Source organism: Chenopodium album, chromosome 18, assembly GCF_948465745.1.
Source record: "Chenopodium album chromosome 18, dcCheAlbu1.1, whole genome shotgun sequence".
NCBI classification, from domain to species: Eukaryota; Viridiplantae; Streptophyta; class Magnoliopsida; order Caryophyllales; family Amaranthaceae; genus Chenopodium; species Chenopodium album.
Genome location: NC_137851.1, coordinates 50,575,499 through 50,647,384, shown reverse-complemented (window position 1 = coordinate 50,647,384; position 71,886 = coordinate 50,575,499). Strand labels below are relative to the sequence as shown.

General features: G+C 35.6%; 6 protein-coding genes across 6 annotated transcripts in view; 3 read left to right on the top strand and 3 right to left on the bottom strand.

Moving 5' to 3' along the window:
- Positions 1–13,014: 13,014 nt before the first annotated feature.
- LOC145592532 (tetratricopeptide repeat protein SKI3-like) lies at positions 13,015–28,837 on the bottom strand. Its single transcript, XM_081649032.1, has 22 exons — positions 28,579–28,837; positions 28,402–28,485; positions 28,082–28,285; positions 27,833–27,955; positions 27,600–27,683; positions 27,443–27,493; positions 26,173–26,265; positions 25,047–25,187; positions 24,890–24,970; positions 23,741–23,982; positions 23,477–23,648; positions 22,378–22,493; positions 22,011–22,068; positions 21,739–21,804; positions 21,416–21,628; positions 20,127–20,178; positions 19,455–19,828; positions 19,237–19,331; positions 17,442–17,681; positions 16,087–16,727; positions 13,898–14,101; positions 13,015–13,587 (listed from the first exon to the last, which is right to left on the bottom strand). The coding sequence occupies exons 1-22, from the start codon at positions 28,600–28,602 to the stop codon at positions 13,421–13,423; spliced, it is 3,525 nt and encodes a 1,174-aa protein (XP_081505158.1). The 5' UTR covers positions 28,603–28,837; the 3' UTR covers positions 13,015–13,420.
- Positions 28,838–36,723: 7,886 nt separating this feature from the next.
- LOC145592331 (uncharacterized) lies at positions 36,724–38,561 on the top strand. The gene is made up of 5 exons (XM_081648772.1): positions 36,724–36,969; positions 37,141–37,304; positions 37,560–38,061; positions 38,166–38,233; positions 38,393–38,561. Exons 1-5 carry the CDS (start codon positions 36,724–36,726, stop codon positions 38,559–38,561), a joined length of 1,149 nt encoding a protein of 382 aa, XP_081504898.1.
- A 2,976-nt stretch (positions 38,562–41,537) lies between these two features.
- Positions 41,538–42,923, top strand: LOC145591047 (uncharacterized). The gene is made up of 2 exons (XM_081647436.1): positions 41,538–42,076; positions 42,285–42,923. The coding sequence occupies exons 1-2, from the start codon at positions 41,569–41,571 to the stop codon at positions 42,782–42,784; spliced, it is 1,008 nt and encodes a 335-aa protein (XP_081503562.1). The 5' UTR covers positions 41,538–41,568; the 3' UTR covers positions 42,785–42,923.
- Positions 42,924–43,290: 367 nt separating this feature from the next.
- On the bottom strand, positions 43,291–49,601 carry LOC145592531 (squamosa promoter-binding-like protein 14). The gene is made up of 12 exons (XM_081649031.1): positions 49,315–49,601; positions 49,170–49,232; positions 48,020–48,793; positions 47,661–47,854; positions 46,722–47,566; positions 46,554–46,631; positions 46,350–46,457; positions 46,156–46,273; positions 45,809–45,944; positions 45,512–45,656; positions 44,829–45,422; positions 43,291–44,554 (listed from the first exon to the last, which is right to left on the bottom strand). The coding sequence occupies exons 3-12, from the start codon at positions 48,703–48,705 to the stop codon at positions 44,138–44,140; spliced, it is 3,321 nt and encodes a 1,106-aa protein (XP_081505157.1). The 5' UTR covers positions 48,706–48,793; positions 49,170–49,232; positions 49,315–49,601; the 3' UTR covers positions 43,291–44,137.
- A 5,651-nt stretch (positions 49,602–55,252) lies between these two features.
- Positions 55,253–57,052, top strand: LOC145591046 (uncharacterized). Its single transcript, XM_081647435.1, has 2 exons — positions 55,253–56,483; positions 56,771–57,052. Exons 1-2 carry the CDS (start codon positions 55,379–55,381, stop codon positions 56,803–56,805), a joined length of 1,140 nt encoding a protein of 379 aa, XP_081503561.1. The 5' UTR covers positions 55,253–55,378; the 3' UTR covers positions 56,806–57,052.
- Positions 57,053–60,251: 3,199 nt separating this feature from the next.
- LOC145591045 (chlorophyll a-b binding protein 7, chloroplastic-like) overlaps positions 60,252–71,886 on the bottom strand; it is a 14,005-nt gene continuing 2,370 nt past the window's right edge. The window contains exons 5-6 of the mRNA XM_081647433.1: positions 61,893–61,981; positions 60,252–60,717 (exon numbers count right to left, since the gene is read on the bottom strand). Coding sequence (XP_081503559.1) covers positions 60,421–60,717; positions 61,893–61,981 — 386 coding nt within the window. The 3' untranslated portion in view covers positions 60,252–60,420. The remainder of the gene's footprint in view (positions 60,718–61,892; positions 61,982–71,886) is intronic.

Genomic DNA, 71,886 nt, shown 5'->3' with positions numbered 1-71,886 from the left:
ATATAGTTCACATTTTTATTCATCTATATTATAATTCAAATCTAAATGGAATGCATTTCTGTTTTAATATATTGACAATTGATGTCAAATTCAGACTGTAGATTTAAATTTGTTCCTTGAATTTGATATAGAGCCATATATAAACAATATGAAAAACATATTGGTTTTTAGTGTAAACGAATTGTAACTTAGAAAATTGTGGTAATAACAAATATTGATGTAGTAACAGATTCTTAGTCTTTCCTTTTTTTTTTTTTTTTTTTTTTGCAACAGAAGTTCTGTCAAAGGAAGCTAGATTATGTGTTGCCAGTGAAAGAAGTCCAGCCACTTGATAGTAATAATAAGGAGAGGTATTGTCTTTCTTTCTTATCTTTGCTTTCTTGTTTTGGTTTACATTCTAGTATTGATTAGTGTTGTTACTAATGGTGGCCTTAGTGAATTTGTTTGTACCTATCGTCTAATTAATTATATATATATAGTTCATGATCTTGATCCTGCACCATTATTTTTTTGGGTTTTAGTGAGAAAAAACAAAAGAAGAAAAGGGAGAAGAAGCATCTGTCAAAAGTTGATGGAGCTGAAGGAGATAATGTCGAAGGGTGAGATTTCTGAAGGAGATGATGTGAAAATTCTATGGAGTGAGGTTTCTGTCTACTCACTGAGATGGCAGTTTTGAATGTTCAATATGATGTGAAAACAGTCTGCTCAAGTTTGCTATATTTTTTTTTTTTTTTTTTTGAAACCAAGTAGTTTTGGAAGATACTTTGCATCTGCTAGATCTTCATTGTTGCTGGCTCAATGTGCAGTTTTCTGCTCTGACTTGTATTCCTGGTAGAACCATGGACAATGGTTTTGTATTAACATTGCCTACGTATCCCATTTCTGTTTTTGGTGCTAGCTATAAGTGATGATTGACCCTTTAATTATTTGCTCCTCCTATGGTTCCTTTTATATTATTATCTTGTTTATGATTATGCACCTGTTTTCTTTTATTTGACAGGAGAAGAGCAAATTTTATTAACTCATACTTTGAGCATCAGACAGTACAGCAGGCATAATGCTCACAGGGAGCCCTTCTAAGTTCTAACCACACACACATTACATCAAAATCTTTGCTTAATTGAGCAAGATTGTGAGCCACCGGCACCCTATTCCCCTCCCTCGCTCTCAACATGAGTAAGAGAAATAAAGGAGCAAGATTTGGCAAGACTTAAGATGTCTTTGGTACAGTACAGGAACCCTTTCGAATTTCTTGTGCCTACAGCATCTCTCTTCAGCCAAAGCCTAAGCCTATCTTGTTACTTGTTTAATAAATATGGATATTGTTTCTTTTGGAAACTATGATCTTTTTCTACTACTGCCTATATGTACTATGGTTTTACCTATTCTGGAGTTTGTTTGCTTCCTGATGTTCTTAGTTATGGAATGTTTTTCTTTAACAACTGATTTTAATATGAAGATTATAAGTTGGAATGTAAGGGGAGCTAAGAGATGAGGCAATAAGTGAAATGATATTTTTAAAGAAAAAAAAGTAACCCAGATATCTTTATTGCTATAGAAACAATGAGTTCTCCTATAAATAGTCATCGTTTAAGTTAAAACTTAGGATTTGAATCTGTACATATTATCGACCCTTAGGGTCATTGTGGTGGTATGTGGGTGTGTTATAGTTCTTCAATTATTAGTCACTGTTATTAATTTACAACATAGAATTGCATCTTTGCTTCTCCATGGTCTTGAACATGATTTATGTTTTTATGTTATATGCTATCTATGCTCCAGCTCAGTCATCGCAAAAATCTCAATTTTAGTTACTTCATTATGAGCATATTACGAGCTGAGCCACCCCCTTCCTTGGAAAAAGCTCTTTATCTGGATATGGAAAAAGCTTATGATCGCCTAGAGTGTAATTTTTTATGGGCTACTCTTTCTTCATTTGGATTTAATACCATTTGGATTAATTGTCATAAAGCTTGTGTTACAACTGTCTTGTACTCTCCTGCTGTCAATAATGTAACTACAAATTTACTCAAACCAACCAAGGGTTTAAGACAAGGAGACCCTTTGTCTCCTGCCCTTTTTGTTATTTGTATGGAAGTTTTAACTAAGAAATTATTGCTTATTAATCAGAAAAAAATATTTGGGTATTGGAGTTAAAATTGCCCCCTCTGCTTCCATTATATCGTGTTTACTTTTTGCGGATGATAGTCTCTTGTTTTGTAAAGCTTCTACCTCATCGGTCAGTCTCCTTCGAGATACACTAGCTGATTTTGCCTCTTTATTAGGCCAACTCATTAATTTCCATAAATCCTCTATTGTGTTTTCTAAATATGTTTCTAATCCTACTAAGCCAACACTGGCTAGTTATTTTAATTTTGGGTTTTTTTTTTTTCCTACACCCGTTATAATAAGGAAAATTTTCATCATCTTATAGCAAAAGCAGATCAGGAAATGAATCTCCGAACTTCTAATTTGATTTCAAAAGCCGAAAAAGTGGTCCTAATACAAAGCCATTTGGATTCAATCCTGTCTTACTCTATGACAACAACTCGATAACCAACGATCGTTACTTCCTTCCTAGATAAAATTAATCGGGATTTTTTCTGGAAACATTCCCCTCTAAACAAGGGCTTCATTAGGTTGCTTGGGACACCATTTGTCAACCAAAAAGCCAAGGCGACCTTGGGTTACGAAAATCATAAGCTATAAATTCTGCCTTTAGCTAAGCTAGGTTGGAAAATTCTACATACCCTACTAATTTATGGGTTCAGTCCGTTACTGTAAAATATCTAAAGAATTCACATTTCTTATCCTACAACTCCAGCCAAGAGATTCTTAGATTTGGAAAAAGCTTCTTCAGGTTCACCCTCTCCTGATAAGTTATGCGATGGAAAGTTGGCAATGGTTCCTCCATTCTATTATAGGTGGATATTTGGTGTGTAAAATCAAATCTAAGTACTCTTATGGACCTCAATCCAGACGATGTTACTAATATTGATATCACCGTTGATTATTTTATTTACGAAGATAACTCTTGGAATATTCCTCTTCTTCAATCTATTCTCCTCCGGATCTTGTTAGTACAATCCGAGGTATCCCCCCCCCCCTCTTCCCCACCCCTTGGCCTTGATGAGCTGTGCAGGGGGCTATCGAAGGATGGTCAGTTCACTGTTAAATTTGCAACTTGGTTGGCCTATTTTCCTTCTATGGTCTCTGCGAAATGGGAGTTTTGCTGGATATAGAATTTGGATATCCCCCCCCCCAAATACAATTATTCTTATGGCAAATTCTCCTTAACAGCCTTCCGACATGACAAAGTAACTCATAAAATTATTTTCATTCGGCCTTTCCCATGTGTATGAATTTCCCCAAGTCTCAGGATTGTCTTTTTCTTCTATGTCCTTACACATAATGTTTGGTCTGACCACGCTGTTTCTCAATGGCTAGGAAAATCGATCAGTCATCAACTTCTCTTCATGACTTACTACGCACGCTCTCTTAAATTGTCTTCTCCTCGTTCTATTCCTAAAATATCTATTCTTGTGTGGAGTATTTAGAAGTGTCGGAATACGACTGTATTTAAGACGACTGCTTTTTATTTAAATACTATCTTCTCTTGTGCTTTTTACCTTTTTCAGGAATGGCAGGTTAGGTCGCTTGTAGACACCCCCCCAATCGGCTATACTTTCTTCTTTGACTTCTCATTCGTCGCCTGGAGTGGGACACTCTTCGGATCCTCACTACGTCTCCTGGTCTCCCCCGCCAATGAGCTTCTGTAAATTTAATTTCATGGTTCAACCTTGTCTAACTCCACTACTACTAGGTGGTCATTCGAGACCACTTAGGAATTCATGTAGCTAGTCAAACCTGCAACTTGGGTTGTTGCTCGGCCTTTTTAGCTGAAGCAATCGCCCTGCAAAATGGCCTATTAATATTTTGCAGGAACATTAAAAATGTCCCTGGAAGTTGCATCTGTTTATATGGAGGAAATTAAGAGAATTTTGGAATCGTTTTCTGTGTTCAAATCTTAGCATATCTACGGTGAAGGAAATAAAGCAGCAAATTATGTTGGGTCTCTTAGCTATTCTACTCTGACGCATTAGGATATTAACCCTTTCTTAGATAGCACATTTTCTTATTTTCTTATCGGTGGTAAAATTTTTGTGATTTAATTTATCCGTTTACCTAATATTATATCCTCTTAAAATGCGTGCTAAAGAGGTGTGTTGCAAGTAAATAAAAACGGAGGAAGTACGAAATATGACCATTTTCGAATATTTTGGCTCGTTTTTCCAGTTTGTTAAAAAAAATTATCTTTTATTTTAATCTTGGTATATATATATATATATATATTAGTTCTTGTACTTTATATATTTATTTATTTATGATGATACTGATACTTGTGTGTATAACATCCTAATAATATAATAATACGGAGTATGTATTAACAACTACTATTATTATTTTATATAGCATTATTATTAATGCATTTCCCTTCTTAAAAATTAATCAATATGAAAAAATATAAATAAAAGTATATCTTATACGGAGTACTCCATAATTGATTTTTTCGGATGTAAATGAAACAATTTTTTTATTTTTTTGTATGTAACAATTACTGTACACATATAAATATTTAATTATTACATGTACAAATTAATGGTTAGAGAAGAAGATGAAAAGACAGTACGGGTAGTAATTATAGGACGGAGTAAAGGTATGATGATTAAATTGAGGAGTGCATTGGGAGGCGAGCATGTCACACTACAAGTAACCTGTCTGTAACCCTTTGCTCTTTCATCTCCTTCCCTTTTTTTTTTTCCCTATTTAACTCTATAATATAATAATCAAGTTTTCCGTATTTACCTATCCACGCTTGTTACATACACTCTCTAAAAATCTAAACTTTTTCAATTTTAATTTCAATTTTGATAATGATTATCAACGAAATTTCATCACAAGATGATCTTCATCACTCTTCTTCTCCTTCGATGTTTTGGGGTAACCATTAACTAATGCAACCTTGTTTTTGTTATATATTTAATTTAATTAATGAATAATTTCCATACACGTAGGAATCAAGGTATTGCCGGGAAAAGCCGTTACCGTGAGTTTACCTTCCAACTCATTCAAGAGTCTTCATATATCCCAGGTTGTGTTTACCTTGCAACTCATTCAATGATTATTAGTTCAGTTACAAGTCCTACAGTAGTATTTAATTTCTGTGCTGTTTTCTTTTATAAATCCCTCCTGTCACTATAAATAATTGTTAGATACATAATACATTGCATTTTGTTCAAATTTTGTTGCTATTTTTGGCCTTTTGCCCTTTTTTTTAATCAACTTAAAAGTTTTAGTCTTGGTTCTGGTTGAAGATTGTATAGAGTATTTATATATTTCTTCTTATGATTCCACATACTCTACTTATTTACAGGAACTTAAGTTCTGTTCTACAGTATTTGTGTCGTATTTCTTCTTATGATTCCACATACTCTGCTTTTTTTGGTCAATTTTTATGAATTTGTTGGTATAAGTGCACAATTTCATGTGACTGTTCTGTAAATATGCATTATGTGAGATAAGATTCTGCTAAACCAAGGTACATTTGCTTTTTTGGTTAATTTTTATGAATTTGTTGGTATAAATGCTTAATTTGATGTGGGTGTTCCGTAATTATGCATTATGTGAGATATGATTTTGCTAAACAAAGGTACATTTGTTGTTTTGGTTGATTTTTTGTGATAATTTGATGTGGGTGTTTTGTAATTGATGTATTATGTGAGCCGGGGTTTTGCTAAAGCAAGGTACATTTGTTTTTTTGGGTGATTTTTCGGATTAAATTTTTGTAAGTTAGTTGATATTGAAATTGATCTGGATGTTTGTATTTGGTGCATTATGTGAGATGGGATTTTGACCGTTTTGTTAATGGTGATTGTAATTTGGTAAATTAAGGGCATATTGCATTTGGTGCATTATGTAAAATTGTGTTTTTGTTGATGATGGATAATGTGCGGGCAAAGCATGTCCAGATTGATGAGCGTAAGGCTCGTTGTTCCTAAAAAGTATCTTTATTCTGGGAGAAATGGGGATTATATCTGTGATTTGATAATTGTTGGGTGTAAAGTAGTAATTTTAATTTTTTATTTTTGGGTGTAATGTGATGAGGGCGGAGGGCATGAGCATTAGATGCATCTGGAGCTGGATTTTTGGCTTCATGAACAAAATCCTGAAGCAAAATCATGCAATTTTTATGCCTAAGATTACACAGTACTCCATAGCAAATAATCTGGGACATTTCCTTTGCGTATATGAGGTTGATGGTTTGGCCTTTATGACGTTCTGACTTTGTTCTTGCCATATAGTCATCTGTACCAATTTTCTGTACACATTGCTATATACTCCGTAGTCAACTACAGTGGGTCATCGGTAATGTTTGTGTATTGACAGTATAGAAGAGTACATAAAACCTATCTGATGAGTCTATGATGTACACTGTGCACTTTGTCGTTAAATTGTGATATTAGACAATAGTCAGCCACTTTAAAAACCAAAGAGGAGGGCATTCCAATATTGAAGGATTAGAGATATTCTGGTTTACATTTGATTGTTTGTCAAAGATATAAATTTCATATTTTTCCATGATCATACCTGAATCACATCTGAGGCAAATCTAAAGCTATGAATCCATGTTCATAGATGTCTTATACGTAATATTATTTTGAGGTCAGTTATTTGTTTGTTTCTAAAAAACAAGATTATTATGGTCGGAGTACTGGTCGAATATGGCTCCCTTTTCATTTATGCTAGTCTGAGACACTCTCATTCTACATTTCTTTCCAGATATATACATATTTTCTAGTGCTTAGCATTATTGTCTTAATCAACAAGTTTTATACTATCAATATTAGGGGGGAATGTTTTCACTATTTAAATTAAGCAATTTCCAGTAAAATTATTAAGTTTTTTTTCCCCTTTTTAAGCATAAATAGTCTTTGTTACTTTGTTTGTGGAAGGTAACGGATTTGTAAGAGGTTTTTTTTTTTCTTAAATGGAAGTTAAAAATAACATTTAAATTCAAGTCTAAAATATGTATTTTGTTGAAAAATTTGTAGGCTACTTTAGAGTATACAAAATCGGGGGACATCAAAATGCGAAGTTTGGTCTTCGTAAACTACAATGGTCAAAATGATATACTAATTTGCTCGTTGAGAGTAAATCAGTGTGATATGGCCATGTTGAAGTTGGATTTTCATGGACCTCAAGACATAGTCTTCTCCCTTAGTGGTCTGAGGGGTGTTCATCTTGCTGGATATTTCTACAATTATATTCCTTCACCTACTAATCTTGTTGCCCCTCCTATGTATGTTTCTCTTACCCTATTATCACTTTTAAGTGTTACGAGTAAATCTTATGAACAACATATATATTAATTTATTGTTTTACTATGAATGTTAATTTATTTGTAGCATGGATAATGGAGGAAGAGGCATCCAGCAAAAAGAATCTGTGCTAAATATCAAGATTCCTAGTCTTGGTAAAATCCATTATCTTTTGTAAGTTGTTATGTGATAAGAATGTAAATAAGAATATGTAAAATTTAATGCGTTGTAGTAATATTGCTACATTTTCATTTATGAAATATTAAAGGTTGATCGTATAATATTCTGTTCTATTTAGCTTAAAACTGTAAAGATTAAAATACGAAAAATATATGATTTATTTTATTATTATAGCTTTGTTATTATAGCACTGGCATGGAAACATAATAAACCTGATAACATTAGGAAAATTATGCCGATTGAAATTATATGATTCATTCTCAAAGATATATGTTTGTATCCGGTAGATGTGAAGGTAGCTATTCAAACTTCTCTAATTCAATCGATTATCTCTTTTAGGTACCATTGATTTTGTGGGTGATGCAGTCAAGGAAAAAGGTGGTACAAGTTTCAGTTTCAAAATATTGCTGCCAGGTTTAGCTGAATCTTTGAACCAAATACCAGTTAGCCTTGAACATCTACTTGAAGCTCAAAGTGCAGCAATTATTAAGGATGCAACTGAAAAAGCGCTAGTAAATCAACATCTTATACAAGAAGAGAAACAACCAGGGTAAGTTTTAAGTTGGAAAAATTGTAGCGTGAAATATTTCTAGGACAAAATCTCCTCTTAATTTTTGTTGAATATATGTGCTTATTATCTTAATTTTTCAGTGTTGCGAATGATGGTACCCTTAATTAGTATCTTTGTGATTTTTCAGCGAGAAAGAAAGAACAAAATAGGGGGAGAACAAGTGTCTGCCTATTGCTCCTGAAACTGATCATGGAGACAATCATGAAGGGTACAACTTTTTTAACATATTTCACCTTATTAATTTATACATGTATACTTTAGTTTGATTGTCTCAATTTTTTTCTTTTGAATTCTAGTTCTAAAAAAAGAAAACAGAAAAATTCAAACAAGCAGCTGCCAATCACTGATGAAGTTGAATGTGAAAACAATGAAAGGTAAGGCCTTGTTAACTTGTTTCAATTCATATCTTCATCCCAAAGTTGATTTTTTGAATTAGTATAGTGTTAGTTCTATTCCTATTTTAACCATCAATGTAATATGTTTTACTAGTAAGACTATCATTCTGGTATCTTAATTCTTATTACTTGGTTGTCTCATTTTTTCTCGTGACATAATATTCATCAAATGAAGGGTATTGTCTATTTTGATATATTATATAGAAATGACAATAATTACATTAATTTAGATGTATTAAAATAGAAATGATGTTATATTCATGTGAATAAATGATTGTTAAGGCATTAATGTTTGATCATGAATATACTAATGAAGGCTAATGTCTATTTTAATACACCTGACATGAAATTGCATATTGACTGTTCATGAAATCTGTTTTATCATGTTTACTTTAATTCCATTTACTTATTTAGATCTGAATTTAGATGAATGTATTAAAATGGAATATATATTCATGTCTATCTTAATGCCTTTCTAAGTTAGGTTTCTCGAATTTTTATAATGTGAGTTTCACTGTCAATATGCATTTCTATTTCAATATCAACAGTCAATGTGAATTATATTCATGTCTTAATATAATTCACATTTCTATTCACCTACTAGTATATTATAATTCAAATCTGAATGGAATGTATCTCTATTTTAATATATTGTGTAATATATTGAATGTTGATGTCATATTTGGACCATAAATTTGAATTGAATTCATTCCATAAATATAATAAAAAGGCATAATCCTGAAAAGCATATTGGTTTATTGCATGTAGTCATGATTCTTATTCTCTCGTCTTTTATTGCTTTATCACATTTTTCACCACCTTTATTTGCATTAGAAGTTCTGTAAGAAGAAAGTTGGATTATGTGTTGCCGGTGAAAGAAGTCCAGCCAGCTGATAGGATTGAAAAGGAGAGGTATTGTCTTTCCTTATTCTTGCTTTCTTGTTTTTGTTTACATTCTAATAATGGTTAGTGCTGTTACTTATTGTTTTCATCTCTTGAACTAGTATTTAATTGAATTTGGTTCAACACATTATATTCTAACAATTCCGTTCTATAACCAGTTTTGAATTTGAAACAACAAAGAAGCAAATGAGCATAAGAACACAAAGATATTATTAAAGGCATATACCTGACAAATGGCCTTACTTTTTTTGTTCTTTAATCTAAATGCAACAACCCACTCATTTGTGATCCTTTGGCACCATAGCTAGATTAGTGAAACCAATTTGTTTTTCGTAAGCTTCTATGGAAAATTGGTTCTTGTCTATCGAGCATATAGGCATGTGAATTGGTTTATGTGAAATTGGCTCTCTGGAAAAGAAGCTAGATTAGTGAAACCAATTATAAAACTGAGCATATGCCTTGCTTCTTTTCTATCGAGCATATAGGAATTTTATTTTATGTGGCTTAATCGTCTTTTAAACTCAACACCTATGCTCAGTTTTATAATTTTTTATATTAATTATGATATACTGTATAATTTTGGGTGAAAATGGCATGTGAATTTGTTTGTACCTGTTGTCTAAAGTATATACTTCCTTCTGATCATCGTCCTCTGCAATTATTATCCCTGCATCTTATTATCTTTGCTTTTTAGTGAAAAAAAGAGAAAGAAGAAAAGGGAGAAAAAACAACTGCCAGAAATTGATGGAGCTGAAAGAGAACATGTTGAAGGGTTAGGCCTTAATTATTTGTTTTATTTAATCTTCGTACCAAATAAGTTAAATTCTGTAAATCTGTAAAGTTTGAAGTCAATTTTATTCCTGTCAAACTGTCCATGATGAAGCTTTCAATTGATGAAGTTTTTAATAGACTTTTGGAAAACACCATATATATATACTCCAGTATTTGCTTTTTTGAACAGCATTACTGATCAATTTTTAATAAAGTCACTAAAGACCATTGAGTGGTAAAAAGATAAGGGTAATGACAATGGAGGATAAAAAAACCTTACTTGGAAGTATGCTTAGAACAAGGCAAGAAAAATTGATGAGTTGATGTAGTTGAGATTGATTGCGTAAAATGATGATTTCTTGTGCATAGAATTAAAGACATGCATTCACTATTACTTATGCACAACAAATCTTCAGTCTATGTTTGAGTTTCATATAGCTTTTTGAATTCTGTTGCTCTTGACATTCAGAGCTGAAGTCATACTACTTGTAAGGAAGCAACATAGAGCTTTAAAATGTCACAATGAACTCTAATACTCTTCTAGTTTGTCAGTGTTCAAATTACACGCTTTTTCTTTGTCAGTGTTCAATTACCATAAAGTGTTATGTGCAATCCTTCTTTTATTCTTTGTTATTACAACATTGACTAATATTGTCCTACTTTCTCTTGCTTCATTGTTAATAGTTCTACAAAGCATGATACCCCTCAAACGCCTCTCCTTGAATCTAAGGAAGATATGAAGATGAAGAGAAGGCAAAGGCGGCGTGAGCAGAAGCTAGAGAAGGAGCTTGCGAAACTGATTGAGGAAGATGATCATAACAGGTGTTTTTGTCATTAATATATAAGCTCATTTTTTTTTTTCCTATTTTAGTTGTTTCTCTTAAATAATCTATTTTTAACTTTTGATATAGCATATGCTTCACAAATTAAAGATTTTCATTCTGTTGGTGGTTACTATTGGTATTTAATTTATATCAACTCTAGTAGGTTGGCCCTTTAATTATTCTGAATTTAAAAATAAATTACATAAAATAGAGGTCAGTTATTATATTTATATTCATATATATACTGTGTAAATTTTGGCATAATATTTGTTAGGACCTGTAAGTTAGTATGAGACTACTAAAACAATATCATTCTCTCTACCTCGCTCTGCATTTGGAGGATTATTTTTAATTTTGAATGTCGTCCCTGCTCGTTTTGTCATCTTCATCAATGATTATTAGTTCAGTATTTAATTTCTCTGTTGTTTTCTTTTATAAATCCCTCCTGTGACTATAAATAATTGTTAGATACATTGCATTTCGTTCAAATTTTGTTGGTATTTTTGGCTTTTTGCCCTTTTTTTGATCAACATAAAAGTCTTAGTCTTGGTTTTGGTTGAAGATTGTATAGAGTATTTGTTCTTGTGATTCCACATACTGTACTTATTTACAGGAACTTAAGTTCTGTTCTAGAGTATTTGTGTTGTATTTGTACTACGTACTAATTGGGAAAAAAATATCATTTATGCAATTGACCTGTTTGTTTGCACATTTATTCTTCCTTTCACAGTATTGTAATTGTTGATAAAAAGGATCTTTCACTTCTTCATATAAGAAGTGCTTCTCTTTCAGGTCTTTAGCTGGAAGTGCTGGAGCTATTGTTTGTGCTTTACCCGTATTTGGCAAGCGTTAGGTGCTTGTGCTATTTTGGATGAATGGAACTTAACGTTTTCAAGAATACATCATTTTGCCGATTGCACTTGCTTTAAAATATCCAAGGAAACATTGTTGTAGTTTACTAAGGTTGATTGCCTTAGAGCAGTTTGTTGATTGCTCGCTTTAAAATATCCAAGGAAACATTGTTGTAGTTTACTAAGGTTGATCAATTTTTAATGTTACAGCTATGAAGCTCTTGTTTTTCCTGTTCTCTTTCTTGTCTAGAGGGAGGGAAATGAGTAGCTCATAGCTTAGCTTCTTTAATCAACAAAATAATGAAGTAAACAATTGCATGAAAATAATTACAGTATAGTATTAAAACTTTGCAAGCCACCTTTGACCGATTATAGTAATTTAATTTCTATAATATTAATTGTATAGTTTTATCTACGGTATGCACAATCTTAATTAAACAACGAATTTGTAGCAAGTACTTTTTTCTTTTTTTTTTCTTTTTTTTTGTTTTTCCCTCAAAACGCTAAGACCAACCGTTAGACAACAATATAGAGTATCAGATACGTTGGGTTTTGGTTATAATGAACTACACTAAAAAATAAACCTATGCTCCTTTGTCAAATTCATGGATACTCGGTTAATTAATCATCGTTTTTTTAAGGGGAAAATACGCCAAAGTTATGGAAATCTTCTCTTTAGACTAAACGTAGTAAGTTAATTTTCATTATATATACTCAATATAATAGAATGTTGTATAGAAGATTAGGAATATCATTTCATTACACCATGTCACATATCTAAACCTATTAGCAACCATCTTATAAATATGAAAATACATGTATTACTATATAATTGCAAATCACAAAGACTAATCAAAAAATGAAAAAAAAAAAAACAAATTCACCAAAAATATTAAATACCTATAATCACAAGATTTAAAGCAATATTAATGAGCATTTGATAATATGATAAGATAATCTTAATATCTAATACAACCAATTGGTCTTTGATCCTTCGGTGTGAATTGGTGATAATACTGAGGTACTGATTATTTAACACTTAAAACTCAAGGTGTCCTCTATTTAATTGATTGGTGATTGGTTACGCAATTGTGGGGAGGCTTGTTTATTATTGACATGAAGTCACAAACACTGCTCCATATTTATATGAAAATCAAGGCTCAGAAGAAAACAGTTACCACCACTCAATCACTCGACACTCGTATATACATTAGGCAGAAATCGCCTTCACTTCAATGAAAATCGATAATACAGTCCATTATGAGCCATCAACTAATATAACTGACCTCAAAAAAAAAAAAAAAAAAAAAAAACCTAATATAACTGACTATTATTTATAAACTACTACAGTTAAAAGAGTAGATAACAAGGAAAATCAAAACACTGACCGATTACACCTGATGAGAAATCTGATACAAGAATGTACACTTTTGATGGGGCTGTGTCTTCTAGCTCAAGTATAATTGAAGCCAGTAAACACAAATAATACAAATACCAATATTATGGCTCTTAATATACTTGAATTAACCGCTTATGTGCTAAGACTTCACTCAGCAAGCTTGCGCAGGACTCTCCAATACCTCAAGCAAGAAGGATTCAAGTGAATAGCTCGAAGAACCCAGTTGAGCGGATCTCCATAATCTTGACTAGATGTGGTTCCAGACCCAAGTGCAAGCAGATGCATTTGAAAATAGAGTTCAGCAGGTCTCGTCTCTGGAAAAAAGACAAGGCAAGAGGAAATTAATTTCATATAAGCTTCCCTGCTTCAATGATGATTCCTTCTGCTACAAACATATGGACCATTACAGTAAGCAGAAAGTGAAAGTATCTACTTTGCACTTAACAGTGTACCCAAAGGACAGGGAATCATGTGTAAACTCAATAAATTGAGCTTCTCACCACCAAATATCAAGGTTCAAGGTTAGACCACATACCCACACCTTCAACTTTGGTAAGGGGGGGCAATTATGAAGATAGAATAACATATGCATATCAACTCAGAAATTAAATTAACAAATTATACCTGGTGACCAAGAATACCATTCCAATTGGAGGTTACTATCCCACTTCAATTTTGATCCAAGGCTTGCCTCTGCTTGAGCCAACAAAAGGGAAACAAATGGCAATTGAATGGAGGACATCCCTTGTGCCTTTTTAAGACTTCTTATACCCATTGTCAGGTACTGAGAGCCGTATTGCATTTTTGTAAGCTCCATGCAGATAGCACCTGGAGACAAAGGAGATGATTTGACAGGCCGCAGAATTAAATCAGATAGAACAAGATATGCAGAAAAACAGAGAATTGAATGGACTTAAATAGCCACAGAAATTCCTCGTAGTATAGCTTGTAGAGATAAATCAAAAGTACAGATCAGATGCAGCTGAAAAAGATAGAAATGCTGATTCTAAGCTAAGTTTCATACGAAATCAAGCACAATGCAGAAACAATTTTATTTGACAAAAATGTCTAATTATTTACTTTATTTGACTAAATACAGTTGATAATTTCAGATAGTTGGACAACAGATACTCAATCTTGAAATTATAAACTATAAGTTAGTATATATTATTAACAGAACAAAAACAAATTAAGACGCATACTACTGCTAAAGTGCTAATAACTAATTATCAAAAGAAGCAAGTCCGGTGACAAAATCCTACAATTGGGATTAGAACAACTAAATATAGTAGGGCAAGATCATGTATAATTTGGCTACTTAAGTTTAAACCCAAAAAAAAAAAAAAAAAAAAAAAAAAAAAAAAAAAAAAAAAACTGTTCATGTCATTTGATAGTACAAAAACAGGTGGGGACTCACTAGGAAAACATGTTTTGAGTAAAAACATGTTAAAGCCATTAAATCACATTCCTAAAGATGCTGCTGCCCTTTTTCCCTCCAATTAACTAATTAAGCAACTATAATTCAGAAAACAGCACTAAAATGTTATTATAATTTGCAAAACGTTATATAGTACCCAGTAATTTCACAAACAGCCTATACCATAAGGATCAACAAGAAATTTAAGCAAAATTGACAACTTTAATGGAACATCTAAAAAAAAAAAAAAATCTGTTACAGTTGAGGGGTTGCTGATTCGCTCTCCTTCACACCATCAAAGTCCATTCTCAAGTCACAGACTCACAGGTACCTTCCGTCCTTTTTAAATCTTATTTGCTTGTAATCATACTCCCGCATTTCTCTTTTGTTTGCAAGCTTTTGCACAACCTCCATTTAATCTTTGATCAAATATTCCCTCCGCATTTTTCATAAAAAAATCTCATTTGGCCTTTGCACAAGTTTTTAGGAAGGTGAACATAACAAGAAGATTGAGGTTTGGTTGATTAAAGATGAATATAGAAAAAAGAAAAAAAAAGAGGGGAAGAGTTAAAGTGAATAAAACAAGGGTTGATAGGGGGGTTTGGTTAATTAAAAGTGAATAAATAAATAGATAAAGGTGATATGAGACTTTTTGGGACGAAGGGAGTACATTTGATTACACAATTTTTTTACGAAAAAAGAACTTTAAATTTAATATAAAAAACAATTATAATTACTAAAGATTTATTAGTGACCTTTCGAAAATCTTAATATTTGATTTATCAACAGAAAGGTACTATCTTCTCAAGAATATTTACTATCTGTCAACTAAAATCATCATCTTCAAGATCTCATATTCTCTATTTCTCTCTATCAACAATATTGAAGACGGAAACATTAAGGCTCTTTTCAAAACAAATAATATTGAGTAATAATAATTTCGATTCAGTATAAAGTAAATACATACAGCAAAAATATGTTCGTTCAACAAAAATAAGTTTAGTTCAATAATATAAGTTTTAAACAATAAAAATGAACTTTAATCAGTAACTTTAAAAAACAAATTTAATATCAAATTTGTAAAAATTATCTTATACCAATATAAAATTAAATTTTAGTAAAAATAAGATTTAATCAGTAAAAATAGTTTAATTTCAGCAAATACAATTTAATTTCAATAAAAAACATTTAAGATAAGCTAGAATAATTTACATTCAGCAACATTCAGGTCAAGAAAACAGGGAATAAGATTCTTTCACATACTCATTCTAACTTCTAACAGATGTACCAAGTTTGAGAAAGAAAGTGAGCACAGCCAAACAGACTAATACAGCAACAACAACAACAACAACAACAACAAAGCTTTAGAAGGCCAGTAATGCAACCAATTTATTACCATGGCACAGGAAGAAGCAGCTCTCAGTAGGTGCTAGTGAACAAGCTTCAGCAAGGAACTCCTCTGCACGTAGAAAATCTTGAGCCCATTGAGAAGCTAAACCACAAAACAGTTTGTAGACAGCCAACCATGAATTCTCTGACTCCTTGATCTCTTTAATACTATCTCTAAAGCCTGAATCTAAGAAAGTGGAACCATTCTGGGGTCTATGACGAGATTCAATAATCTTAAGACTAATCCAACCAATAGGGTAATTAGTTTTAAGCTTCAAGCACTTTGTAAACTCTACATTGAGACTTGTCTGGTTATCTTCAGCAGCATGAGCGCGGCATAATTGTAAATGGGCAAAAAAGGTATTGGCATCAGAAAGCGAAAGGTTTGATGCATCCCTTGCAAGAGAAACACTGCTTGACATATCTCCACCAAGCAAATTGAGCTCAGAGGAACACAGAAGCAGCTGAAATCTTTTATATCTTTCAAATGTCTTATTCAAAGATAACTGACTCGTGACAGCTACAGAAGTCATCCGCTTGAGCACGTTCAAAAGGTGTTGCGGACATTTTGCTTGGCATGCTGTTTGAAGCAAATTAAGTACTAGAAAGTATCTAGCATTATGGTTCCAAGGTTCAAGACGAAGCCATCTACACATTAATTATAAACTTATAAGAGGATTCGGAAAAGATAGACTAAATATTAAGAGTAAATGGACTATAAGAATACCACATTATAGCTCAAATAAACAAGATCTATTGATGTACGCACCAATAGATATAACAGACTGAAATTTTTACAAATATCACTAGCTCAAAGACCTGTTAATCGTCAGTGAAGTCAAGAACCATATCCTGATTACATTATATATAACTATTTCCTGGGTATAACTTATGTATATGAAACATCTTAACCACAACATAAAATGGGAAAACTACAAGCTGCCACGATATTTCAGCTTGAGTAAATCAAAAAATTGAAAGTATGAGTGTGCAAAGATGCTTAGAAATGATTGTCACAACACTATTTAACTAGCCTATCATCACCTGTTTTTGGCCTAGATTCTTATATAATTCCAAAAATTTTTGAATAAGATTGGACCCGGCCAAAACATAAATATTGAAGAGCGCAACTAGTCACCAAAACATTAAACAAGACCATCTAATTTCTACATTCAGAATTTAATGTTCGTAAGTTAGTATTTCCAGAAGACAGCTGTAGTTTAAACCAAACAGTATTCTAATACTTCCTCTGCTTCATTTTAGTTGACATGAATACAATATAGAAATTAGATGGTCTTGTTGCAATGCTTAGTCTTAACAATAAATATTTATACATTTCAAAACTTATTACACACATCATACCTCTGCATTAACCCCATTAGTGATGCACCATGCACATTCTGGTATTTACATGTTGAAAGAGAGTATTTCGATTTGCAGCTGTAAGTAGCATGACAAGCAACAGCTTCGGCACCAATAATTTCATGCGCAGATCTGAAGTCTTGCTTTATTGAGTTAAACGGAACAACAGCACAGCACCTCCTTACAACATGGTCGTTTTCCCATTGTTTGCGCGATAACAAAAGATATCCGAGCATATTTCTGCAAGCAGCTAAGCCTCATCACCCAAAAAGAAAAAAAAAAGAAGCAGAAGAAGCCTTAAACAGGAAACGCACTTGCAACAGTAGCAAGTATGAAATAAGAGTAAACTAATGGGGCGATTCACATGCTTTGAAAATCGATAAAGGATAAGGGATATCATCCATTCTTATTGCCAATGTAGGCTTGATTATTGTTTGGAACTAAAAACAGACAGTTGAAATGGGATTTAAGGAGTTCGTTGTTTTTTGGTATTTGTTTAAAAATCAATAATAATTTATCTAAATTATAACAAGAAAAATTGTTTCCCCAACATTACAAGAAAATTTTTGATGCTGAAATATTGAGACATAAGATAGGACCACCAGTCCACCAAGAACAACATAGATACAAATCTACAGGAATATCCCCATGAGTCTTGAGCATCTAACAGCAGCCTCCTGATAGAGCTCCACATAAAATGCCTAGTTATGTTGTTTGTTGTCACTATGACATATAGGATCTATTCTCACATTGATCTTCTTTGGACAGCTGCAAGTTGATGCAAACATCTAGCATTTAAACCCTTATAGGCCCATCAGCTAATTATTAAACTCTTAAAATGGCCAGTTGCTAAAGCTGTTTTAATAGCTGCCATCTTGTAGACAGCACCAAGCATACTCTAAATCCTCTTAAACATAACTCACAAAAGATGAACTGACAAAGTCTTCTCATTTCAGCCCACTCTACAAACTTTCCATGGCTCTTCTATAATGCATAAAGTATATAATTTTTAAACTTTCTGGCAGCTCCATTCTCATTAAGTCAAAACATAACTTATGGCACCTTGATTAAGTTCAAAATTACTACAATGTGATGAATTAAATTATCAAAACAGCCTGCATATTAAACAAGCCCATTGTCAAAAATAAATCATCAGTTTCAAAATAGTTGCTACATAGAGAATGAGATAGAAAGGGACCAACTTTTGGCAAGTCAACATTACCTTTTAACCCCCTAAATCTGGTCCTTATCTTTTAATATCAAGGCAATTTTGTATTTTTAAGGTGTAAAATTTTTCGAAAGTAGTACTAGGTAGCAAGTATTGTGGCATTTCCATTTAAGGGGAAGCGTAGAAAGCACAAGTATCATTAAACAGAGTATGTAGATAAACCACTACTTGTTACACACTTGTCAATGCATATCTTCAACTAATTATAACTTTAATAATCAACGACTAGAAATTAATAGAAAAAAATATAAGTGGAAAGCATAAATCAAAATGGATCTAATAAGACCCCACATAACTATGGATTTCCTAGCGAAAAAATAGCCAAAAATAGAGATTGTATAGTGTATATAGAAGTGTTACATAAATAAGAAAACAGAGAAAGCATTTTGAGAAAAAGCTTGAGTAAAAATAGACCAGGAGCAAATAGCAAGAAATATACACAATATATATATATATATATATATATATATATATATATATATATAACATTTACAAAGTATATACCCAGATAGGGAATGAACAGTAATTTACATAAATCTAAATATTACAGCTATTTAAGTGATGTACCTTATAGAAATTCCATTGGGGTACATATGCAATGCCTTTCTAAGATGGTCTATGCCACTTTGTAAACTGAGAGAATGTCCATCTCCATTTCTTATCTGTGTAATTCATCAGTTTACCAATTTCACACCATAAATGACTGCCCAAGTAATAGAATCCCAAAATCTGAACAAAGAAATCATAATACAAACAAGAGAAACAACACTAGACAAAAAACATACTAGTTTACTTAGTGCAATCAGCAAATGCATTTCCATAATCTCTTCCTGTGTTGAAAGGATACGGCGGCTACTTGAGACTAAAGACTGTAATTGACAGCTCTGATCAACAGCATCTACAGCAGATATGATGAAACTGACTTTTGCACTCTGAAGCAGCTCCCTAGGCATTTGCAAAATGTTATTGATAGTTGATCCTACCCCGGAAATGGAGTACAGAAGACAGCAAATTAAAGAAATAGATGCCACTGCAGTGGACAGCTTCATGGTGGGAACACATGTAGCAAGATCTTTAGCAGCAGATAGAGACATATCATTCTTGCCAAGTTTCCACAATGATAAAGCATATACTTGAAGGCCTTCAACGTCAAGAAAACCTAAAATGCTCATTAAAAACACTCAGTTAATGCACACATAAATACCAGACTACCAGCTACCTATCAAAATATAGAATGGTAAAATTTAAACACCAGCAAGTAAAGGTGGGAAGCCCAACGACTCTACAACATATAATTTTCTAAATCACATTCTCTATAATAAACGAAGATGTAATAATTTCAGGCAAATTTTCAGATTCAACTATTATTCAGAATCAGCTTTGAGAGAGAAGCAACAGGAGAATATTAACACACTGTAAAGGAAATTCAAGATGGCAGACGATTTGACAACACAAACCTCTTTCCTTCAGATCTTCCAATTCTTGCACAGCTTCTAGTACATTTTCTGCCTGCAACAAAAATACATGTTTCAAGAGAGTTTTAGCAGACACTCATATAAGCATTTCATAGTATCAGAAGTAAAGCATCACAATCACGAGAAATCTAGAAAGATTCTTTTTCGAATGATTTATCTATTCGAGGCTTCTAAGGGTAACGATATGAGGATTAAATATAATGAAAAAGACAAGGCATATTAACAGCAAAACAAATTTGAAGTTGTTTTGGTCTCACATTAACAATATATAATTAATAGACCTTGAAACATTTTATCTGTCCTGAAATCAATATGAGAATTTAGGATTTTGAACACAAAATTGTAACTGAAACAACCAGCATAACAGTCAACCCCAACCTGCTGTGGTGAATAGTAGGGTTGAAGCAATCAAAATAGTTCACAAATCCCATGAACCTATGATGAAAAAGTTCACTACTTTTTCTTTATATAAAGAAAAGGTCAACTCCTTTTTTTATATAACCAAAAAAGATATACTTATGAGCAGAAAGCACAAGAGGTCAAGAGCAGAGGATAAATTGTCCTCAAATCAGCCAAAGAAAAAAAGGTTGAAATATTCAACACTGATGAATTTCCTTCACTGAATTAAAAGGCCTCCACTGCCTTGGCCCCAGAATTGCTAAATGGTTATTCTATCCCAAAACAAATCACTAGTAAAAGCAGTTCCTGAGAAGATTCGCATATTCTGGCCAGACACCACAAAATCACCATAAAAGTGTTACCCCATGACATGTTCTCCTTTTCCCTTTCAATGCCCACAAAAGAATACTTTTCTTTTCTACTCCAATACTCTTCTTCTCATTGCATTCTTTATGTTATACTATTGTAAGATCAATCATTTCTCTTCGGTTTCCTAGTTTAGTATACCGCGTACTTGTTCTCCTTCCATTGATTACCATACCATGAAATAGTAGATAGAATTAATTTTCAATTTCTTAATGAATAACATACTTGTATTTGTTATATAAAAAATAATCTTTTAAAAAAAAAACCCGCTGGGTCCACCCAAAACCACAAATGTTTGGTTCATGAAAAATCATTTCTGAACGATATTAGAATGAACCAATATTCCCAATTTTATTTACATTTTTTTATTATTTGCCATTCCTAATCACCAGTTTTATATCTTTTTCAGTTATCATATGAGAGCAGCTTCTTCACATCTATAACAAAAGAAATGGAAAAATGGGCACACGAAAAATTTTACAGGAAAAGCCAACATATACACACACCTTGCAGAGTGCCCTAGCCAGATTAATTGATATATCAACAAAATGAGAATGAGACAAGAAAAGTGTAGAAGTCTTCCATGCATAACGTGCTAGCTGATAAGAAACGATAGCAGATTGATAATCATGTCGTGCCTCGGAAACTAGCCCATTCAGATTATGAGACTCAGGATACCAAGGAGCGCACTGCAACGCTTGCCTGATAGATCCAAATACCTGGGGCAATAATGAGGGAAATAAATGTGAAACTTGATTACTGAAACAATCAGCCTAGCACTCAGCACAATTACCCAGTCCCAATTGAATCCATTAGAATTTCATCATACCTCTGAAGATAATAGGTTGTTTGAACGTAGAGCAAGTTTTGCAAGGCCAATCTGAAACTCAGCAAGCTGTGAAGCAGGAAAAACCGAAATTTATAACTACAACACTCAGGTACATCACATCACAATGTTATTGACGGAGGAAAAATATTTATAAAGTAAAATAAAATGAATAACCTATCAAAAATAAGATTACTGCAATATTCTTTGAAGTTCCAGAGGAAAAACATTTGTTGCCAGTAATTTAGATAGCATGTATGAACTGATAAACTTACAGGCAATATTTGAACGGCTCGTAAGCAACTGTCGTAAGCCTCATCTGATGCAGTTTCCCTTCAGGAATATCATATAAAAGAAGAATCAGGTAAAAACATCAATAAAAGTCGGACAAACAAGCACAACCCAAAAGAGCTACTCCCACTTTTTTTTTAGTGCATCACTACCTTTTTTGGACATGTTATCTTAGTAGTATATTTTTATTATATCTCTCTCTTCACATGGTCCCCACTCTTACCTTTCTAGTAAATCTCCTCTCACATCCCTTACTTTTTTATAAACTATTACCCCACTATCTCTATTCTATAATTTTTAAAAACTTAGTGCCAGCCAAACCAATGCACTAAAAAAAAAAGGAGGTAGTACCTGATAAGCGTATCTGCTGACATGCCAGCCCATGGCAATGAAAGAGAAGGATCTATACTTCGAGCCCTGTCAAAGGCTTGTCTTCCCAATTGGCTTTCACCTTCTTCTTTGTATAGCTATAAAAAGCAACATCCAAAGCATAAGCCTCAACGTCATAAAGACCATTAGAGTTAGAAGTTTCAAGAGGAGAAGTCCAAAGCAAAACCCACTGCACAAATCCAAAATAGGCATGAGCCACGCGGTGCTGAATTTTCAAATGTCAAAAGCCTATACAATAACTAAAATTATGCAGGACGGAACTATTTAGCTTCATTTTGGACTATGAAATCATTCATCTTCCATAGGGATTAGGGAAGAAAGAATTCCAAACAGCCGCCAACGCAGTGCACAAGGCTCCTTCTATTGTACAGAATCAATGAATTAACACTCATTAATGCGTACGAAATTTTAAAGCAATAGAAGTAAAGGATAGCTATTGCTTTACAATTTAAAAACTGACTTTTAGCTCTATAATGACTACATACATTCCAGCAAACGGAGTCTTTTTTCAAAAAAGTAAGGAAAGCGAAATAAATTAACACATCCATGGAGTATTAGGCTAATGACTCAAAAGACTGCTTAAGATATAACTTTGTTAGAGTAAGAGGAAAACAAAAGAGTACTAATGATATGTGGGAAACAAGAAACTACTACATTCAGCAGAACTCACAAAATAACTTTCTTACATGCAAGGAAATCCACTCAATCAAAACCTTGTGCACCCCTTAATGGCGCTCACTCATGTATCACTTATGTTATCACCTGCAGCAGATTTTCTGCATTTCAGGTTTCAGATGTTGGGGACACATTACTTTGAACAAACAGCAATTGAAAAAGTAAACATATTACTACAAACATATAATGGCTATATCCCTGTAATGTTAGAAGTTCATGTGTAATAGCAGTACTATAATAAAGAATAATATAATTCCTTCTTTTTAGATATTCTGGAAATAGAGCCACAACTCCCTATCCATTCTCCAAAATTTAATTGGGTGTGTGTGTGCATTTCGTAGAAAAGTGGTGTTAAATATGCTTCTAGGAGTGCCTGAGGAAATACCTTGCCGAGATAAGCCCATGCAGAAGCTAGAGATACATCCAAATGCAACCCTCGGATAAAGGCATGTTGTCTCAATGCCCTATGATCAGACATGCATCCCAATGCCATCCAAAATTCATGATTGTCACTCTCAAGTAGCAAGCTTCCTAACAGCATCTTCTCAGATATTTTCCTGATGATGAAGTCAAGAATTAAATGACATCTTGAGAACTGAAACAAGCAAGGAAAAGATAAGTTCAAAGGAAGCAGAACGGAGAATCTTACCAGGAGCTCAAATCAGTTTCATGACTCCCCTGTAAAGAGCAAACATGATCAAGAGCCACAGCAACATCCATATATATATTTGCTTGCCATGGAGCTAAGTGCAAAGCCCGCTGGTAGGAACATTTGGCTGACACAGCAGCTATTTGGCGTGTTTTTTTCCAGGAAAGAAGAGACCTAGAAAAGGCTTCCTCGCCCTTCAGATTACCACCTTCTGTCCATGGAAATGATTTTGCATAAGTAAGCTGGCAAAACAAAATAAGAAGCATTTAGTAACCAGCACAAGTTAATTGCAGTTGCATTAAACATGCAGAAGACTGAATCATATTTGATTCCCCCCCTCTCATGATGGCAATCCAGGTTACGTAATAACTATGTATTGTAATATTTAAGTGCGCCATGTGCTAGCAAGATCTTTTAACCACTGGTTAAAATTTGAAAAGTACTTCAATATAATGTACAACTAAAACAGGATTTTATTGTACCCAACATAGCATTTCAATGATCATTAGAATAAAATAAAATCAGGCAAAGAAGAGAGAGGCAACACATAAAAGAGAGCAAGAATGGTCATCAAAATAAGAGGAAAGACGTGGTGATGGTATAGGAAAAGAATGGTGACAGAGCATTGAGGACGGAGTCATACAGCACACAGCAGTGATTGTGGGCGGTTGATCTTAGAACTAGTATCACTTGCCCAAAGATACACCATAATTATCCTATTCAACAAAGAATTGCGATAAGAGAATCTACTAGAAGATTCAATTCATAAAGATTCAATACAGATAACATAAATACTAGACATGCATACAAACTTTTACAAATCCAACCTCTCCTTATAATTATGAAAATAGGTGATTTCAAATCTCTCCACTATCACAAGATATCACACAGAAACAGGAAAAAGCTCCTTGTTGCATGTCCAAGTTTGCAAATTGTAAAATTTTCACAACAAGTATAGTTGTCCAAACAAATGCCTCTGCCCTTTGTGGGAACTTACTTCACATGAAATTTGAGAGTAGAAAAAAATCAGGATTATATTATTATTGCATAGGTATGCTAATATAATTACAACCAAAAAGGGGTTAGAACTTTTTTTTTTTTTTTTATTGTGCCTTTTTTATATATATTAGATGAAGCTCAAACAATTACCTGTATATCAGCATGTAGCTTCCATACACATGACATATTACTGGTCAAAACAGCACTATTTTTTGCAACTTCAGATGCCTCCTGCAACAATTGGGAACTATGTTATCAGAAGAAAAATCTCAATGCATCTTCCTATTCATGAAAAAAAGACAAGAACCTCCAATAGAGATGTTGCCCATGAATATGCACCCTGCTTAATGCATTCTTGTGATAGAGCAAGAAGCCCAGAAGCCAGCCCATACTGTGCACATGCACTTTGAGGGCATATCTCCAGAGCATGTTGAAATTGCTCAATTCCCTAAAAGGAAAGGACACACAAAAGAGTTCAGAGAGAGATGGAAAATTTATATTTCCTGAAATAGTAAAGATATAAATTATACAGACCCCAAGTGTATATATCACTTAAAACAAAGAAAAAAAAAAAAAAAAAAAAAAAACTCATGAGCTAACATGCAGCAATTAATCAAGAAACATCAAGTATCAGGCTTAACTAACACTTGACAATTAGTAAATTTGGCCTAACAAACAACTAAAATAGCCAGACCATCTATTTCCCTTACCCTCACATTCCAAACGCCCCTTAGAGGAATTTGCAATGATGAGTTGTTGAGAAACTTTTATTTGACAATTAGTAAATTTGGAGAGCATATCAATGCCTACATCCAGATTTTTGTGTTCTGAGAGCTCAAAAACCTAAAATCATCAGTTTCTACATTTCCAGTGGCTTGTCTATGGAATAGGCTGCCTAAAAGGGTTTTCAGTGGCCTGGCTCACCTATGGCTTAATAGCATCTCCTAGCCAATTTGTCAATTTTGGAAACAATCTTGGCTAGGACAAAATTTCAAAAAAAAAAAAATAAAAAAATAATAATAATAATAATAATAATAATAAATGGCTACTATGATTTAGTTTAAAAGACATTCTTTCATGCCACAACTCTGTAGAAATGTTAAAGAGTTTTTCTTTAGCTGACGTGAAATTAAGCTAACAAACTAGTGTCTTTCATTGATCTTCTTTCAAATGACACCTTAACCTCTTTGATGCACTAAGTATATTCAAAATGACACAATATTACGGTTGCATTTGTAATAAAGACATGCTTGAAAAAAAAAAAAAAGGGATGAGCGATGGTCAAATCCTTATGCACTGTTTTGGAAGGACTGACGTACAATGTAAGAACGTTTGCAATGATAGCATAAGCAAAACTCACAATGTCATCCAACCTTTAATTTGAACTAATGCATTAAATTCTTTTAAGATAAAGCTTTTAAACAGAGACATACCTTCCGATACGAACCAAGCATTAGAAAGATATTTCCAGTCTCAATCATAGCAAAGGCTTTTGAATTTTCCAATTCCATTGCTCTCCCGTAAGACTGCAGAAAGCATATATTCAATTCATTAGTAGATGTATGAAGAGGAAAACTTGAAGATGCAAACATATATACATATTACAACACTTACTAGCAGCAGCACAAGCAGTCCAGCACCAACAACTTTCAAGATCAAGCTGAAATCAACTTTTTTTTGGTGGGGGGAGGGGAAGGGGGGAGCTGTGACTCACACGAGTCACAGATTTATAAAGTCCCTATCGCTAGAGTAGAGCAGGAATCAAATATTAAAAAATCGATTCTACACGTATTTTCCAGGGCTTAGCTTTGGTTGATATTTAATGAGATTGGCATGCAATATTTTTCATTAGTTTCTTAAGGAGAATACTCTCTTTGTGGTACTTAGTACTAGCATCTTTTTTCCTTGTCAAAGGAATTATGACATCTAAAAAAGTAGTCACACTTAGTCAATCACATCATTACTTCTTTCCCAAGGCAATTACACATTTCAATAAGAATCTCAACCTTCTTCTTGCTACCTTTTTTAAAATTCAGTGCGTGAAGCTAGAGATTTCGTATGGCTCTAAGCACTAGGCATCTAGGCTTCACAAGTATGTAGCTTCTCGGTGGAATTACTCAAATTCTCAGTTTAAAATAAGGCAAAAACAGAGGCAACTCTTTCGTTTTAAATCAATTGGACTGACATATATACTGGCCTAGGAAAACATGCAACCTCCCACCGAGGTTACATTGGACACAGGGAAACTAAGGGTGGAACGTTTTCTTTACATAAAAAAAGACTACTCAAGGATAGTTAGAGCCACAAAGTGACCCTATGTTTCTCACATTTCTTAAAATTAACAAAATTAGCAAAATCAAACTTATTAATTTATTGCTCAAGTTTGAGTTTCCACATTCCCTACGAGTATGAAATGAGCTTCAGCAATTGTGCGTTTGTGTTTCCATGCAATAAAGATGCTGACATACTGTGTCTTAATGGCAGAAGATAAACAATTCTTTTAAACATATACACATGACTGTGGCATGGCACAAAAGCCTAATTATAAAAGGTAGAAACATTTGAGGTCATATGTGAGGAAATAACAGAATGAACTTAAAACCAGTAATCACTTTATTTGACAAGCCAATAATATTAAATTTATACAAAAAAAAAAAAAAAAAAAAAAAAAAAAAAAAAAAAAGTAGAAGGAAGGGGGTGTACCTTAATGGCAGCAGTATACATGCCAAGTCGTTGATAGGCAAGACCTAACGCCTGAAGGAAAAGAAGTAAAGTCAATTTGGCTAGATAAATACAAAACATCAGGTGCATGCATTTACACAAAGGAGATACAATGGAAAGTATAAAAAGGGATACAGACTTCCCAGAGATCGGCACAGGTTGGATAGCCTCTGATGGCATGCTGAAGACTCTGAACTGCCTCAGACCACTTGTTTTGATGCACCTGAACATATGTATGTATATGCCAACATATAAGGACAATGCATTTCAATATAAACAATATCTTCTCTTTCAAGTTTGATTGTTTTTTCCTTCAAGGATGCATGCGAAAGGAACAACTATAACGAAAAAAATATATATATATATATTTACCATCAGCAAACCTAGTCTGGCAAATGCCCAAAAGGCACGGGGTGACTTCCCGAACGCCTCCCTGCACACAGCAATCTCTAAGCTCTCTTTTCCACTTTTGTCCAGTAAATCACACAATGCTTCCTTATAAAACCAAACAAAATGCACCTTAAATTCTATTCTAGAAAGCAGTAACAAAACAGAAAGCATAACTGTTAATCAAGACATAATTGATAAATTGAATTGGCATTGGAAGCTAAGAGAACAAACCCCGGATTGCGAATCATCGGGATTTAGCGTAACAGCACGCTGGTAGCATTTGAGAGCTCTCTGAGTATCCAAACAAACACAAGTATAGTAATGACCTAAAAATCTGAATGCCTCCCCATTTTGGGGATTCAATTTAGCTGCCTTGAGAAAATGCTCTGCAGCTTTTTCTCTCCATTCTTCTCCTCTTTCCCAAATCAATTTCCCCTGAAACCAGCCTCATACAATCAGCAATTCAAGCTAATTTCGGCGAAACTACAGTTATTTAAATCCAACAAAATTAAAAATTGCAATGATAACCCTAAAAAAGAGAGAAAATTTACAAGATTAAACTGGTGGGAAGGGTCATCTGGGTGAGAATCCGCGAGTTCTTCGAGGGTTTTTAATTGAATTTCCTGGTTTTCCTCCTGTAAACATTGCATTGCCATTAGAAATTTCGAAAACGAAGATGATGAAGATGAAGATGAAGATGAAGATGAAGATGATGGTAACGAGTTTACCGTAACATTCATATTCATATTCATATTGAAAATAAAATGAATCCGCCAAAACCCTAAATTTGCAGGTGTGATCAACTAAAGTGGCAGCAGTGTCGGAGTTTCCAAAACAATAGCAATTCCGGCAACCTCTCGTCGGAGAAGTAGAAAAGTGCTGAGTGTTCACTGTTCAGTACTCGTACTAGACTAGATCACCCAAACCGCTTCGTTTTAAGCCCAAAAAATTTATTTCTTACTCTCTACTTGAACTAGTTGAAGATAATTTGGTGTCATGTCGCGGTAGTTAATTTGGATGACTACATGAGTGAGTGGTTAATATGGATGGAAAAGGCACGCGGTCAAGGTTGTACTCCCCTCCCACTAGACCTGGCAATTCTGACTCAGACCCGATGACCCGCTCAATGATCCGAAATTGACCCAAAAACATTGATCCGAAATTGACCCGAAACCCGAAATTGACCCGACTTGACACATACCCGACCCGAAAATGGAGTTGACCTGACCCTGACCCGACACCCGAACTGACCCGACCCGAATTGTTTGACCCGAACATACCCGATATCCGAAATTGAACCGAATTGTTTGACCCGAACAGATCCGATATCCGAAAGTGACCCGAACAAACCTGATACCCGAAATAACCTGAACTAAAATTACCTTATAATTGAACTTAAAATGTCTTGTACCAAAAATAACTCAAATTGTTCATCTTTAATCGTAGATAAGCTCATAAACTGAATTGGTAGTGTTTGTTATAACAATAACAAAATATATACTGCGTATAAAATTATTGATTTGAGCTTGATGTACAAATGAAACGACCCGAACATGACCCGACCAGATTTTGACCTAACTCGAATATGACCCGAACATACTTGACCCGAAATTGACCCGACCCGAATTGGACCCGATTCATGACCCGAAGTTGACCCGAAACCTGAATCAACCCGACCCGACCCATACCCATACCCAACCCAAATGTTAGCTGACCCGAAATGACCCGACCCGAATGACCCATTTGCCAGGTCTACCTCCCACTGACCAACAGCGAAAACACTTTGCTGACCCAACATAACCTTTTATTATCGATTTGACTTTTTGTCAAACTTTAAGCCTAAAATAGCAGTACGGTCTCGCTTTTCTTTTCTCCAATGTTACCTTTCTCTAAACCTTGTCTCAAGCTAGATTAGTCTTATTCCTGTAAGGTAGTTTAGTGATAAGCACTTTTACGCAAGAAAAGTGGGACCATCCTCTTAAATTGGTTCCTTTTCGCCTAAACCCCGTTATATTTTTATTTCAATCAAATTTATATTTTAAGCTAAACCTCGCACATGTTTTCTCTGATGACGACTACCGCTAATCACATTAGTTTTTTTAAAATTTCTGAAGTAGTTCATATCAAACGTTCCGATGTGAATTCAGGCTCACGTACCGCCCAATTACTCGAAGTTCTCTATTATATGGTTATTCCATTTCTTGGTTTTTAGGAGTTGGTGGGCTCTTGACTCACAATTTTTCTCCCACTTTATGCCATTTTTTATGCGATCCTTATTTAAACCAGGTATGCCTAGAAATTGTTCTTTCGAGATTCCTCCTGAAACAATTTTCCTCTTAACATTTTTTATTCACGAATTTACATTTCGTCATTCTTTGTAGGCCAGTTCATCGACAGCCCAATTTCTTTGTGACTAGCAAGTCCATATATAAGAGTTCGTTTCTTTTTAAAAAATTAAACTTTCAGAGTCTTTTAAGATTAAATTAAGATATTTATTTGATTAGATAAAAAGTTTGAGTTTAGGCGGGTAGTGTGTATGAAGGTTTTATCTGGGAACAATTAAAGTGTCACATAATCAACTACTAAACTCCACCAAATTAGGTAAGAAAATAATTAACCAAATCAACCATTCTAGTGCTACATTGGATTGGTAATTTTGCCCATTTTTTTCAACACCATTATATACACCTTCATTTGCTTACAATTGGTTAGTGAATTTTTTCGCTTCTTAAGGTGAATTGATTGACTTCATTATTCACATTAAAAGATTTAGGCCAAAACAAAAGAATGAACTTGATTCATAGTCCTAGTCCCAACCTTTTTGGATTTGTTTCCTAAGTTAAAACTCCATAAATTCCTTTGTTATTGTTTGGATTTTTAAAGACATGAATCAAACTATAACTTTTTAGAAGCCCTAATATACATTTAGCCTAAATCAACAAGTTCACATATACAAAATTAAACTAGCAAGTGAAATAAACAAATTCACATATTACAATAACTAAACTAGCAATTAAATAAGGAAAAATTGCAAAAAACCACCTTTTATAACAACTTTTTTTGTAAAAAAACACCTTATAATTTCTTTTTTTAAAAAAAACACACCTAAAACCGCTTTTTTTTTTTTTTTTGCGAGGTCACACCTTAGCCCGGTTTCCGACCTTTGACTTGGTTTCGGGTGTTGTCCTGCACGTGAGGAGCATGTGTTCCGGTCACACCCCCCTTTTATTATTTTTACCCCTTTTTTCCCTCTAACTTTACCCTCCAATTTTACCCCCTTCTAATTTAAGTTTCTCTCTCCTCTCTTCCCTCTTCACTTCACTCTGTCTTTTCACATCACCATTACTACTCTGCAAGGGAGTTCTGCCATGGTAAGGGCAAATTGACTACTCAATTTCGTAGGTTAATTCTGGCCAAGTGAAAGGGTAAGTTGTAATTTTTCTCACTCCTCTTACTTCATAGTCAATTTCCACTTTTGTGAGACCCTAATTTGCTCCGCCCTTTATTCTGTGTCTCTGCCATGGGTAAAGGTAAAAAAAGCAAGCTTGCTATGAAGAATTTACAAGCTTTGAATTTTCTGTGTCCTGTCTCAAAGTTGTAGAATTTAAGCTTTGATTTTTCTCCCGGGATTCTCATGCGTCCAGGAGGTCCTAATAGCAACAGGAATGCCACAATAACACTTTTGACCCCTCGAAACAACTTCTAATTCCATCCTATAAACATTGGAGGGAAAAAATTAGTCCAATAAAAGAAACCCCAAATTCAAATTCAAACCCTAATTCCTAATTTGGGAAAAATCGAAAATAATCCACAACACGAAATTTCAATAATTAAACCAACATACCTTACTCGAAAGCAGTTTAATCGGACAAATTCACGCGAAAAATTGAATTTCCTTCGTCAATGGTGAGTAAATGGGGATTTGATGGAGAAGAAGGGAGGAGAGAGAAAGTTTAATTGGAGAGGGAGGTAAGTTAGAGGGAAAAAAAAAGGGGGGAAAGAATAACAAAAGGGGGGTGTGACCGGAACACGTGCAGGTCAACACCTGAAAACCAAGTCAAAGGTTGGAAACCGGGCTAAGGTGTGACCTTGCAAAAAAAAAAAAAAAAAAAAAAAAGCGGTTTTAGGTGTGTTTTTACAAAAAAAAAAAAAAAAAAATGATAAAGTGTTTTTTTACAAAAAAATTGTTATAAAAGGTGTTTTTTTGCAATTTTTCCATTAAATAAACATATCACACGTATGAATTGAAATTTGAGGTTGGTCTACTGGCTGGATATCGGCCCTCCTTCCACCTATATAATTAAGAAGGTTCAATTCTCACCCCTAGTGGACGAGTGGGATATTCAACCTTCTTCGACCCTTCTCCTTCTGCCATTATAATAATTACAAATAAGAGTTAAACAGGGAAGATGTTGTTATGGATATGTTGCACTAGCTAAATAGTGCGTGGGTATTTTGATCTAATAAGCAATTATGCTAAGCTTGTTACTCATTGAATTTATTTTTTTAATGGTAAAATACGGGGGAGGGGCCTCACCCTATCACGAAATGGGGCCGGGGCTATGAGGAATCAAACCCCCATCACTCCATCTCCTAATTCCTCACTCATAGATATATATTAGGTATATCGATAGATGAGAATATTGATGATAGTGTGTAAATAAATGAATATAGGATGAGATGACTGCTAATGAACCAATTAGGTAACAAATAAGGTATTAGAAGGATTAACGGAAATGATTTGATTTCATATAAAAGATTGAAAGTATACGTGCGATTGTAACGATATCCTACATGTTATGCTTTTTCTTACCCCCCATAGAATTTTCACGGCCAATTTACCGCATGTGAATTGACAAAAGGTAAAATTAAAATAGGTGACCACCACTTACTCAACCACTAAGACAAATCTTCACATAAGTATATTTCAAATGTCTTACATAATTTTTGCACTATATATAAATATTTTAAACCCGTTCTTTGTTAGCTTGATACAGATTTTTAAAACTTTATTTGTGAAAATTGTTGAATTATTTACAGTATTGGTGACAAATATTCATGTGTTTGATTGAATTTCTTAGGTTAAGGTGTTGAAATTCAATTGAACAAGTAAAAGAGCAATTTGTATCTTGGTTTAGAGAAATATTCCTCCGCCCTGTAGTCCGCCCAGTGGCGCACCCGGCAAGGCGATCCACCGCCTGGTAGGGTGCGAGAGCAAAGGAAAATTAAGTGTTGTCACCGCCCGGTAGGGGTCGCCCGGCAGGGCGAGAGCCACCGCCCGGTCGGGCGCGAGAGCACCTAAATTTTTCTGGGTTACTTGATTTCTTTCGCCCGGTAGGGCGCGGGAGGCAATATTGACGGTTATTCATCAGTTATGCTTGGTTTATTGCTCTTGATATAAATATGAGAGTTCATATTGATGATATAACTTCAAGAAATCAGTTTTATTTCTTATTTTCTTGAAACCTTTTGCAAGTTATTGTTCATCATCACGAATCACAAAAGCTGATTTACATTGTATTGTAATCATCCTACTTGTGATTGCAATTGTTCTTTGTTGTATCTCCTAAGTAAATTTTCGTGATACCCGATTGTAATATAGGGTCGGAATTATACCTTTGGTAAAGTGATCCCGTTCACACCTCGAAGATTTTCCTGTTAATTTCATTTGCAATTTTCTTTGTGACCCTTGTAAACACAAAATCCCCAACAAAAATTTCACAACATAAGAATTTATAAATACATGAAGTAGAAGCATACATTTAAATTTGACATTATTACATCCCCATTTAACTTTTACATATGCTTAAATTTTTGTTTAATTCATATACGTAGTATATATATACTTCATACAAATTAAAAAATCAAATTCTTGTCACTTCAACGGTTTTGATTGACTATGTATCAATAAATAAATTAAAATTTGATAAAATTTTGAAAATTTTGACATTTGCTACCAGGAAAAACACCTCAATTCACATTTGTTACCGTTTAAAATTTTTTTTTTTACTTTGCTACCACCTAAATCAGAGTTTGTTAGAAATCACTACCACTAAACGGAATCCGTTAGGATTTCCGTTAAGTTTATTAAAAAAAAAATATTAATTTTTTTTTTTAAAACCCAGTCACCCCATTGCCACCCCTCCCCCTCCCCCTTGCCGACGGCCGGCGCCAAAAGATTCGGCCGACGCCGACGACCTCACCCTCCTCCCTTTTCCCCACCCACGAAGCCAACCCCCCCTTTCCCCCACCCACGAAGCCAACCCCCACCGAAATTAGCCCCCTCCCCGTTACCCCCATCGGAAGCGACCCCCCTCCCCTTCCCCCACCCAAAAACCGACACCCCTAACCCTAAACCACAAGCCCGAAACCACCCTTAACGAGTTTTAGGGTTTCGCTCATGGTGGTTTAGGGTTAGGGGTGGCCGAAAAGGGTATGAGAAGGGGAGGGGGGTCGATTCCGGTGGAGGGAACGGGGAGGGGGGTTGAATTCGATGGGGGTTGGCTTCGGTGGGTGGGGGAAAGGGAGGTGGGGGTTGGCTTCGTGGTGGGGGAAAGGGAGGGGGGTTAGCTTCGTGGGTGGGGAAAGGGAGGGGGTGGGGTCGCCGGCAAGGGGGAGGGGGAGGGGTGACAGTTGAGGGGAGGGGGTGGCTGGACAGTGGTTCGGTTCCACTGATGGAAATTGTTACGGTGTAAGGCATGGGGTAGTAATTTCTAACAAACTTTGATTTAGGTGGTAGCAAAATAAAAAAAAAAAATTAAAACGGTAGCAAATGTGAATCGAGGCGTTTTTCCATGTAGCAAATGTCAAAATTTCCTAAAATTTTTAATGAATTTGATATATATTTTTTTTATAGCGTGTAGATAGATCAAAAAAAAAAAGATTTTCTAACTTGTAAAATTTTACACGTTAAATAGAAACATTAAAAAAATAAATATTTCAAAAAAAGACAGATGGAGTTTTTTTAAACTGACTTTATAGAGGGGATGGATTAAATGCAGAATATAAAAAATAAATAATTCAAAAAAAAAAATGCAGAAGATAAAAATTTATTTCCTTAATTTCCATTGTAAATTATACTCACAAGTTAAGAGGTACACGCTATGTGTGTACAATATAATTTTCTTTTTAATGTATACGCGTAGCGTGTGCCTCTTAACTTGTGTAGTATAAAGTGAGAATAGAAAATTATTTATACATACCGTCTTAGGAAGAACCATTTTCGCCCATATTTTCTTTTATCATTTATGACAGGTTGAATATCATACAATCTGATTATTTAGACATTTGAAACGGGGTTCAAATAATGGAAAGGAGAAGATGAATTTGATATTCTGCAATAAAAAATAAAAATTTTGTACTGGGTTACATAAAATATAGGAATGGGGTTTATCTTAAAACATGATCCTAATTATAATCACAAAATCTAATATCATGCAATCACGTTGTTTTTTATCCGTGAATCAATGACAGATAAATTTATTTTTTACATACACTAAAAGTAAAAAAAGTTATTTACCTTTTTGAAGATAATGTCACTCCATCCAAAAGTAAACGAATGTTTACATGATTTTGTATTCTTTGTTGAGTCCGATGTCAACCAATCAAACAATCAACAATTCCTGCAAATTCAACTAATAATAATATCATATATCCGAAATAATAAAAATAATCAAATTAATCCGAAATAGATGAATACTTGAAATAAAAGATGGTTTCTAAATAAAAGATAGTTTCTTGAAATATGACAATCGACTTGAATGTTTATTATTAGACGAAATAATAAATTTTTTGGGTTAATCAATTTTTTTTGTGAAAGGTTAATGAGGCAAGTATAATTAAAGAGCAATTATGGTGTTACAGATTGTGAGTATTGGAGATTTGTTCAGAGGAAAAAAAATCGTCAAATGCTTAGTAGTTAGTTAGTGAGAAATGACATAGTACATTATATTTTTTTTATTACTCGTATTAGGATAAACATGCATATATATTAGCAGTTAGCCAGTTAGCAATGATATGCTTAATGATATTTTTTTTTTTTTCGTCAATTTTGTTCATCCATTACAGTTAAGTGATTAACTCCATGTTTCACGTAAAAGAGCAGTTATGCTTTTTTTTTTTTTTTTTTTTTTTTACAAAAGTAGTTGTGCAATTTTTGAGGTAATTTTAAAAGATTGAGAAGGGCATTTTGGGAAAAGCTAAATTTATCACCCAAAAAGCCCTTTCTCTTTATATAGTAGTATATATTTTCAATAAACTGCATGCTACTGTACACTTTTTATTTTTTAAAAAAAGGCAACTCAGAGAAGCATGCAGCATTACTGCGTGTATGGGAAAGCTGAAGAGGCACTAGCTATAAATAAAATTACCGTTTGTTTAATATTTCGATGTCATTTTTTTTTTTTTACTTACAATAATTAATTTAATTATGCCTTTTCCATAAGTAATCAAGTTTAATTAAGAGTGAGTGGGAGAAAATCGAGTAAATATATATATGTTTCAAAAAAAGGACAATATATACTACTCGTAAGATTAGTCATTTTGAATAAACCAGTTTATTTGCAAATTACATGAGAATAGTCTAACTTATATTTTGTTTTTTTGGTTGTGTTGTCTTCTAGCAGCTTTGTTTTTGATTGTTTCCTTGAATCAAAAGAAAGGTTAATTTGAGCACGAAAAATACAAAAAAGAGTCAATCTTTATTGTTTGATTAAATCACAAAATCAAGCTATTTCTATAAATATTATCCATTTTATTATATATATACTCCAATTTATCAGTACAGAGTTTTTAGTGGCCGGGGTTGTATTTAAAAACGTTGATCTAATATTTATTATATATACATGAATATGATGAAGAAAGTGATGGTAATAATGGTAGAGAAAGAGTTGAATTTGGAGAAGTCCGTTTGTAATCATGGTTTCTTCATGATGCTCCCGAACCAATGGGCTCCTCGTTCAAATTCATTCCGACGCCCTTTACGACTCGCTGATGGCTGCTCTTCTGTCATGGTCTCTATCTCATCCTCAACAATAGATGATCAGCTTAATCATTCACATTTAATTATACGCGCTCAGAAACCCGCCTCCCTATCCGACTCTGATCAGGAGCTCATTCGGGTATGTACATACTTACGTTTATCAACTTTTTACTTAAATAAAAGCACCAAATTAAAATTATATATTGCTTTACAAATGTATTCTGAATTATACACGTACTCACACTTGGGCGTGTTTGTACATGAGTCGTTAATGTAGTACTAACTGGAAATATTTTTAAAATGTTTATAGAAACAAGTCGTACGCATGCTGAGGTTAACAACCAAGGATGAAATTGATGTAAGGAAATTCCAAGAGGCACATCCTGGAGCAGCAAGTAAAGGATTTGGCCGTCTTTTTCGCTCTCCTGATTTGTTTGAGGATATTATCAAGGCTATTCTTCTTTGCAACACATCGTAAGCAATTCATTATTTTCTTTTTATTTTGCTATTAATTAGTAGTAATGCTTTCATAAAACGGTCTTATAGTAAGATAGGCTGGGAAACAGATGACTTGTAGGTCTACAACAAGTGATTTTTATTGAGAAATGGGGTCACAATGTCTAATCTCTGGACATATGAAACCATCTCATACAAGAATTTGCGTTTTCATTATATATATATAGTTCAAATTAGTTCGATCTCTAATACATGAGCTTATGTATTATAAAGGTGGAACAGAACATTGGAAATGTGTCAATATCTTTGCGAGCTTCAAGCTGAACTTCACTCGGGTATGCATAAAGATGTTCGTCTAGCTCAAGATTGTAATAAGTCTGTTGCTACGACTGTTAGACCAAGAAAAATCAACGAGTACTTTCGTAGTTGCAAAAGATCAACTTCCAAAATTAATCTCAGAGCACTTGGAAACTTTCCAAGCTCAAAAGAGTTGGCTGGTCTAAGTGAGGAATTTCTTAAACAGCGTTGCAATCTTGGGTTTAGAGCAAAATTCATAATTGAAGTGGCTAATTTGGTGGAGAATGGTGAATTAAACATTGGAGATCTAGAGCTCGAGCTTGAGGAAAGTTTTGATGAAGCTTCCTATGATAACATTCGCGATAAGTTGATGACATTGAAAGGAGTCGGTCCATTTGCCACCAACAACATTTTAATGTGTATGGGAGACTATCGAAACATCCCTATAGATACTGAAACAATCAAGCATTTGTGTGAGGTCAGATTCATTCTTTCTTCTTTACAGTTGAAGGTAACTTATTTGCTGCTCGAGTACTCGTGCCATGTCATTCTAAATTTCTCCCTTTAACACCATTTATGTAGGTACATGATAGGAAGGATGCCAGACAAGTTTATGGTAAATTTGCGCCTTACCAATGCTTAGCTTACTGGTATGTATGTATGCATATCACATATGTATGTGTTTCGATTTAATATTGTTGTGCAATGTACTAGGCTAATGGCTATCCTAAGCTAGGAGATCGAATACCTTATCGTTTGCAGTTCATGCAGGATGACTTGATTCTGTTTTACCACCTCTGATGTTGTAGGTATGAAGTAGTGGAATCTTATGAGAGGAAACTTGGGCAGAAATTAAGCAAATTATGTCCTTCAAACTATCACAAGGTAGCTACTAGCTACTTGTCCTCCAACACTAACAAGGAAAAAGAAAGCACATCTATTGTGACACCAACAAAAAGAAAGAGGACTAGCTACTAGCTTACTTGTGGCTTCATATCAGACTAGCTTTTACTATGCAGTAGACACCTGAAAAATGCAATTAACACGCCTGATTAGTGCTATAATTACTGCCATTATTATTAATTAGAGCTAGCTAGCTTGCCTTTCTAATTTGTTTGACTAGTGTGAGTCTTAATTCTCTGTTTTTTAGTTGAAATTTTTTATTTGCTGAATTAGTTTGTGGTTCACTTCCATAGAGATAATAACGTAGGGTCTGTCTACCGGTTATTATTATTGTTTCATAGTCTTCGCTCTAATAAACAAATAAAATAAATTTCATCCACTTAATTTAAGTATGGATGTATGTCGATAACAATCTATCAGCTATTGATTAGGTTTGGTTTTAATCATGAATAATAATCTTATTAAACTATCTTGATTAAAGAAATAAATACATATTACGAGTATATAGTACTCTGCATTAATTGTAGCTAGTATGATTTTCACCTTGTCTCATGTTACAATTTCAACTCTTAACCTACAATTTAGGTTAAATAGTTATAGGTTTCTATTTAAAGATTCTTTTCCTTGTCATTTTATAAACAATGTCAATAAGATTACACATGATACTATTGTTTTTCTTGTATGTCGTATAATAATCACAAATTATATATGAGTATGGTTTAACACTCTATCTTTATTTTTATTTATAAATGGTAAGTGATTTAAAAAAATCGAAGGTGATAATATAGTTATGTTTTTTTTTTTTTACACGGATAGTTAAATTATACTCTATATCCTTAAGTTAAAGAGTCGTCTATAACCACTATCTCTGTAATAGTAATATGTCTATTCTCTAACCAATATTTGAAAAGAAAATATGCTTAACTAACTACTCGTGTCAAAAAAAAAAAAAACGTCTGAATGACATTTCCATTATCTATGAAATTGTATCTAATTATTGTAAAGATTTATGTTTGGTTAATAAAATCATTTTTTTTATTATTTTTTTTTTCAAAAGGAGATGTCTGCTACACTTTAGAATTGAGAAGGAATAAGAATCACTTGTTAAACAAGGCTATATTAATAATTAAGGGGGAATCGGGTTAAAGTCAAATTGATTGGAAATTAATTGGGAACCCACCAGCACTACAAATTAGAATTAGGGAGTAAAATGCTTGAACCAATGAGTATTACTCCCTCCATTCACGTATGTTTTTACTATTACCCTGTATCTTTTAAGTAAAGTAAAAACAAAATTTGACCATGAATATTAATTAATGTACACTACATGTGATTGATGTTGTGATTTTTAAGCCTCCTTTGTAACCGACTATATAATTTGCAATCTCCTCAAAATCAATAAAATTTCTTCTCACAAGCCTGTAGAGGTAGCTAGTGTATCATTATTCGTATTGATATTTGATCAACGAGAAAGACACGATAAATATTCTCATACAATTAAACCACGTAAATATGTGTTGTTATTTTCGTGAACAATTGAACATGTATGACCTTCCTTGTACGTATCATGTGTAGTTTCAAATTATTAATGCTACTCCGTACTCAAAATATGCATCAAAAACTACTATGAAAAAGTGAAACATAAAACTAAAAATAGGACAAACATTAAAAAAAAAACAAAAAAAACGGGTGGTGTACATTAATGATGAGTTGGGGTTAATTCCAGCTTCCAACAACATAATACTCAAATGATGTTAACAGATTAAAAGAGAAAGTAAGTGCAACGAAGCAACAAAGGGCACCACATTTTCTTCCGTTATTTTCAAAATTCACTTTGAATCGAATAAGAATAATCAGCTTTTAGTGAGCAAGCCAAAATAATCAAACCTGATTTCTACTAAAGATTTAACTTTTTATATGTCTTGACTTTCTGTAAGATTTGTCTCATTTTTATCTATTTTCAATAATTGTAATTTTGCACTTTCTTCTTCAAGATTCCAATGTTCATACTATTTGTTTTGCTGTTTTTTTTTAAGGAAAAAAAAAAAAAAAACCTTGCATAACCATAACCATAAGGGCGGGATCAACTTTTTTTTTTTCCTACTAACCAACCCTAATTGGAGTATCGTGACATAAGTATTCATAACATAAGTACTCCCTCCGTGTTTTTTTAAGTGACACATTTTGACCGACATGTAGTTTTAGGAGATTTTATTGACTTTAATAAAATAAGATGTTAGTGGGGTAGGTTGGAGGAGTGAAAAATGATAAAGTAAAAGAATGTGAGAGGAAGTGGGACCATGAAAGGAGTGAGAAATGATAAAGTAAGAGATAGTGGGGTGAAGATATATTATTAAAATGTAAGGAATTTCTAAAAGAGGAAGTGTGTCACTTAAAAAAAAAACGGCCGTTTAAGGAAAGTGTGTCACTTAAAAAAAACTGCCGTTTAAAGAAAGTGTGTCACTTAAAAAAACACGGAGGGAGTATACTTTTTGTGACCATAAAAGGCACCATTAGAGCTATAAATACAACAAAACGTTATAATATTGTCCATCTAACGTACCACCAAAATATGAAATTGAACTATTTTGTCTAACTCTATTACTCTATCGTACAAAAAACTGCACGGTACATTATTACATCAATTACCAAAATATGGTCAGTTACTAAATATTTCATCGGAAATGAGGGTCAGTTCATTATTGTTAATAGCTCTTTCTAGTTGTTCACGTAAGGTAGAGACAGACACACATATATAGAACAGGGCTCAAGTCTTATATGCTTGTCAAATCCATTGGAAAGACTATATGCATTATGCTTAGGATGATGTTATGTACAAAAGGGCCTACATCTAATTTGTTCAGGATGGGCCAATAGTAGGCCAATTTGAAAAATAGGAAAAAAGGCACATAATCTATAGTAACAACTTTTTCATACAACTATTGAAGTTCTACCAATATAAATAAACCTCAAGTGGTATTGCTCAATTCCATCAGCACCTATATACATATCCCTTAATCATACTAGGAAAGTAATAACCACAATTTTAGTCAGTTTTTTTTTAATAGTGTACTCAAGAATAATGTATAGAAGATCATCATTTAGAAACTCTTCAACAACTGGCAGCCTTGTTGTTAAGAGATCGGCTGCTGCTCCAAAGCCAACGGAAGTAGCAGCCGCGCCACCACCACTATCATTACCAATATTGCCTCACTCTCGATCAACTAAAATCGTTCAAAGAAGTCATAGTAGTCGAGGTACTCATGAATATGATCATCAGTATGACCTGCAGATATCGTTACAAAAACAGGCTGCTAAGCCTATAATTGAATTTCTGGTGTCCCCTGATGCAGATGCTCTACTGCTGGGTGAAGGTATTACAATTTCAAACCACCCACAACATAGGATGGTCCAGGTGAACCTTCCGAACCCCTTTACTTGTATGGGTTGTAAGGAGTATGGTGCTGGCTCTCGTTTTACCTGCCAACAATGCAACTTCGAGCTTCATGACTTCTGTGCTTTAGCCCCTCCTGTCCTCAAGGCCCATCCTCTGCACTCTCAGCATCAGCTTGTGTTCACCCCGAAACCTGGTATAATAATAAATCTTTACTAACTGTTACCTGATTAAACCCACCATAGTACTTTGTTTGATGAGAATTCGGAACTCTTTAGTCATAATCAAATGTTGTGAATACAACTAATAAGATAAAAAAAGCAACCAACTGATCAATTTTGACACTTTTTTGGATTGTATAAAACTGATTAACAAGGATATTTAATATTGTCATGAATTAACAGGTAAAGGAGGACTCTTGAGATCAAAGTGTGATGTGTGTGGAAAGTCTCCAAAGGGATACTTGTTCCACTGCAGTGCCTGCAGCTTTCAATTACATCCTTGCTGTGCCATGCTGTCAGCAAAGATGAATTTTCCAACCCACCCTCATTCCCTTGTCATCTTACCAGTCACTGCTTTATCTACTGGTCCAGGCGAAATGATGTGCAGCGAGTGCAAGAAGAGAAGATCAGGGAAAGTTTATCAATGCACTGTGTGCGACTATTATCTGCATGTTGTGTGTGCAAAGAGCATGGTTAATGGCCTCCATGCCAATGGCATCAAAGGCCTTGAGTTTGAGAAACCCAACATGTTTGGTGTGGCTGCTAAAATTGCATCCCACGTTGTTGTTGGACTCATGGGAGGACTTGTGGAAGGTGTAGGAGAAGGTTTAGGCGAAGCTCTCACTCAGAATGTCCTCAAAGGAAGATGCAACAGTACAGGGAGACCCAGGACTTCCGGGTAGCTACTAGCTAGCTACCTATATTAAGTACTGTACTATGTAGATGCAAGTGTGTATGTTTGTGCAGATATGTACACAAGATTATTTCCAGCAGTAGCTTATAGGTTGTGTCAAATATACTACTGGTGTATCAGTCTTTCATTTGTTGCTTGGGGTGGATTCAATATGTTATTCTGTATATTTCTAAATTGCAACTATTAAGTCAATGAAAAGAGCTAGCTATTGTAGCTGACCTACATATATGCTGATAATATACAGTATTGTGAATAGTGCAGTATTTCCGTTAAGTATACACTGCCAAATGCATATATTCTGGGTATTTTGTTAAAGTTTCACCATTAAAGCATTGTTGATAAGCAATCGCAAAGTAACAAAAATCGATGCAGGCCATCAGCATCAGTGTCAGCTGTACAAGTAAACTAGAAAAAAGCAAAGCCAAACGATGTAATGAATCATATTTACAATCAGGTTTCATGATTAATTTCCTAGTATTTGCGGAAGACTGTTGATGCTACGACAACAATGAAACATCCATATATATATAAACAATACTCGCATCTCACTACGAGAGCATGCTTATGGTATCCACAACTTAGTTTTTCCACCTAATACATGCTAATATAGAATACTGCTCAATAAAAATGTTGATGAATATGTATACATAATATATTATTATGACAAGTATACAACAAAAATTACCTACTGATCCTACACATCTGCTTTACAGTTACAACTTTCACCTATAGACAACTCTACTCTTGCTATTTCAAGAAGAAATAAGCAAATGAATCGAGCATCAAGTACTTTCTTGTCCTGATTATTTTTTCAAGACTGTCAGCCTCCAATCTACGAAGTATAACTTATCATATGGACCACTTACATCTTACCTTACCAAAGATTTTGACGTCAAATATTCAAGAAACATGTTCCGAATGTCATTTTCTAAGTAGATCAGTGAGCTGGATGACAGGTAAACACCAAAGTTTAATGTCTGTCATCAATAGAACAGGCTAAGCTCAAATTTAAAGAATCTCCAGATGGGCGCAAAAAAAAATTGAAGCAACAAAGATTGAAGCAGCATCGGTTAATCTTTCATTCTTTATTCATCAAGCTTCAGCAAGGGGAATGCAACATCAAAATTCCAAAATCGTGAACACATGGCCATATTTTCTTTTGTAATTAGCATCCCGATGTTTTTGCCCCTTAAATAACTGCCTGCATACCATTGCAACCGATATCCTGATAGTTTCTCTTTCAAAACGTCATAACCACCCACTGGGCCTCAATAGATAGAGGGTTGCAGCTCATTTAACCTTTCTTTGAAATATCATGAAATTAGCTCGCACTTTCGAAACACTACATAGCCCCAAAATCCACATTGTCCCACATGAAAGGAGTGACTGAATTTACATGCAAACTTTTGAAGAACAAGCAGACACAAACACATACTGCTGCAATGGTCAGCATAGAATGAATAAAGGGACGGTGAAGAAAACCATGGGAACCAGGCATTCTACTGTGACTCCTCATAGCACATTTAGAACATGATTTTTGTTTTGTATCAAGTGGCAGGCTTGGCCTTTGCCTCACCTCAGCAGGCACCACGGATTCAACAATCTCATTTCCAATAGTTACAGAGACTTGCCTGTTTCTTCTGTCAGACAGCTTTTGAGCCACCATGATATTCAGTGTATGATTATTTCTCATCAAAGCGTAAGAATATGGAGACTGACCACCATCATCTAGAAGAGACCTCCAGCTATGCAGTCCAATCTACACCCATATTACATCAAAGAACTAGTTAGAAAGATACAACTTAAATCCTGGAATGAAAAAAAAAAAAAAAAAAACCAGACATCACAATAAATCTCATTGTGTACAGACAAAACCAATACAAAAAACAATAGACAAGCTAAATAATGTCCAGCAAGTCTGTAATAGTGCTCAGACAGATCCTTAAAACCTTATTAGATTCCATAATGTAACTCTGTAGCTTATGATTTTACAGCAAGATGCTGATACAGAAGCAAAAGTTTGAGCATATTACCTGCATGGGATCATTAGTAAGAGCATCTACAATATCGTATGAGCCTGATGTACAAGCAGCCAAATGCAGAGGAGTGATGCCCCCAGGTCCACGGAGATTAGGAGGGAAGATGTACTTCTTCGAAGATTCACTGCCACAGGGTGCAGAATATTGGACAAGCATGTCCACCATCTTCCTCGAGCTCCTTTTAACTGCTCTGTGCAAGAGGTGCATGTTTGAAAGTGCTTCCACACACTCCGTCGATAACCCGTCCATTGTAGACTCCGCTTCAACAAATATATCCAAAAGTGATTTAACCAAAGCACTGTAATCTCTTTCAGTGGAAAATGTCAAGAGATACTGAAAGCGATGAAGCATAAAATCATTAACAGCAATATCAGACGATATTTGTCTCTGGAAAAGCCATCCGAGTTCATTTAAGAAGTGCAGGGCTTCATGAGAATGAGGACTTGCAACATATTGGGCCTGATCATCAGTGATGACATCAGAGTCTTTTGCTTCATAAAACTCGCGCTCAAGAAGCCTAAGCTCCTGACAAATTTTGGCATCTGCTATTATAATAGGAAAGCAATTGCCTCTCACACCATTTTCTACCTGTTAAGATAATTCAGAATTTATCAGTTATATTCATTAAGGTTGTTAAAATGTAAAAAAAAGGTAAAAGAGCATCACATAGATCTTACCTCAATAAAACAACGGCCTAGAACAGAAGAAGCTGCAGCATGCACATTAAATTCACTCAATCTTATCTCTTCGCATGGTAATCCTTGACCAGATGATTTCAAAACTTCCTTTGATGAGTATCCACCCATGTATGCACAATGAATCCTACAAATTTCACATAAATTATATCTGAAAAGTAGCTTGCAGAATGTGCCTTCTTACCACAATGCTTGCTCATCTTGTCACCAGTGAAAGAAAGATTACAATAATAGGAAAGCATTGTGGGGTGGATAGAGTAACAAATGCATAGCACTTACTTGGTACCAGGAGAAGTCAGGTTCCTGCCTCTAAGGACAAGAGATGTGTCTTGTCCACTCACAACGGCCAAAGGCGAGACCACAAACAACTCGGGAGAACTCACTGTGCTCCAAGGTTTGCAAATGCGAATCCTTCCTGGGAAATAAAGGAGAAAATAGTCCATCACTGAATCAAAATTATGGCATACACCATGTTGCCACTTGAAACCAATTCAATGCAGACACTCACAGTCCAAAGGGTAACATAGGAAAATGGGTCTGGAAGGATATATAGACACAGAAACATATGCCACACTGAGTTGCCTGCATATTATTTACTTTTTTCAATATTAAAAGAAAAGGCTCACCATCCTTATGAACTGCTAACTGCCTGCCAATGTTCACTGAAAACCTCCCACTTCTCCAGAATCCGAAATCAGAATCCTGAACCAATGCATCAACTCGTTGAAGAAAGCTTTCTTCAAGCTGAAACCAAAAACCCCTGCAAGGTCAGTCAATTTTCCACTAGAAATATTGTATAACTTTATGGTAGTGGGCTCACTTGTTCCCAGGCAGCAGATGACATAGAGACGTATATTGAAAGAACCACACAACCAGGTCTAATGTAACTCTCCATATCTGATGGACTGTTAGAAAGCCAATTGTAGATCTGCAATTTGGGACACCAATTAGCAGTGTTAGGAACACTTGACAAATCATGACTATGCATAAAAAGTTATCAAGTATGTGAAGCCTAATGTCCCACCTGAGTACGCAATGCTCCAGGTAATTGGCTGGGATCCTTATCAAACAGTTTGAAAATGATTCGGCCGGTCCGGTCCTTCTGATCATTTTATGAATCAACAATAGAGAGTGAGTCAGGTGACAAGAACCTAGACAGCAGAGAGCTATTTAAAAATTGACTTAACACTACCTGAGGATCTGAATTGAAACTTGGTGGAGAATGGTCAGAACCAGACGAAGAAGTATACCCTGCTTGGTGTGGCAGGTTCTGCAAAGAATTACTGGCAGCCTTATTTCCCATAGTAAAGAGCTCCAGAGTCATCCTAGAAGCAGAGGTCTCAGTTCGGCTTGCTTCAACGTTTACATTGGCCTCCTCACTAAATGACATTCTGACAGGCCTAGCACTTTCTGAGGCAGTTTCCAATGGAAACAGTTTTCTAGTTACAGGTGCAGCCGATGAATGTGATCTCTCTTCAGTAGGATTGCTGCTGTCAGAAGAGAAATACCTCCTTGAGGTAACCAGATTAGGGGAACTATCATCCCCAGGCGATGAACTAAACAGCTGCAACGGTAGGTTTGTTCGAGTGTCCTGAATTTGGCTGTCTGAATCTTCAGTTGGAGATTGATAGCTTGAACTGCTTTTCTCTCCACCTAATGACTGCAACTCTATAGATGGCTTTTTACATGCATATGAGCCAGTATCCTTGTCCATATCAGTTGACTTATTTTTATCCACGCAACTGGCAGGATTACTCTTCTGAGAAAAGAACGCAAGAGAATCTGGACTTGATGCTGCCAAAGTGGCTGAAAGGACAGCAAGAAGATCGGTAGTTGATCTAGAAGCTGCATCAACATCCATATTGCTTTGACCCAAAGCACCTTGTTCAAAACCATTTTTGGTTGAGCAAGGTGGAATATGAGGGTTTGTTGCAATGTCCGTAGGCAGAGGTAATGAGTTAATCTTGCTCAGTATTTGCATAAGCTGGTTTTTGTCAGGTAACGATGGGCAATGAGGAACATTCTGTTCAGCATTCCCTAAACCAATAACAACAAAGCCTTAGTCCTAAAATGATTTTGATACAAGCAAATGAGGAAAAAATCATATAAGTAAGAACTTAAACAAACGTACCTTGCCCATGTGCTAAAACTGTCAACAAGTTGACAATGTCCAAATTTCCATAGCCAGTCTTGTGGCTGTCAGTAGGCCGTATGGCCGGAGATGTGGTGTCCTCCGCTTGAGTTTTCCTTCTTCTTTTATTATGACCAGCAAGTCTTCTTCGACAACTTCTTTTACCTTCATCAAATTCAGCTAGCGGGTGGAACCTAGAAACAGAAACCAAGGTAAACAAATCAGAACAAATTTATTGATTTTAGATCCCCGCATCCTCGAAATTGTGAAGAATTGGAAGTAAGGTAATACTACTACGCTCACTAGAGTCTTTAAGGCATTAATAAGGCAGTAATATTAACAACAAAGAGGGACCACACCTGCTACACTGTTGGCAGAACCTCTGCATCTGCTTGCCTACAAGTGCTTTGGTGGCCTTGCTGTGTAACTCGCAAACCTTATGGCGTCTGTGATAATCCTTAGATTTGGAGAGATCCTCGCTACAACTATCCACCTGACACATGGGATAGTTCCCGCCGCCTGGAGATCCAGACCGAACCTTTTTGTTGGGCCTTGAAGAGGAAACCGGATCCTCTGTTGAGTTTGAGCTCTGAACATTCCCAACGCTGGTTTTGTTAAAACTGGTTCCAGTGCCATTATTGTCTACTACCCCACCTAGCTGTAATCGAAGACTATTTCCACCTTGTTGATCATCATGAGGAGGGCTGCTGCTCTTTGAGGTAAAGGACGAGCTTAAAACAGGGTTGACAACTTCCTTGTTATTAGGAGTCGATACCTCATGAAGACTACCCAGACGAAGACGATCAGATTCAAGAGGTCTACTTCTAGCTAAGAAATGGGAACTATCCCACTCCCAATCCTTGGGATTCCATCCATGCCCAGAACGATGGATTTGTGAGTGTTGCTGTTGTTGTTGGTGATGATTACTACCAGAATTATAACAAAGACTACGCTTCGCACCGATCAAAGCCCCCTCACAAAACCTCCCACCTATGTTTTGGTGTATATACAAGGGGGAAGCCACCTGTGTTCCCACCTCTTCCATTTTCCAGCCACACCCTCTCTTTCACTCGAGCTCGGGCTTTTCTCGTGTATCAATTACTACACCAACTTCCCAGAATTCCAGAAACAAACTGAAAAATCACAAAATCTAAATTGAGCAGACGAAATCACCCTTTAAGAACACACAATGGAAATGGTCCTACACATCCATCAAAAGATTCAGTTTTTTTACCTTTGCTCAATCTTTTTAACCCATTTATTTATTTTTTTTTCAATTTTTGAAAACTTATAATAATAATAATAATTCATAAAGTTTCTAAAAATAGAGTCACACAAAGACTAATATCCAATTAGAAAGGCTAAAGTATAGGGCAAAGAGAAGCAGAAATTTAGGATTTATTCACATGAAATCAATCTCAAAAAACCAGCAAATCAGCAAGCTTATACTATCATTTAATTATTTAATTTCAAAAAAAAAAAAAAAAAAAAAAAATAGAGAGAGCTGACCTTTGAAAGAGGAGTTGAAGAACCAAACCTAGAAATCATCCACTAGCAAGTTAATTAGAGCAGCTGCAAAAACAAAATCAGAAGAATTAATACATAAAAACTAGCTAAAATCCCTAAAACTAACAGAAAAAATTCGAAAAATTACAGATTAAATATGAGATCTCCACATTTAATGCCTGAAAATCAGAAATCGGGGACACACAAAATAAAATAAAAATTGGATTAATGTAAAAATGAAAGAGTTAGAAGAAGAGTTGGATCTTCAAAACCCTAGAAGAGAGAAAAGAGATCTGAAGGAAGAAGAAGAAGATAATGGGACAAAGCGAAAGGGGGAAGAATGAATGAATGTGTGAGAGAGAAAGAGAAAGAGAAAGAGAAAGAGAAAGAGGAGAGAGAAAAAAGATGCAGCTGTCTGACCAAATTACATAGAATAAACCTTTCAAATATTATTATTGTTATTATTATTATTTCATACTGTACAATTTAAATAATCGACCGCTTTTTATTAAATTTATTTAATTTTAATTATTTAAAGTTGGATAGTACAACTTTGCGTTTACTATGAATACTGTGAATCATTCGTACATTCGAGCCGGATTAATCATAGTTTTTTTTTTTTTTTTTTTTTCAACTTCATTGCACATCAAGATTTTCAGACCATAAACTAGTGTTGGAAGACCGTCAAACTAGGAGAAGTCTCTTTATTTGCAAATTCTCTATATTCAGATCAATTAGACAATTATGTAGTTTTTTTTTATCAAGCAAGGTTTGGTGTAGTTGGTTGCAAGAGATTCACCTTTTAACCTTGAAACTACAACTTTTCCTCACCTTCAATCGTTTTTATCAAATATAAGGTTTGGTATAGCTGGTTGGAGGAGATTCGTCTTTAACCATTAAATTACAAGTTTCTCTCACTTTCAACTGTTTGACCTACAAATAATAATAGATAAAAAAAATAATCGTTATTATTCTTATTTATACCATATAATTCCTGCTTGGTTTTTGAAATTAATACGGGGTAATAATTCAAATAAAAATGTAAGCCAATATTCAACCATAAATAAATAAATAATGAAATTTGTAGATAAATTAATAATTTCACAAAAAAGAAAAAAGTTGAGTTTAGAAGGGAAAATAAGTACTCGTATTTATTTAATGATTACTCCATAATATCTTTACCTTAAACCACAATACCCCTCAAAAGAAAAAAAAAACCACAATACCACATTGCAAGAAAATAAATTTGTTGAACCTAACTAAATCAGCCTAAAACTTAAACCTGATTGAAACCTTAAATGATAAGCCGCATAATAGAGTTAATGATATTGACATAATTACAGTGACCTAACTAGTCCAAAAAACATGCGTGCATGAGCTTCCAAAATTAACCTTAATAAAAGGACCAAAAGAAAATAACCAAATGCGGTTTGATTAGTACAAGAGGATTACTGTAATTTATACTCACTTTTCACCTTACATTTTCTTTATTCTTTTACTTCACACCTTGCTTCCGCAACATAAGGCACGTGCATACCCTTTAAAGGCCAGCCTTCCTATAGATAGTACAATTAGTTTGTTTTTATTTAAAAAAAAAAAAAAAAAAAAAACAGAAATTTTTCTTTGTACTTGTACTCGTATTAAGGAGTACTCCATAGATGATAAGATGGGTTTTATTGAATCGGAACTTTATATAGATCAACTTGACTCAAATTAACGAACTAGATTTATTGAAAATTCTCACTTTAAAGTGCCTAAATTTGATCCCATACTGAAATACAAATTGACTATTAGACTTAGTATTTGTTTGACTGACAAAATAAAACGGAAGAAGTGAAAAATTATGTAAATTACCAAGGCTCCTTAGTCAATGAAAATTTAGGGTCTGTTTACTTCAACTTAATTTCAATTTAGTTCAATTCAGCTCCAATCAGATCAATTCAATTCAGTTCAGTTCAACTTCTAATTTCTTTCTATCATAAAATATTTATTTCAACTCTATTCAGTTCAGTTCACTTCAGCTCAGTAAATGTAACAGACCCTTATAAGAATTTAAACTTTTTATATTTATAACCAAATTAATTTGAGAAATTCATTGGAATTTGATTAAGAAAATAAGTTCTTATAAATTACACCTTCTTACATAATTTTCCATGTAAACCAAACGAACGTCTAAGATTTGCTTAGTTGTTGATAAGAATAGCTGAATAGGTAGCAGAACGTACAAATATAGTTGTCAATAGTAAAAATAAATAAAAGCCAAAAAAAAAAAAAAAAAAAAAACTGGTAGAGTGTACTTTTATCCATATAAAAAAAGCTGTACCAAAGTGAATTTAATTGGAGGAGAAAAAGCCCAAAAGTGGTCCTGGCCACTTGACATTTGTAATGGGGCCCACGCAACACCTTGTCAAGTGTCAATTTCTAATTTCATGTGAGTCTTCGTAATTGTTTTGTACGGACTTCCAACACCAACTTGATTATCGTCCGGATCAATACATGTACGATTTTCCGAGTCTGTTATCATTCCTCATAATGGACAGCTTATCTTTTACCTCTTCATTACTCCTCCATTCTTTCATTTCGTGATAATTGCAACATTTTTTTTTTACATTTACTCCCTATTTCATAATCTAAAAGAATTGGAATTCCTTAAAAAGTAATTGAAGGCATTTCCAATCTAGATGGTAATGACTTAATACTATTTTATTATTTCTCTCACCTACTAATAATTAAATATATCTCCTCTAACAATGCTTTATATTATAAAATTCACATTTTAGTCCCATCCTATAACTTTTCTAAATCTTTGTACAACACCTAGTGTTGTGATTATAACGAAACGGTGGGAGTATAATTTCTTTTTCTCTCAATTTATTTGTCACACTAACATATTTTTTATATAGAGTTCATAGAGCTATGAAGTAATACTTCCTCCATTTTTTTGTTAACACATTGAGTTTTACTATATTCGCAAACTACAATTTGACTCTTTTTGTGATTTATATTTATGGTAAATCAAAGTCGAATCTTGTTTGTATCGTCGATCTTAATGTAGATTTTATCAATATCCACTTTTTATGCTTTTACATTGTTGAAAATTAAAGATGTTAATCGTGAAAATTGTGCATTCACAAGCATGATAAAATAATCATGTCAAATAAAAAATTGGAGGTAGTACTTTGTATGTTGTGCACGTATCCCTACATTTTAAAAAATTTGAAAAAAACTCTTATGAATAGTGTTTGGACAATTACACCCTTTAAAATGTTTATTTATTTATTTGCACTCATTAATGTTAGACTCTGTTCACTTTATCTTATTTTTGCTGAACTGAAATTTTATTTACTAAACTTATTATTTTTACTGAAATGGATTAATTTTACTGAACTAATAAAGTTATTTTTATTGATTCCTTGTTATATTTTTTCTTAAATGTTACTCCCTCCGTCTCTTAATACAAAGCCTCTTTCTAGCATTTGTTGCTCACATAATAAAGAGAAAGAGGCTTTGTATTAAGGGACGGAGAGAGTATTGATTTATACTGAATTGAAATTAATTTTACTAAACTAATATTTTTTTACTTAAACTAAGGATCTGTACACTTCAGCTTAATTTTAGTTCAGTTTAATTTAGTTCAGCTTTAATCAGTTTAGTTCAATTTCTAATTTCCTTCTCTCATAAAATATTCATTTCAACTCATTTCAGTTCAATTTAGTTCAGTTTCTAATTTCCTTCTCTCATAAAATATTCATTTCATTTCAGCTTTATTAGTTCAGTTTAGTTCAATTCAGTTCAATAAATGTGAACAGACTCTAGACTGAAATTATTTCTACTGCACTTAAATTATTTTTACAAAACATTTTTTAAAAGGTGAAGTAAATATGACCTTAATTGTCTCTTTTACTATATTTTAAGTATTTGAAATCTTTGAAATCTTAAAAGTAATGTGCATACATTTATAACCTTAAAAATATTTGTTTATATATTTTTCCTCATAAATGTCGTAAACAACTAAATTTGTAACATAAAACCAAACTGAAAGAGCTCAAGAAACTGTTCTGTACACTCGGGTGTACCTTCCTCTAGATACACCCAGGGGCATTTTTGTAATTTTTCACCTAGTTTGCCCTGCTGCAATTTTTTCCTCTTTCCTCATCTTTCACCATTTAATTCATAAATCTCTTCAAAATACAGAAATTGAAAACAAAAATTTTTCAACAGGCTCGATTGATGATGAAAAAAAAACCGTTCAACAAATTTGCAGAGTATAATTGATGATAATTTCTCAAATACATAAACATCAAAATAATTCCTAAATTTAAACATAAATCAAACAAGGATCGTAACGTTGAAAGTCACGGCGGAGTTCAGCAACGCAGAGGCGGCGCAACTCCTCAAGCCACAAACCGGCATCATCGCCGAAAATTTCGCCGACGACGTCGAAGGTGAAGCGGCGTTTAAGGTCGCAGAAATCCGCTGACAGATGAGAGGAGTGAAGTGAGAGAATGAGATGCGTTTATGGAGAATGAAAATTTTGTGTTGATTGGAGAGAGCATGCCTTGCTCCTGCTGTTGAAAATGGTTGAAAACATCAGATTTATGAGTAGGGGAGTAAAGACATGAATCCAGTCCTTGTACCTCTTTCTCCAGATTTGTGTTGCAGTGTGTGTGTGACAGTGGTTGTTGAAAATACAACCTTTTTAAATAGAATAGAAAGAGACATTGTATTTTGGTTTACCCAAAAAAAAAACGAGATTTTGTATTAAGAGACGGAGGGAGTATACGTTATTAATTTAAAATTTGTACGGGGTATTATATTAGGTATGACTCATGTGGATACGGTTCAATAAACATTTAACTAGAAGTCCTACTCTAGTAAGTACTTTGATTGATTATTTGTTTTTTTCCCATTAATATTTGTTATTAAGGGACCAAGTGTGAAAGAAAAGGTGGATCATCACTAATGTAAGATTGAAAAAAAAAGAGTTAAATTTTCTGTTTAATTTAATACTTTGGTTAATACTCTCTTTTTACTTTTTATTTTTTTGGGGTGTATTTGCCATTCAATTTTAACCTCATATGTGCTATAAAGCAAAATATGTGGGCAATGTTGATGAAGAAAAAAGAGTGCGGAAGTGAAGGTCCCAAATTAGAAAAAAAAAAGAGGGTGAAAGAACAAAATTTGGTTAATCAATTAACCAGTAAAAAGAGTGCGGAAGTGAAGGTCCCAAATTAAGAAAAGTTTGGGAAAAACCTAAGCTCGGATACCATGTTGGAGATTAAGAAAACTCCTCAAATTGGAGTGTGTACCATTGATCAAAATATATAGAGTTACAATACTAGTCCTAATCACATTAGGAAACCTAGTATGATAAAGATACAAAATATACCTAGAATCTATCCTAATCTGACATAGAATCTATCCTAGTCTGCGACAAATATTATCATGAATATAATATCTATCAAAATCCAATATGTAATTTACAAAATCTATTGGCAAAGTAGTTCAATTGTTGCTCTTAAAACACAGAGTACAGCAGAGAGAGAAAATAAAAGTAAACAACTGTCATCATAAAGTGTATACATCATCTTATTTGACATTTCCTGTGTATACCTGCAATTCGGATAATACGATGACACGCCCACCACATAATCTTCATGCTCAAGTTTCAGAATATATGGACTCCTTCTAACACAAGCCTGATTATCGCGGTTAGCGGTTGGTTACATGATTCTCTGATGTACTCAGCACCAAAGACGGTCCTTGATGCATTAGCTGTATAGAAAATTAGAAATGTATGAATATTTTAATATTCGATTAAAATTCAAATCCTTGATTCAAAATATGCAGAGTTTATATGCAACTCTGAATACGTTTAAAATAATAATCTCCAATGTGTCGTTCTATGTATATGTATTGACAATACAAATTGTACATGCTAACTTGCTGAGGCTAGCTCAAATATAAGCTATGATGATATATTATTAGAATATATTTAGGAAATATCATATATTTAGGAGAATAATTATCTTGTCATGATATCTTTTCTATTTCCTTATCTTCTCTAGTTTCCGTATTCATTGAGGACTAGGAGTCTAGAGATATTTGTATTATATATTTCGACAGTGTTGATGAATGGAAGCTAAGCTAATTTCTACCTAATTCTATATGGTATCAGGCCAAAGTTTTTTTTTCGATTCTGGTAATTAATCATGGCTGGTAATCAACCACCACCACCACCTCCAAAAATTGAACCAAATTCACCATATTACCTCGGTTCTCAAGATCGGCCGGGAGATTTCATCACTCCTACTCGTTTAACAGCTGAAAATTATGAAACTTGGGCTGCCGACATTCAAACGGCTTTAGAAGCTCGACGAAAATTTGATTTTTTAGATGGTACAATCACTAAACCGTCACCTCCTTGCACAAAGTCCGATTGGACAGCGATAAATGCTATGCTCATATCATGGATAACAAATACAATCGACCCCAATTTAAGATCAACTCTGTCAAAATTCAGAGAAGTTAAACCCTTTTGGGATCATCTTAAACAACGATTCGCTCAAACTAACGGTCCTCGCATTCAACAATTGCGTTCCTCAATTGCAAAGTGTGAGCAGACCAAATCAATGTCCGTATCTATGTATTATGGCAAGTTACATACTCTGTGGCAAGAGCTTGATCATCATGAACCTCTGATTTCATGTTCGTGTTGTGATAAATGTTTGGCAGGGAGGCTACATGAAGAGCGTCGAGCGCAGGCAAGGCTACATGATTTTTTAATGGGATTGGATTCTGATTTTTACTCCTCTCTTCGTACACAAATTTTGTCTCAAGACCCACTCCCAAGTATTGACAGAGCATATCAATTAGTGACACAAGACGAGCGTGTTCGCAATTCGAAACAAGAAGCCCCACCCGCCCCATCTGATGCTGTAGGGTTCGTTGTACGTGCAGGGTCTGATGCGGCTGGTGTGGGTCGTGGGAGGGGTCAAGGATATGGCAATGAGAAACCGGTTTGCAGCAAGTGTCGGAGGACAGGGCACGAGGCCTCAAGCTGCTGGGCAGAGACGATTTGTGGTTATTGCAAGAAAAAGGGTCATCCTGAGACTCACTGTTACGATCTCGTGGGTAGACCCGATAACAGAAGACAGGGCCAGGGACGAGGCCAGCCTCGTGCTAATGCAGCAGCAGGGGGTACTACCTCAAATTCTTCTCCTGCTTCAGGTTTGGGGCAGATTTTTACACCCGAACAATGGAAAGCCATTGCCGGGGTTGTTGGTAATGCTCAAATTCCCGAAAATAGATTGACCGGTAAGTTCGATGTTTCATCTTGGATTATTGATACCGGAGCAACTCACCATGTCACAGGAAATAGTTCTTGGTTAATTGATACTCAGAAAATTGAATGCCCCGTTGGGCTACCAAACGGTGACAAAGTCATAGCTACCTTGGTGGGATCCGTTCCTTTGTCGGATAAGATTACTCTTACCGGGGTTCTTTATGTCCCAAACTTGAGTTGCAATTTATTATCTGTTTCCCAACTTAATGATGACTTACATACTATTGTCCAATTTGATTCTCATGTTTGTGCTATACAGGACCAAGCGAAGGAGCTGATTGGAACGGGAACTAGGAGAGATGGACTATACTATTTTAGCAAACCGACCGTGTCAACCGTGGAAGCTACATCAAAGTTGGAGTTGTGGCATCGTCGACTTGGGCATCCGTCGGAAAAAGTAGTTAAGTTAATTCCTCATGTTAGTAGTAGCAAAGATCATTTAAATAAAGGTTGTGAAGTATGTATGCATGCTAAGCATCCGAGAGACAAATTTCCTTTAAGTAATAATAAAGCATCTCGAATTTTTGAGAAAATTCATTGTGATTTGTGGGGTCCATATCGACATGTTTCGTCGTGTGGAGCTCGATATTTTTTAACAATTGTTGATGATTATTCAAGAGCAGTTTGGGTTTATTTGTTGGTTGATAAATTAGAAGTTTTTCAAATGTTCATGGCTTTTGTTGCTATGGTTGATAGACAATTTTCTCAATCAATTAAAGTAGTCCAAAGTGATAATGTGACAGAGTTTAATTGTTTACTTGAGTACTTTAGAGCTACTGGAATTTTATTTCAAACATCTTGTGTGGGAACTCCTCAACAAAATGGGCGTGTAGAGCGGAAACATAAACATATCTTGAATGTGAGTCGTGCTTTGAGGTTTCAAGAAAAATTGCCTATTTATTTTTGGGGGGAATGTGTACTCACCGTCGCACATTTGATTAACCGTACCCCAACTCCTCTTTTGGGAAATAAAACTCCTTTTGAGATTCTTTTTGACAAACCACCCTTCTTTGATGCCATGCGAACCTTTGGATGTCTATGTTTTGCACATAATCAAAAAACCAAAGGTGATAAGTTTGCCAGTCGTAGTCGGAAGTGTATGTTCGTGGGATATCCGTTTGGTAAAAAGGGATGGAGATTGTTTGACTTGACTACAAAGGAATTTTTCGTCTCTCGGGATGTGAAATTTATCGAAGAAATTTTTCCGTTTGGGAGTCCGGAAGAAGTGAACATTCCGGTACATGAGTATGAGGATAAAAATGTTCATGAGGATTTTTTAGATTTAATTGTTGATGAAGATCATGAAGTGGGCAATTCAATTAGTGACCCAACGCCTACTGTCCTGGCAGATGGGTTTTCATTGGTTAATGGGCCATCTTCACCTCAGCCCAATTCGGACATAGAGTCTGCTGGGCCGCATGCCACTTCACAGCCCATCTCAATCACTTCTCCTGATGGGCCGCATGCTACATTAGAGCAGTCCAGCTCCTTTCCCATAGTTCATGTTGATGATGGGCCACTTTCACACAATGAAGCTCACGGTATTGGTGCTAATGCACAAGAATTGGGTCGTGGACATCGTCAAAAGTTTCCCAATGTCTTACATCGTGATTTTGTGACACATACGGTTTTTGCTAATAGTCCACTCTCTTCTCCTTCCAGTCACTCCTCAGGTACTCCTTATCCTTTAGCACATTACATAAATTGTGACAATTTTTCTGTCAATTATCGGAAATTTCTTGCAGCAATTGTTAAGGGTAATGACCCAAAATCATTCAAGGAGGCAATGAAACATGATGGATGGCGCAAATCTATGGCGGACGAAATCCGTGCTTTAGAGGATAATGGTACATGGACTCTAGAACACCTTCCTCCCGGGAAACGTGCTCTTGGCAGTCAATGGGTTTATAAGACCAAATATTTATCCAATGGTGATATTGAGCGTCTTAAATCAAGATTAGTGGTGTTCGGTAATCACCAACAAGCTGGAATTGACTATGATGAGACTTTTGCTCCGGTTGCCAAGATGACCACCGTTCGTGCTTTTCTCGCAATAGCAGCTTGCAAAAATTGGGAAATACATCAAATGGATGTACAAAATGCTTTTTTACATGGTGATCTAGCAGAGGAGGTATACATGAAGTTGCCCCCCGGGTTTGAAAGCTCGGATCCTTCTTTGGTGTGTAGGTTGCGTAAGTCATTGTATGGCTTGAAACAAGCACCTCGCTGTTGGTATGCGAAGTTGACAACTGCCCTGAAACGGTATGGTTTTATCCAATCCTATTCAGACTATTCCTTATTTACATATACTAATGGCAAAACTCAAATAAATGTCTTAGTTTATGTGGATGATCTTATTATTTCTGGGAATGATTCCGCTGCACTTAAAGCTTTCAAGGCATATCTTAGTGATTGTTTTAAAATGAAAGACCTTGGTTCCCTTAAATATTTTTTGGGTATTGAGGTGGCTCGTAGTTCTTCCGGATTATTTTTGTGTCAGAGAAAGTATACTCTGGATATTATTTCTGAAACAGGTTTATTGGGTGCAAAGCCTAGTGGGTTTCCCATGGAACAAAATCACAGACTCGCTCATGCTAGTGGCGAATTTCTGCAGAATCCGGAGGCTTACCGTCGTCTTGTGGGACGGCTCATTTATCTTGGGGTCACTCGACCAGATCTAGCCTACTCAGTTTACATTTTGTCTCAGTTCATGCAAGCACCCCGTATAGAACATTGGGAGGCGGCCTTGAGAGTCGTTCGTTATCTAAAAGGATCTCCGGGTCAAGGCATATTATTGCGCTCGGATAGTGAGCTCACTTTAGAGGGATGGTGTGATTCAGATTGGGCAGCATGTCCTTTAACTCGTCGCTCGTTGACAGGTTGGCTAGTGTTTCTAGGAAAATCACCGATTTCTTGGAAAACTAAAAAGCAACCTACAGTTTCTACTTCTTCTGCAGAGGCGGAGTACAGGTGTATGAATGGCGCCACTTGCGAATTAAAGTGGCTCAAGGGCTTATTGTTAAGTTTGGGAGTGCAACATCCTAAAGCTATTAAATTGTTCTGTGATAGTGAGTCTGCATTGCATATTGCGAGGAACCCTGTGTTTCATGAGCGTACGAAACATATTGAGGTTGATTGCCATTTTGTTCGAGATGCGATTACTGAAGGCTTAATTTCCCCGTCACATGTGTCTACTAAAGATCAATTGGCGGACATATTCACAAAGGCACTCGGAAAAGCACAGTTTGATAACCTTCTTTCCAAGTTGGGCATTTTCGATCCCAATGCTCCAACTTGAGGGGGGGGTATTAGAATATATTTAGGAAATATCATATATTTAGGAGAATAATTATCTTGTCATGATATCTTTTCTATTTCCTTATCTTCTCTAGTTTCCGTATTCATTGAGGACTAGGAGTCTAGAGATATTTGTATTATATATTTCGGCAGTGTTGATGAATGGAAGCTAAGCTAATTTCTACCTAATTCTATATATATTCACACTTTGAATTGCTCACGAACAAGCTATTTTAATTCTTCTGCCCCTTGATACACATCAAATTAACTCGTGCTTCATGCCACCCATAGTCATGACGAGCTCAAAGAACAGGTGTGATGGAAATTAACTTCCCAACTTGGCAAATAGCAGCAAGCTTGTGCATCTTTTGCACTAACACGACTCCAAATACAGTCTTACTCAGCCAAACCAAATCAATAGGTTGTATGACCCAGGCTTCTGCTAAAAGGACAATCATCTTTCTTTGCTCATTCAAGCAAAAATTCAAAATATACGTTGAACTACTCAGCAGCCTGTACTGTAGCAGAAAACTATTAGTCACTTGTTTCTTGAGATAGGAAGTATGTGATTTACATGTACATACAAAAATTACACTATACAGACGCCAAACATTACATATACAGCGAGATCAGGTTATTGTGCAATGGATCAGAGATGTGCTCAACAAGGTTCTCTATAGGTCCTTTACCAGTCACAGCCGCTTGAATAAAGAAGCCTAACCAAGCAACCATCGCCAATCGGCCATTCTTCATCTCTTTCACTTTAAGCTCCTCAAAAGCAACAGGATCTTTACTTAGATTTAAGGGGTCGAAAAGTACTCCTCCTGGATAATTTATATCACCAGGTAAGAAAATTCCCAAGGGTTCCAAGGCTTCAATTCCACAATATCGTGCATACTCTGGTCCAACCTTCACAAAAAAGGTTACAAACATAATATTACAATACAAACAAAAAGCGAACAATAACAATTGGCATTGAATAGGAAGTCAAAGAGGGGGCGGAGATACAGAACCGAGAGATTGCAAATGGTGAACCATCAAGAAACTAGAGCAGATGAACTTTTACTACTAGATAAACAAAATACAGCCAACTTAACGAAAAATCAAAATGCCCAACATGATGACATTACAATAATTGGATATAGAAACAGCTCTAGTCAACTTGCCTTTGTACTTGTGTTTAAAAATTATAGACAGGAGTTTTCTGTGACAATGGCCCATTCCAGTATTCCACTCATATTAACGCAACAATAGTCTATTTGTTAATATAATCCAAACAAGAAAAACTGGGGCTACTGTCAGAATTCAATGAGAGGTAATTCCCAACCCCAAGATATCTTGGGAACTTCCCCCTTTTCGAACGCAGAAAACTTGAATTTTGGTATCAAACTGTTGATTATAATTTAAGCATTTTCATATATTTTATTTTTATGGTTAGAATTACACTAAATAAGACTTGCTTATCCAAGCTCAAATGAGCTCTGGAGACCATATCCTTAACTCCTTAAGAGGTGGAGGCAACCATGAAATCAATGCAGGTTAAATTAAAACAGTCAACAGCTACAACTAGAATGCTACAGTTGTGAAGCTTCGATTTCAATTATGCATCATTATCCCCCACAAAGGATTAATTACAAGATATTTTATATTCCTAGGTAAACTTAAACTGCAGAAACGTCATAATGGAATTAACATGAGTTCAGCCATACTGAAAGGCCGGCACACAGGAAGAATTAACAAGCATGACTCAAGGCCTATAAAGCAAAAAGAAAAAGTATTCAATATGGAAAGATAGGGTGGGTTCTAACATTAGGTGTGCATCACCCTCTTAAGAACCATGATATAAAAAAATATTCATAATGGAAAACTAGGGTGGATTCTCACACTAGGTGTGCATCATCCTCTTGAGAACCATGTTTAAATACAGCATTAAGGATGGGGTGACAGTAATTAACCAAAGTACTGCAACATAGATACCTTAATTCTCCTCAAAATACATAGAAGAGAAGATTCAACATCAATAAAGTTATTGAAAGACCGGTTATAAGGAATGAAGAAACCAAAGGCATACTGAGAAAAGTTACCATAAGAAGGACTTGGCATATCGCTATTACAATTACTCCTTGACTGCCTGCTAAGTGGAGTCCTGGAATGCCAAGATAGTCAAGTGTCTCTCCCTGAAGAATTTCACAAAATTATTCAGCAGCAGCAGCAGCCGAAAGGACAATTTAGTGCATTAACAAAGGCAAAAAGTTGGAAATGTGCACTATCTTATAAATGAGTGAGTAACAACTCAAAGTTTACAGTACACAAGTAAAAACCATATTTGTACAGGCCAGCAAGGGCATTGACATGAATGGTTTCAAGACTTTCAACATTCACTTGGGTTTTTTTTATTTTTGGGGGGGGGGTCGCCCTTGCTTAGAGAAGATGATGAATTGGGTCGGGATCAATCTCTTTAGTTCCCCTTTTGTATTACCAGTTTCAAGTCTATAATATTTAGAAAAAGAAATAGTTTTGAATGTTGGTGGTTCAGCAGTATAACAAGTTTACAAAGCATGAACCAGATCTCTACCCCCATTACTTCCTTGCAATCTCTTGTCAAATGCTTAGGCCAAGCAACTTCATCCTTCCTCACCAAAAATCCTCCCTTCTCCATCATGACACATGCACCCTATGTTACTCGCTTGTATTGCTGTCCAATTAATTTCACCTCAAGTACCCATATAATTCTACTCCGTGATATAAATGACAAAGTCTCAACACCTTTTCCTATGTTACATGCTTGTATTGTTGTACATTTCATTTCACTTAAAGTATCCAATTATCCATATAATTCTACTCCGTTATAAAAGCGACAAAGTCTTAACACCTTTTCCTATGTTACTCGCTTGTATGGTTGTATAATTCATTACACCTCAAGTACCCACAAAATTCTACTCCGTGATAATTATGACAGTCTTAACACCTACGCAAGTATTTGTGTCCAACAAAAAAAATTAAGTTTGAGCAACATAACCACACCCCTTAATGACACCAACCGCAATTCTAGACTCCCCTTCACCCCCACATCCATATTTCCTATTGTCTCACCAACTTGTTTCACTACAAAAACACCTAATTATCCTTCACACTATTCAACTGGACATGTTCCCAATATATCTGCACAATAAACCAGCAGCAATCACCTCATGCCATCAATGGTAGGATGGATGCTTTAGGTGCTCTCCAAAAGCAAGTCATGGTTCGAAAATGCGGTTCAATCGCGATAGCAGAAACAGTCACAGTAATTCAGTAACGGAATTGATGCGTTGATCATATGTTCATGGACTTCATTGCGGTTGTCGCGCAATAATTTTTTTAGTTATAATTTTAAGTTTTATGCATTTTTATAATTAATTTTCTCATATTTTTTAGAAATTTTATATTCTTGTATACTTTTTTTTAAAAAATGGACTTAATTCTAAACTAAAACTAACTATAATAGTTGAAAAGGGAGGAAAATAGGTTGGGGGACATGTAGGAAAAAAAAAAAAAAAAAGACAAAGGTAAGTGAAGGGGTAGTTAGGTGGTGGGGTCTAGATAAAAATTAAAGGGGAAGCAAAGAAAATTCTAGGAATCCAGCTGTCATACGAGAATAACCCTAGAAAGTTCTAAAAGCATCCGGACGTCTCTCGAACCTTGTAGTGCAATATGGACACTTAGTAGGGCCTATCTTCGAAAACCGACTCCACCATCATCTTCATTGGGCCTAAAAACAGTGGACCCCCAAGTTTAGGCCCATTTGGGCCCCTAAATGGCCCATTATTATGTTATTGTCATTGGGGTGTTCACTAGAAAACAACCCCTGAGCTAAATAAAGCTCTATAGGAGGAAGGTATTGACTAGCACCCATGGGCATCTCCCTTGGCCCAAGCTATTGTGTAGCGCCCATACAACCATAATGATGCTTCTAAGGGTGTGGGGACTTGAGTCGTGACATGCTCCCTCACCCAAGTATTGACGACCCCGTCAAGCCCATCCATCGATCGAACTCTGCAATCTTGTCCTTGAATTGCCATAGGTCCACCTCTCGTTCTCATGATGCCTCACTATCTGGGATTAGACAAGATACTCGTTATAGTTTGGTACGACCCTTCTTCTAATGACCCTTTTTGCCGCAATCATCTCGATGTCCCGATCGTACGACATCACTAATGTTGTTGGCTGTTGGCACCAGTTGAAACTCGCCCCCGAAGGATCTTCTTAGTCACCATGATAGGGCTTCAACAAGCTTATATGGTCACCAGATGGATCTTAGCTTAGGCGGTAACTCAAGCTTATAAGAAACTTTCCTGACCTTGTTGAAGATTAGGAAAGGACCCTCGTACTTCTGCACAAGGCCTTTGTGCACCTTGCGGAAGACTTTGAACAGTTGCAGCAACAACTTCACCATGACAAGGTCCCCAACTTGAAAATCCAATGGGTGTCTATGCTTGTCCGCCCACTTCTTCATCTACTTCGACGCTTTGTCCAAGTAAGCCCTTGATATGTCCAACCGTTCAAGCCACCCTCATGCTAGCTTGTATGAGGTGGGGAAGCTAACAATGTAGCCCTATGACACTCCTTGCAGTGTCGAGGGTTGTTGGCCCACGACCAACTAAAAGGGCTCTTGCCCATTGCCTCAAACCGCTGCAAATTGAATGAGAATTGGGCAATACCCATCAGCTTGGCCCAATCCCTTGATTGGCACTAAAAAAAAGTGTTTTAGATAAAGCTCTAACGACGCATTCACCCTCTCGATCTGCCCATCGGTCTGAGGTGAAAGTTTTTGACGTTGTGAGCACTCTTGAGCCAGTGGGCTCTCCGCACAAGAAGTAGCCTTGCTTCGCTTTGCTTTGCCATCCGAAGATTTTTCCTTATTCTTATCCTTGTCCTTCTTCTTGAATGATTTTCCCCTATTGTGGCTGCGCTCGGTGGGTTTGGCTCCCCCACCTTTCCCTTTCCCATAGTTAGGTATCACATCTTTGTGCTTAAGTGGGATAATCTTAGGCGACATGTGGTCAAGGAGTGCCATGATTCAATGTGGGCTGTCACAACTCGAGTCCCCACACCCTCAAAGGCAGCATCATCGTCAAATGGGCTTTAGGCAACAGTCGGGCCAAGGGAGATGCCCATGGGTGCTAAGAAGCACCTTCCCTCTATAGTAGCTCAAGGGGTTGTTTTCCTAGTGAACACCCAATTGACAGTAACGCAATAATGGGCCATTAGGGGCCCAAATAAAGCCCAAACAAGTTGAAACTTGGGAGATCCACCGTTTTTAGGCCTAATGAAGATGATGGTGAAAACTGATTTTGGAGATGGGCCCACAACGTTTTAGATTGCACTACAAGGTCCGAAACCCGAGAGCTTCAAGAATCTTCTAGGACAATCTTGTACACTTTTTATAAGCTAGAGTAATCTAGATCTTTTCAGGACATTGTTCTTAGAGAGGTGTAAATCAGATTTGTGTAGAACTAGCTAGAATAGCCAAGTTCTAGGACCCTCCATCTGAGGAGGTTAGGACCTTCTAGAGTAGAATCCTCTAGACTTTTGGGAGTCCTATAAATAGGGAGCTTCCCCCTTATTTGTACATCATTCACACAAGTGTAAAGTTCTCTGAAGTAATACAAAGCAATCTTTAAGCAATCTCTCTTGTTCTCTTTCTTGCTTGCATACACAGTTACTCACTAGCTTTCCACACTTAACTATGAAGCATCGTACTTAGCTTTGCTAAAATACTTGGGGATCCTTGACTAGAGTCTAAGGGGGTGATTCTAGTAGGATGCGTGCACAAGACTTGGGAAAATAGTTAGCACGTAACACGTAAAGCAACGCTGATCGTGGGGACAATCTGTTGCGTAGTCAAGCTTGTTGCTGCATACGAGGTTAAGTGCAGGGTAAGCAATGGCAACACAGAAGAACATTGGGTCTATTACGGAGGAATCATAAACAAGCAAGAAGGTCAGTCGAACTTCGTTGCTTGATGAGAAGGTTACTTCCTTGGAGTGCGCTATAGTTGATCATCATGACAGCCTTTCAAGTTGCCGATAGTGTTAGCGAACTCCAAGGAAGGGTGGACAGTATCGAAACAGATGTCGAAGGGCTCGAGACGAGGGTCCAAGAGTCCACTGCGGAGATGAAAGACGATACTCGGCTCCTCGTCAATCGAATGGCCAATGCTATTCGGTCGGAGATGACTCAACTCAAGGACACTTTCATGAAGGAGCTGACCTCCATGAAGGAAAAGATCGAGTCCTTCCTAGCCGACGTGGTCTAGAAGATTCTAGAAACTCCCTAGTGTCGGATCTTGTAGTGCAATCTAAAATATCGTGGGCCCATCTCCAAAATCGGACTTCACCATCATCTTCATTAGGCCTAAAAACAGTAGAACCCCCAAGTTTCAGCCCGTTTGGGCTTCTTTTGGGCCCCTAATGGCCCATTATTGCATTACTGTCAATTGGGAGTTCACTATAAAAACAACCCCTGAGCTAATATAGGGGAAAGGTGCTTCCTAGCATCCATGGGCATCTCCCTTGGCCCGATGTGTTGCCTAGTGCCCATTTGACGATGACGCTGCCTTTGAGGGTGTGGGGACTCGAGTTGTGACAGCCTAAATTGAATCATGGCACTCCTTGAGCACATGTCGACTAAAATTATCCCACTTAGACACAAAGATTTGACACCCAACTATGGCAAAGAGAAAGGTGGGGGAGCCAAACCCACTGAAGGCAGCCACAATGGGTGCAAGTCACTCGACTCGACTCAAAACCTTAATGAGCACGAGTCCAGCAAGGTATAACTCGACTCGATAAGCTCGCGAGCAGCTCGATAACAATTAATATTATTAAAATATTATAGAAATATTTATAAAAAAAAAGTAAGAAATAAATAAATTAAAACGTGACATACAAAATTATATAATTATAAAATGAAAAAAGAAAAAAGGAAAAAAAAGTGGTAAGTCACTCTTCCGTTATTACTAGTACTAGTAGTTTTTGTACTACACTACTAGTTACTCACTTGGCCTAACTCATTCACTGAAATAAACCCTAGACACTTCCTAGCCGCCAACTCCTCCTCCTTTAGATTTTTCCTCTCTTTTTTCTCTTTTATTTCCAAATCTCAACTTCTAAAGTAATAAGCTCATAAAGAATATTGAAGAAGGATCAAGATCAACTAAAAGACAATTTTAACAAGGAATAAACAAGCTTCTAATATGGCAAGTTTGCCTTATTACTCTCTTTTCTTATAGATTTGTAGTTGTTCTAGTAGTTTTATTAGATTATTGATTAAATTTATTCAAAAAGTTGGACAATTTTTTGTTCTTGAGAAATTTAAGGATTAATTTGGGCGATTTTTAGCCGAATTTTACAATTAAGTTGGGCGTTTCCAGTAGATCTAGTTATGCTAGCCCATTTAAGCCGAATTTATGTTCTGTATTTTTTATTAATAGATCAACTCATAAATTTCTCAATTATTTTATGTTTTGTTTTAGCCTAATGTATATTCTATTTTTAATATATAAGTTTAATACTTCGTATTTATTAATTTGGATTTGAATACATTGTTTTGTAGGATATTGGAGAAGACTGGAGTAAGGATTTGCAACCAAAGACAAATTGAGGAAAAGAATGGTTTTCTGTATTAATATTCTTTGATTATGTGATCATTATTGTATTACTTAATTTGATGTTCTAATTGTAAATTGTTTATTATGTATGAATTTGAATTTATACTTCATTTTTAACTTTAGATTTCATTCGGTAATTTTTATAAAACTGTACTTGTATATGTAAAAATAAGTAGTCTATACTTCGTATTAGTTGAAAATATGAAATAATTATTAAGTTACTTAAAAAGAGAAAAAAAAATTTAGACAAGTAGATTTAATTGAGCAATCGAGCTTAACGAGTTACGAGCCGAACATTGAGTTTTTGAGTTATGAGCTGATTCGAGCAATCAAAGCTTAACGAGTCACGAGCCGAGTTGAGCTATAAAAAAAATAAGCGAGCAGAGTCGAGCAGTGACCTAACGAGCTTAACGAGTAATCATCACGAGTCGAGCACGAGCCATGATTTTCGATCACGAGTCGAGCACACATTAGCTCGCGATCGACTCGCTCGATAAGCACCCGTACCTAGAAGGGGCATTACTGATCGTGATCCAAGATTTACGGCAAAATTTTGGACGGAGTTGTTCAAGTTAGGTCTTTATTTCTCCACAATTTTTCACCCCGATTGGCAGATCGAGAGGGTGAATGCATTGCTGGAGCGCTTTATTTGATGGACTCTTTTAATGTCAAACAAAGGGATAGGGCCAAGCTGATGGATATTGCCCAATTCTCATTCAATTTTAAGCGGTCTGGCAACAGGCAAAAGCCTTTTCGTGTTGGTCGTGGGCCAACGGCCCTTAACGCCGCAAGGAGTAGCATCATACTTGGACGAGCTAGCACGAGGGTGGCAGGAACAGTTGGATATATCAAGGACTTACTTGGACAAGGCGTCGAAGAAAATGAAGAAATGTGCTGACAAGCACGGGCACCCATTGGAGTTTCAAGTTGGTGACCTTGTCATGGTGAAGTTGCTGTCCTAACCGTTCAAAGTCTTCCGCAAAGTGCACAAAGGCCCTGTGCAGAAGTACGAGGGTCCTTTCCTCGTCATTAAGAAGGTTTGCAATGAACCACTGGTCACCATGTGTCTGTACTACACCTCCTATACGTTTAAGGATGGCAATCCAGTTCGGATCCGACCCTACTCCGTCCTGATCCGAGGTAAAAAAATCCGCTCCGTGTCCGCGAAAAAAGTAATTCGAGTTCGACTCCGTTAAAATAATCCGACTTCAAGTCGGAGGTGGGTCGGAGTCGGATCCTACAAAAAATTCGAGAAAAAAATCCGACTCCGACTCCAATAGATAGTGGATTTTTGTGTGGGTCATGGTGGCATTGGGTGTGGGTTGTAAAGGCCCAAATAGCCTAATTTCTTAAAGTATATCGAATAACGAAAAAAAACTCGGAGTCGGAGTCGGAGTCTCGGAGTCGAATGTCGGAGTCGAATGTCGGAGTCGGAGTCGGAGTCGGCCTTTCCTGTCGGGTCGGAGTCGGATTTAGCATAATCCGCTCCGACTGACCCGTTGCCATCCCTATATACGTTACACTACCGTCGAAGACAATGGGGACAAGGGGGACTAGGAACCAGGATAAAATCAGCAGTAGGGAGACACCACCAACCCACAAAAGTTACAAGCTCTGCCCCTTCAGCTACTGCAGTCTGCTTTCTTTGGCTTATTAGCTAGCTTTTGTTAGGTGCTTTTAGGAGGAGGATAAGGAGTAGTAAATGTAGCAATTAAGGGTCATTGTCATGACTTGTGAGTGCAAAGTAGTATAAGTAGTAGTAATCTTAGAAAGGAGAAATCATCCAGAAACTTATGTATGAGAACTCTTGGAGACTAATGGCCTAAAGTCATTCACTTGTTAACCTTTTGGTTATTAATCCTTCAATCAATCAACTTTCCTCTTCCATTATTCGAACTTGTCTTCTTGGTTAGTTGTTCTTAGAGTGCAGATCGTTGCAAGGTCAAGAAAGTTTCTTATAAGCTTAAGTTACCGTCCAAGCTTAAGATTCATCCGGTGTTCCATGTAAGTTTGTTGAAGCCCTATCATGATGACTAAGAAGATCCTTCTAGGGGCGAGTTTCAACGGGCGCCAACAACCAACAACAGTAGCTGCGTCGTACGATCGGGACATCGAGATGATTGAGACAAAAAGGGTCATTAGAAGAAGGGGCGTACCAAGGAGTATCTTTGTCCGAAGAAAAGGCCTTCCATATAGCGAGGCATCATGGGAACGAGAGGTGGACCTATGGCAATTCATGGGCAAGATCGCGGAGTTCGATGGAAGGCCTTGAGGGGGTCGTCAATACTTAGGTGGGGAAGCATGTCACGGCTCAAGTCCTCACACCCTTGGAAGCATCATTGTGTTCGTATGGGCACTAGGCACCAGCTTGGGCCAAGGGAAATGCCCATAGGTGCTAGTTAGTACCTTCCCCCTATAGAGCTTTATTTAGCGGGTTGTTCTCCTAGTGAACACCCCAAAGACAATAACACAATAATGGGTCATTTGGGAGCCCAAATGGGCCTAAACTTGGGGGTCCACCGTTTTTAGGCCCAATGAAGATAATAATGAAGTCGGTTATCGAAGATAGGCCCCACGAGTGTCTAGATTGCACTACAAGGTTCTAGAACTTTCTAGGGTAATCTTGTATATTCTCTATGGACTATAGTGTAGAATTATCCAGAACATTGTACATAAGAGATGTAAATCAGAAATGTATAGAATAGGCTAGGTTCTAGGACCCTCCATTTGAGGAGGTTAGAACATTCTAGAGTAGAGCACTCCCTAGGCACTTAGGAGCTCTATGACAATAGGCCCATTTTACAATTCTTTTAAAGCTGAAGAAAGTCAAACAGCTAGGATTAATGACAATAGGCCCATTTTACAACTCCTAGATATCAACTTTCCATTCTTTTTACAACCCAACCTAGCACCCTTTCTCATAATCCATTTATTAGCCCCAACCTACTCACCCATTCATCTAGCCCACAAAATTCTAACTCCAACATTAAACACTCCACCAGGCCTATTCTCCATCCTTAGGCCACAAACCAATATATTATGCCTCCAACTCTCCCATCCTACTCTTTGTATCATTCCATGGTAGGTACCAGAATAGTTTTTCCTTAACTCTACCATTGAAGGATGAACAAAACCTCACTGATAAGGAGCCTTATGCCACTGCCAGGAATCAAGTGTCGACTACTATTCACATTTAGGACAAGGTGAAAGTTTAGGCGACGGGTAATGCAAGTAATCAGTATTTAGAGGAAGGGTATCTTAGTCATAATCTATTAGTAGTAACTTGGGGAATAAGCTAGAGGTTCGTTAGAAAGGATTTACTATAAATAGGTCTCATCAGGAGGAAAGAGGATATGTTGATTATTGTGTGGCTTGTTATTGGGAGAGAGTAAGTCTCTCGAAAGCTCACATTCGGAGAGAATCCACCTCACGAAAGTGGATTTTTCATTTGATTTGTTGTAATTCTCATCTTATCAATATAATCATCATTTTCTTCTTATTTGTTGCCATTGTTAGTGCTCCCTAGCAATATCTCAATATCCCATGCATCCTCCAACATACAACATACTTGAAAAACTGTATTGATAAGACACAAGTCCCAAACTCTCTATTCACATACAATAACATTCCCCTTGAAACGTGTCAAGGGCATCAAAACCCATGCCAAGTTGTAGCTCCATTGGCTAACAGAGCATTATAAGCCCATATGTTCCTACTTGAGTCCCACACCAAAGGTATTCTATGGACTCAGTTTGGATTCCCCATCGCCGCACTACACCAAATGATGCCCCACCATGGTACTGCTGTCTATAGGAAGCCAAACTCACCCCTCATCAATGAGTATTTTCTTTTTACGTTCAGAAAGGTTCACTAGAGGATATTGCAGTTTCAGACAATGGTAGATGCCACAGTAGTCCATGACTTACTGCATGAATCTGAAAAGCAATGCACCCCAAATCATAATTCTGCCTCTTTAGTCTCCAACAAAATTCTCAACACCCAAAGTCCAAGAGGCTTTTCATGTACCAGCAACCCACATATTTAGGTTTTCTTCCTATCTTAAGAGGATAGTTACAAACAAGTAACAAACACAAGTCTAAAACAGATTTATTCTTGTGCTTTACTATAACAGCATATTGTATAATAAGGTCCTAAATTGATCATGTCAAAAAAGATATTTCAGGCAATTTTGTTTCCAACCTCCCCACAGGAAAGGGGGTGCTTCCTTCGGTAGAATAAAAAATTGTCACCTTAATTTTGTGCTTTCAAGACGAACATCGAAAAGGGTAGATACTCAATTCGCCTTGTTTTAAACTATGAAGGCATTCACTAATTTTAATACACTACACTGTTGAATCACACAACATTATATATTGACAGTCTTTGTATCATATTTGAGGCTATAATTTTCCTTTCAGTTCTCAACT

What these genes read in the sequence shown, in the direction of transcription:
- LOC145592532 (XM_081649032.1), bottom strand. Translation starts at nt 28,602, where the DNA reads ATGAATATGAATATGAATGTTACG. An exon ending in ACAACCTATTATCTTCAGAG is followed by an intron (nt 21,629 to 21,738) that starts GTATGATGAAAT and finishes TTATTGCCCCAG; the next exon opens with GTATTTGGATCTATCAGGCA. An exon ending in TGGCTAGGGCACTCTGCAAG is followed by an intron (nt 20,179 to 21,415) that starts GTGTGTGTATAT and finishes TTTTTGTTGCAG; the next exon opens with GCAGAAAATGTACTAGAAGC.
- LOC145592531 (XM_081649031.1), bottom strand. Translation starts at nt 48,705, where the DNA reads ATGGAAGAGGTGGGAACACAGGTGGCTTCCCCCTTGTATATACACCAA. An exon ending in TTCTGCCAACAGTGTAGCAG is followed by an intron (nt 47,855 to 48,019) that starts GTGTGGTCCCTC and finishes TTCTGTTTCTAG; the next exon opens with GTTCCACCCGCTAGCTGAAT. An exon ending in AGTTTTAGCACATGGGCAAG is followed by an intron (nt 47,567 to 47,660) that starts GTACGTTTGTTT and finishes TTATTGGTTTAG; the next exon opens with GGAATGCTGAACAGAATGTT.
- LOC145591046 (XM_081647435.1), top strand. Translation starts at nt 55,379, where the DNA reads ATGGCTGGTAATCAACCACCACCACCACCTCCAAAAATTGAACCAAAT. An exon ending in TCCCGAAAATAGATTGACCG is followed by an intron (nt 56,484 to 56,770) that starts GTAAGTTCGATG and finishes TGTGCTATACAG; the next exon opens with GACCAAGCGAAGGAGCTGAT.
- LOC145592331 (XM_081648772.1), top strand. Translation starts at nt 36,724, where the DNA reads ATGGTAGAGAAAGAGTTGAATTTGGAGAAGTCCGTTTGTAATCATGGT. An exon ending in ATTCTTCTTTGCAACACATC is followed by an intron (nt 37,305 to 37,559) that starts GTAAGCAATTCA and finishes TGTATTATAAAG; the next exon opens with GTGGAACAGAACATTGGAAA. An exon ending in CAATCAAGCATTTGTGTGAG is followed by an intron (nt 38,062 to 38,165) that starts GTCAGATTCATT and finishes CCATTTATGTAG; the next exon opens with GTACATGATAGGAAGGATGC.
- LOC145591047 (XM_081647436.1), top strand. Translation starts at nt 41,569, where the DNA reads ATGTATAGAAGATCATCATTTAGAAACTCTTCAACAACTGGCAGCCTT. An exon ending in TGTGTTCACCCCGAAACCTG is followed by an intron (nt 42,077 to 42,284) that starts GTATAATAATAA and finishes ATGAATTAACAG; the next exon opens with GTAAAGGAGGACTCTTGAGA.